The 72,089-nt window shown below is 41.9% G+C and overlaps 1 protein-coding gene across 1 annotated transcript; it reads left to right on the top strand.

Moving 5' to 3' along the window:
- Window positions 1–36,600: 36,600 nt before the first annotated feature.
- On the top strand, window positions 36,601–71,232 carry LOC132400466 (uncharacterized). The gene is made up of 4 exons (XM_059981491.1): window positions 36,601–36,673; window positions 61,070–61,336; window positions 61,747–61,893; window positions 69,511–71,232. Exons 1-4 carry the CDS (start codon window positions 36,601–36,603, stop codon window positions 69,777–69,779), a joined length of 756 nt encoding a protein of 251 aa, XP_059837474.1. The 3' UTR covers window positions 69,780–71,232.
- Window positions 71,233–72,089: the final 857 nt, after the last annotated feature.

Below are 72,089 nucleotides of genomic sequence, written 5' to 3'. Positions count from 1 at the left end.
CCATTAATCTCTGGAGTTCCTGCATCTGAAAGCTGCCCACCCATCATTCATTTTGTTCCTGATTTCTTGTTGTGTTCCAATGTTGTTGTCTCCGATTTACCTGGCTAACATGCATCAGATATGGTTGGCTCCAGTCCAAGGCAGATCATCTTATTGCCTTCCCATAACAAAAGACATATAATTAGTTTCTCTTTCCTTGTCCTCCCTGAATTAAACTATTTCAAACCAGTTTAGCCAGATCAGCCCGTTGCTGGCTCAGGTCACCTCCAAACACACACACGAGCCATCTGATTTATAAATCTGCATGCTCTGTTTAACCAGGGAACATCTCACAAACAACTTCATAGTCTGAGATGATCTTTAGTTCAGCAGATTGTCGGTAGGGGTCTCACTGTCTCACTGTGTCCACCGTTAAATGCTTTTATCCAGCTCATAAAACAGTCTCACAAAATGGAGGTTTCAGAACAGTACACAAAATGGCGAGCCCCTTTCCTTCCACAACATGATTTCAGAGCATCTCCTCTACTCCACAATGGGCACACCTTTCCAGTTACTTGTTGGATGTCACTTCTCCCCACATTCATGACCCGAGCTGAGAAACGGGTTGAGCTGCAGCTCCTTAGCGAACTGTAGATGCAGCTCAAAGACCTTCATCTGGTCAGGGAGAGTGAGGAGGTGACAGAGAGGAGCTACAAGCAAGAAGTCATACCGGGGCCTCGAGAGACAAATAACTGGGTAACAGAATCAGGTTTATTATCACCTTCATGTGACGTGAACTTTGTTAATTTAACAGAAGCAGTTCAATGCAATTAATAATCTGGCAGAGAGAAAAATAATAATAGATAAAATAAAACATAATAATAAATATACAAGTAAATCAATTACATATACTGAATAGATTAAAAAATGTGCAAAAACAGAAATTCCGCATATTAAAAAAATAGTGAGGCAGCGTCCAAAGCCCCTCCATTCCAGTGATGCAGCCTGTCAGATAGAACCTTTTTTAACTGATATATATATTGATTAACCAAATATAATTGGTATTTGTGAAATCCATCATCATGAACGGCAGTGATGCTTCCCAGATGAGCTCAACACCCTTTTTGCTCACTTTGAAAGGGAGAATAAAACTACAGCTGTGAGGATCCCTGCAGCATCCGGTGACCCTGAAATCTCAGTCTCAGAGACATACGTCAGGCTGTCTTTCAAGGTAAGCCCTTGCAATGCTACAGATTCTGATTTAGTACATTGTAAGGCTCTGAAAACCTGTGTGAACTAAGTGGTGGTGGGGGATTCAGAGACATTTTCCAGCTCTCATTGCTCCAGTCATAAGTTCCCACCTGCTTCGAAACGGTAACAATTACACCAGTGATCAAGAAGAACAGGGTGAGCTGCATTAATGACTGTCATCCAGTAGCACTCACATCTACCATGATGAAGTGCTTTGACAGGTTGCTTAATGTTAGAATCATCATCTTCTTCTTCGTCTGTCCATACTTTTCCGATGATGACTGAGGCCTAGGCAAGGTTATATAGGAGACCGGCAGTTGCCCAAGCTGCAAGTCTCCCCTCTCCACATCATCGATGTTGTCCAAGGGAAGGGCATAAGGACCCATATAGTTTAGCACCAGTGTCGTCACAGAGCAATGTGTGGTTAAGTGTCTTGCTCAAGGACACAACATATTGCCTCAGCTGAGGCTCGAACTAGCAACCTTCAGAACACTAGACCGACACCTTAACCACTTGGCCACACGCCACACAATGTTAGAATCAACTCCTGCCTCAGCCTACTGTAGGGTCTAAGGCAGAAGCAATCTCATTTGTTCTCCACACTGCCTTGCATCACCTGGACAAGACAAATATTGGGAGACTCCGCCTGCTGTACAATGGAGTGACACACAGATCTTTGTGGCTGCAATCAATTCTTCCTTTTCCCCAGTTTAAACTTTGAATTTTTAACTTTTATTTGTTGGATCTTAGAGCGGATTAGTTGTTACTATGTCACAATCTTTAAGAAGGGGAAAACAGCTTCCCGAATCCAGCAATGGAAAGGGGAAAAATTCTGAGGAAACACCAGCTTGGGCAGAATGTCTAGAAAGTTCGCTAATGGGTCTGGATAAGAAGATAGACAACAACACGGTAAAAATTGATGCTACCTCTTCTGAGATGAAGTCATTACAAGAGAGTTTTCAATTTGTCCAGGAAAACTTAAAGGCGCGAAGCAGCAAATCATGGAAATTTCAGCTCACTTGGAAATGTCCCAATGTGAGATTATCAACTTGGAAACAAGATCTCGTCAGAATAATATTCGATTGTTGGATTGAAGGAAGGATCTGAGACTGGAGATATATTTGACTATTTTGCAAACTTGTTTCAATCTCTGTTTCCGGATATTTTACCCCAACCTCCTGACATCGCATGAGCACATAGAATTTTCATTTCGAAATTTTGGACCATGGATAAACCGAGGTCAGTTTTGGTTTCCTTTCTTCATTTTAAAGTTAAAGACCAAATCATAAAGCATATGAGGAAACAAAGAGTTTTTAAATTTAAAGGTTCCGATGTTCGTTTTTATGAAGATTATCCACAGGAAGTTATGGACCTGTGGTCTAAATTCGTTCCAACCATGAAGATATGATAACTGACTATTCTCATCACTTCAATATCCAGCTGATTAAAATTATTTTCCAGAGACTCAACTCCACATGTCTTTCTGGCATTGGACAATGTTAACTCTATTCCGGTTGTAGCCAAGGTTTGAATGGTTTTAGGTCTGCTGAATAATTGTTCTTTCAGAAGAAGATACGCTTTGAATATTTCTCATTTGCTTAAGATGTCCTTTGATCGGTCGCCCATTTAAAGATGATGTGAACTTTCTGACATGAATGATGAATGACTTTTCTGAAATCTGCTTGATCTACTGAGCGAATTAAGACAATGGACAGATTGTTTGATTATTTGTTATTATCCTCTTTTTTCATTAATTAAGTGATAGTTTCCATAGTTCATGAGGTCTTTTTCTTATATATATATTTGGGAGTTAGTCGATAGATAATTAGTTTTTTTAAAAAAATGTTTTTCATTGGGCGTGTCAGTTAAATGTAAAATGGTGTTGATTTTTCTTCATTAGAGATTACATAGGTATTTTTCTCCTTTTTTTTTGTTTTGTTTTGGCGTCCTTGGATATTGTTTTTGCATTTCCCAGCTGCTTTTAAGGATTAAGTATAAATACTTCTTTCACTGAATTTTTGTTTTGGATATGGAGAACTAGATGTTGTGGAGAAAAACTGAACAGTGCTGGCCGTTCGGCCCATGTTGTTGACCACTCAATCTACTTTATGATTAGTCAGATGTTTTTGTCCTGTAGAGAATTCTATCTCTTTTTTACTATGAGCCTATTTAGGAGTTTCTTGAATGTCTTTGTTGTGTCTGTCTCTATGGCTACCCATGGCAGATCTTACCATGTACCCACTGGTCTATGAAAAAAATATCTCTGAGATCCCTATACTTTCTTCTGATCACCGTAAAACTGTGCCTTCTTGTATTAAGTACTTCAGCTGGGAATCTGTTCCATGTTTTAATGATTACTCAGCCTCACCAGTGTCCATTGTTTCAGCACAATAATACTCTGTAAAGTAGTGGAAGGTATCAAAGTAAATTGCTATTTAAATTGCATATATATATCAGTTAGAAGCAAGGCCTAATAAATCATCTTTCTGTGCTCGTCATTCTCTTCCACAATTTAAAGTGTTTCATAGAGCTTACATTTCTAAACAGAAGTTGTCCAGTTTTTATCCAAATTTTTCTCCACTTTGTAATAAATGCAACTCTGCTGATGCCTCTTTAATTCATATGTTATGGTTTTGCCCTACAATTGAAAAGTTTTGGCGGGAAATATTCCATACCTTCTCACAACTTTTTAGGGTCCAATTTGACCCAAATCCCCTTACTGCCTTGTTTGGTATTATTGCAGATGAAGATATAACATTAAATACTTCTAACCTCCAGGTTTTAGTTTTTACCTCTCTTTTAGCAAAGAAAGCAATCTTGCTTAAATGGAAGGAGTCTACCCCTCCTACACATCTCCAATGGCTAAGTGATATTATGTCTTATTTATATTTAGAAAAGATCCGCTGCTCTGTCTTAAATTCGAAACAATCTTTTTATGATATCTGGGGACCTTTCCTAAATTACTTTTCCAATTTATAAAGTTTAACAGTGCACAGACTTTTATGTATATTTTTATCTTCTCTTCTTAAGCGAATATGTTTTATTTTCTAATTTATCCATTATCATCCATCAGCTTTTTTCTTTGGTAGTTGGTAGGGGGTTGACTTTTTTTTATATAATTTTTTTTTATGATGTATGACCTAACTTTAAATTTTTGATTACAGAGTGGTATACCTTTAAGTGTTATGCTATAAAATTTTGATCAATTTTATCACAATATATAAATGTACACAAGTTATGTTGAGATATATCTATGTTTTGCACTCTGTAAATCTTGTTTTTTTTTCTTCTGAATAAAAATATTGTAAAAAGAAAGAAGCAAGGCCTGTAAGTGGGCAGAAGAACCAGTTAACATGACTTGATATGGTGGTGTGTTGCTTTGTAGTGTTTGGCTTTTTATATTCAGCAAAACATTTTTTTTTCCTTTGCAGGGTTTTTCTATTTTTAGGGCCGTGTGTTGTCTTTTTTTGTAACTGGGGGAAGATATTAAGGAAAGCTTTTTAAAACCACTATTATAAAATGGGCAGCTTGCAGAGTCTCTCTCTTTTTTTACTCTATGGGGAGGCATTTCAGCCTTTTTTTGCCGAATTTCGGGCTTTTGGGGTGGTGGGGGGATTAGTGTTAGCTTTGATTTATAGGATTAATTGTAAGATTAATTTTAGTTTTCTATTTTGTATTTTTTTCCCATTACGTAGTTCTGGAGCATGCATATTTTGTATATGGTTATACTTATCACCACCAGTTTTGATTGGCCCACGCTGGTATGCGTGTATCTATGTGTTAAATAAAATATTTTGTTATGACAATTAAACAGATAAATGATATAAGTTGGAATGTATGTGGTTGGAACCATCCTATTAAGCGAAAGAAGACTTTTAAAATTATTAATCAATTCCAACCCGATATAATTTTTGTTCAAGAAACGCACATCAAAATAGGCGATCAAAATAGATTTTTTTTAAATGAGGAAGGGCCTTCAATTTCATGCTACCTGTCAAAACAAAACAAAGGGAGTATCTATTTTTATTAAATCTAATATTTTATTTATCCAAGAAGACATTGTGTCAGATATTAATGGTAGATTTTTAATTGTTAAAGGAACAATTTGTAATAGAAAAATTGTTCTGGTTAAGCTATATGGACCTAATGTAGATGATCCTCATTTTTAAAAAAATGTATTTGCTATATTGCTAGATTTAAATGAATATATGCTGTTAATGGGTGGTGATTTCAACTGTTGTTCAAATCCTTTGATTGACAAGAGTTCAACCAATCAGCAGCTTCTGGGCTGTTCTGCATCACATTAATTATTTTAATTGATTTTTGCCAAGTTGAAGCTTGGAGATATTTACATCCTGACGATAGAGATTATTCTTTTTTTTCACATGTTCACCAAAAATATTCAAGAATCGATTACTTTATAGTTGATTCCCAATTTTTGTCTGAAGTCCAGAATTGTGAATATGATGCTATAGCTCTCTCAGATCATGCGCCTTTAAGCTTAGCTTTAAAATTGAATGATGTCACTATTGCAAATTTGCCTTGGCATTTTCCAGAAAATTTATTACGAAGTTCGGACTTTATCAAATTCATTGAGACTCAGATAAAAGATTTTTTTCTTTTTAATGATATGGGAGATGTGTCAAAATTGATTATATGGGATACACTTAAAGCATATTTGTGTGGTCAGATAATCTCCTATTCAGCTAAGCTTAAGAAACAATCAAAAACAGAGTTAGCTAAGATTTCCAAGCAAATTGAAGACTTGGACTATATTTATGCAATCTCTCCTAACATTGATTTACTTAAACAAAGAGTTGAACTCCAATCACAATATAATTTATTATTAACTTATCCTATTGAAAGAAATTTGCTGAAATTGAAAAGTCAATTTTATGTGTTTGGAGATAAAAATAATAAGCTATTAGTATCTCAATTAAAAGCAGCTACAGCTAAAAGACAAATTTTAAAATTCATAAGGGAGATGGTAGTTTAGCATGCAATTATGAAGATATTAATAAAATTTTTCAAGATTTTCATATTGAACTTTATAAATCTCAGTTTCCAGTTGATTCCTTTAAAATGAATGCCTTTTTACAAAAGATCGATTTTCCTCGAATTTCTGTTAAAGATCTACAAACTCTTGATGCTCCTATTATTGAAAGTGACATTCGGAAAGCTATTTTCTCAATGAAATCTGGTAAAGTTCCTGGACTGAATGGCTATTCTGTAGGATTTTATAGAAAATTTGAAAAATTGCTCTCTCCAAATACGTTTGTATGTTGGAAACGTTTAAAGATTCTTTTTTGATAGGAGAGTTACCTCGCACATTTTATGAAGCTTCAGTTGTTACGTATCCCGTAACTGGATAACTCACCAGCAAAGATAGAGAGGTCCGTTGGAGTCTGATGGTGCTATTTTCGAACGGTTTTATTCATAAAGGGAGGCACAAAAGTAAGGTTAATACAAACATTCAGAACATATACATCTGCAAAACTCAATCTAAAGCGCGGGTATAGCAATAATCATCATTAAGAAATAATCTTGACTGTTGTCTAGGGGATAATATATTGTCCGTTGGAAATATAAAAGTCACTCAGAAGTCTGCAGGCTTCAGTCTTTTTGGGGAATCGCTGGGTTTCACGTGTTTCAGAGAGAGTGAGGAGAAACGACAAAACTTGCCCGGGTCTTTGACGAAGCAACTCCGTGGAATCAGGGGAGCGAAGTTTCCCTGTTATTAGTTTGAAGTCCTCCTCGGTATTATCAGCCACCCGCTCCCCAGGCAGAGAAGTTACGGAGCGCACGTGGCTTTTGACTGGCTTCCAGCTATCACGGGAGCATTGAGCGATCGAGTCCTTCTGGTGCGTCTCTCTCTCTCTGGGGTACCACCTTCTGCAGTCCCCTTTCATCTTGACTTGCAGAGTTGTAGATGTCCATCAAAGTAGGGTGATGCAATCCCCAGCCCCACATTACCCGAGGGTGTCCATATCCGTGGTAGCTGTCACGTAGCAGGGTCATGCCCTTAGCTCAGGTGTCTAAGAGCAATGGCCAAAACCGTTACATTGTCTCTCATTCTCCTGGGTCCGAGACCCGAATTAATAGTGCTCGTGCGATTCTCCGGAAGGAGGGGGCTGCTCCCGCCCCTTCGGCCCCTCAGAGCTGTGGTACATTCATAACACTATTTCTTTAATTCTTAAGAAAGATAAAGATTCCACTGACTGTGCTTCATATAGACCAATTTCATTATTAAATATGGATGCTAAAATTCTCTCAAAAATAATAGCTAATCAGCTGGAGAATATTCTAGCTAAAATTATCTCTCAAGACCAAATGGGTTTTGTAAAGGGTTGTTATTCTTTCTCTAATATTTGGAGTCTGTTAGATGTTATATATTCATCCTTTTCTAAGATTCCCCAATGTGTTGTCTCTCTTGATGCTGAAAAGGCATTTGACAGAGTTGAATGGAAATACTCATTTAGTGTTTTAGAGAAATGCGGCTTTGTTATTAATTTTAATAAGTGGATTAGAATGATATTTAAAAGCCCTATTGCTACTGTTATTACTAATAATTACAGATCTCCTTTTTTCGGCTTTCACGGGGTACGAGACAAGGATGTCCGTTAAGTCCCTTGTTATTTAATTTAGTGCTGAAACCCTTGGCTATTGCTCTTCATGAAGCTAAAGATATTCATGGAATTTTCATAAATGGGACTATTCATAAGATCTCTCTTTATGCTGATGATCTCTTAGTTTATATTTTGAATCCTGAAGAATCCATTCCTAGTTTATTGAAACTATTAAACGATTTTGGAAAGTTTTCGGGATATAAACTAAACTTTCATAAAAGTGAATTATTTCCCCTAAATGATTCTGCTTCTATATATGATCACATTCCTTTTAGAGTTACGGACTCATTTATGTTTGTAAATATTTACGTATTATCATCACTAAAAATCATAAAGACCTTTATGAAGCTAATTTGGTTCCTTTAGTAAATTTTATGAAGCAATTATTTTGTAGATGGAATCCACTTACACTTTCATTAGTCAGCTGAATTCATGCAGTTAAAATGATGATTTTACCAAAATTTTTATATGTATTTCAAAGTATCCCTATTTCTTTAACTAAAAAGTTTTTTGATCATGTTGACTCTATTATTTCATCTTTTGTTGGAATAATAAAAGACCAAGAATTGGTAAAATCATTTACAAAAATTTTAAAAAAAGATGGAGATCTTGCTTTGCCTAATCTAAGAATGTATTTTTGGCCTGTTAATATACGTTATATGTGTTTTTGGTTATATTGGGCTGATAGAGATGAACGACCGCCTTGGGCTATTTGGAATTGAATGTGAAACAGTTGTGAAACAGTTTTACTTAACCTCATTATTAGGAGCTTCTTTACCTGTACAACTGGCCAAAATTACTAAATAAATTCATATCCTGCGATTAAGTAGTCATTTTGAATTTGGTTCCAGTTTTGTAACTTTTTAAATCTTAAAATATTTAAACTTTTTAGTTTAATTTATTGAAATTATTTATTTAAACTTTCATTAAGTGATCATACTTTTCTTTTTTGGAGGAATAAAGGGGTTTATTCCTTCATGTATCTGTTCCAGGATAGCCAATTCATGTCTTTTGAGAAATTAATAACTAAATACTCTCTCTCATGTTCACGTTTCCTGCAATATCTTCAGGTCAGACACTTCTTACAAAAAAACTTAAGTAATTTTCCATATATACAAGGTTCTGACCTGTTAGATATTATTTTTAAAATGAATCCTTTAGTAAAGGGTTTATTGGGAAAATTTATAATTTATTGTTACAACAGCAGAATTACCCTTCACTTAAGATTAAGCAAGATTACGCTCTGATTAACATGACCCTGATTGCAGAAGATTGGTTACGGATTTTGAAGTTGGTTAACTCTCCTTCGATCTGTGCCAATCACTGTCTAATTCAATTTAAAATTGTACATCATTACTATTTAACAAAGGAGAGATGGTCTAAAATGTTTTCTAATGCTGTTAGTCAGTGTAACAGATGTAAAACTGAGACAGCTACTTTGACACATATGTTTTGGTCATGTTTTGTACTGAAACATTTTTGGAAGTCTATTTTCTCTACAATTTCAAAAGTCTTAAAATTAATTTATAACCTAATAAATTTGGTATAGTCCCTCAATATATTCATGGTATTTCTCCATCACACCAACATGTAATTGTGTTTGTTACATTATTGGCCAGAAGGGCTATTTTGTTGAAATGGAAAGATGTTTCTGCTCCTACTTTGATACAATGGTTCTCTCAGCTGACGTTATGCCTTAGTTTGGAAAAATTCAGAAGTTGAACTTTCAATCCTCGATTTGATTTTGAGAAAAGGTAGGGTTCATTCGCCCGCTACTACCACTTGATTTGAGTTAATTAATATGGTTTCCCTCCAATTTTTTTTAAAATGGATTTGAGTTGGTGGATTTATAACTTTTTTTGCTCTGGAAGCTTGTATGATGTATAGCTCCGGGTTTGGGCTCACAATGGGGTTTATTTTTTTGGTTTTTTTTGTTAGTAGGGTTTTTTTTTGTTCCTTCTTTTTCTTTCAAAAAATATTCCTAAAACTTTATTTTCTCTTATTATTATTGATATATTGCTTAGATTTTTTAATCATTTATTTGCTAATTTAATTCTTCATTGTATATAATGACATATTGACTCAATGTATCTTCTTTTATTAATTTTCAATAATAATTAATAAAGAGATTTTAAAATGAAAATGACAATGCAAATATCTAAGTCAGGATACTGGTTATAAACTACATCTCAGAGTTTAACAGCATTCGTACAATTCTGATCATAAAGCTCTGGGACCTGGGCCCCTGGGATTCAAGTGCAACCCATCCTCTTTGTACAGGTCACACCTGCCCCAAAGAGATCCCAATGATCCAGAAATCTGAATCCCTGTGACCTGCTCCAAACCCTCAGCCACTCATTTATCCTCCACCTCACTCCATTCCTATTATCACTGTCATGTGGGACAGACAGTAATCCCGAGATTACTACCTTTGAGGTCTGGCTTCTCAACTTCCTTCCTAACTCTCTGTAGTCTGTTTTCAGGACCTCCCGCTTTTCTTACCTATGTCGTCAGTACCGATATGTACCACGACATCCTTCCCACTTCAGGGTCCCGTGGACGCAACCAGAAACATCCCAGACCCTGGCACCTTGGAGGCAAACTGCCATCCGAGTTTCTTTCTTGCAACCACAGAATCGCCTGTCTGACTCCCTAATTATAGAGTTCCCTAACATTGCTGCCATCCTCTTCCTTTCCCTACCATCCTTAGCTATAGGGTCAGACTCTGTGCCAGAGGCACGACCACTGCTGCTTCCCCCAGATAGACCGTCTCCCCCAACAGTACTCAAGCTTATTGTTAAGGGGGACAGCCACTGAGATACTCTCTAGCATCAGTCCCTTGCCCTTCCCTTTACTTTATTAGGAGTTTGAAGAGATTTGGCATCTCAACAAATATGCTCAAAAACTTCTTTAGTTGTACCGTGGAGAGCTTTTTGACAGGCTGCATCTCTGGAATGGAGGGGCTACTGCACAGGACCGAAAGAAACTGCAGAAGTCAGCTCCATCTTGGGTACCAGCCAACAAAGTGCCCAGGTCATATTTAGGGAGCGGTGTCTCAGAAAGGCAGTGTCCATTATTAAGGACCTCCAGCACCCAGGGCATGTCCTTTTCTCACTGTTACCATCAGGTAGGAGATACAGAAACCTGAATGCACACACTCAGCGATTCAGGAACAGCTTCTTTCCCTCTGCCATCCGATTCCTAGGTGGACATTGAAGCTTTGGACACTACCTCACTATTTTTTAATATACAGTATTTCTGCTTTTGCACATATTTTTAATCTATTCAATATAAGTAATTGCTTTACTTGTATATTTATTATTATTATGTTTTATTTTATCTATTATTATTTTTTCTCTCTGCTAGATTATTAATTGCATTGAACTGCTTCTGTTAAATTAACAAAGTTCGCGTCACATGAAGGTGATAATAAACCTGATTCTGTTACCCAGTTATTTGTCTCTCGAGGCCCCGGTATGACTTCTTGCCTGTAGCTTCTCTCTGTCACCGCCTCACTCTCCCTGACCAGATGAAGGTCATTGAGCTGCATCTCCAATTCCCTAAAGAGTTGCAGCTCAACCGTTCCTCAGCTCGGGTCATGAAAGTGGGGAGAAGTGACATCCAACAAGTAACTGGAAAGGTGTGCCCATTGTGGAGTAGAGGAGATGCTCTGAAATCACGTTGTAGAAGGAATGGAGCTCGCCATTTTGTGTATATTCTGAAACTTCCATTTTGTGAGACTGTTTTATGAGCTGGATAAAAGCATTTAACAGTGGACACGGTGAGGCCCCTACCGACAATCTGCTGAACTAAAGATTATTTCCGACTATGAAGTTGTTTGTGAGATGTTCCCTGGTTAAACAGAGCATGCAGATTTATAAATCAGATGGCTCGTGTGTGTGTTTGGAGGTAACCTGAGCCAGCAACGGGCTGATCTGGCTAAACTGGTTTGAAATAGTTTAATTCAGGGAGGACAAGGAAAGAGAAACTAATTATGTCTTTAGTTATGGGAAGGCAATAAGTTGATTTAAGATCAGTTTGATGTCGGTCAACAACACCCTTCAATCTGAAGGAGTGGTGCCTTTGGGCTTGGGAGGAATTGTTAAAGAGCCTCTCTGACTTGCTGAACTGCATTTTATAGTTGCTACTTGGTGTCTTGAGGATTGTGGGGACCTGGATCACAGACACTGACCCTGACTGTGATCTGTGTCCCTGACTCTGACCGTGACTGTGATCTGTGTCCCTGACACTGACTGTGATCTGTGACCCTGACACTGACCCTGACAGTGATCTGCATTTTTGACACTGACCCTGACTGTGATCTGTGACCCTGACACTGACCGTGACTGTGATCTGTGACCCTGACTCTGACTGTGATCTGTGACCCTGACACTGACCCTGACAGTGATCTGCATTTTTGACACTGACCCTGACAGTGATCTGTGTCCCTGACACTGACTGTGATCTGTGACCCTGACAGTGACCCTGACAGTGATCTGCATTTTTGACACTGACCGTGACTGTAATCTGTGTCCCTGACACTGACAGTGACTGTGATCTGTGACCCTGACACTGACCCTGACAGTGATCTGCATTTTTGACACTGACCCTGACTGTGATCTGTGACCCTGACACTGACAGTGACTGTGATCTGTGACCCTGACACTGACCCTGACAGTGATCTGCATTTTTGACACTGACCCTGACTGTGATCTGTGACCCTGACACTGACTGTGATCTGTGACCCTGACACTGACAGTGACTGTGATCTGTGACCCTGACACTGACCCTGACAGTGATCTGCATTTTTGACACTGACCCTGACTGTGATCTGTGACCCTGACACTGACTGTGACTGTGATCTGTGTCCCTGACACTGACTGTGATCTGTGACCCTGACATGGACCCTGACAGTGATCTGCATTTTTGACACTGACCCTGACTGTGATCTGTGACCCTGACACTGACCGTGACTGTGAGCTGTGACCCTGACATGGACCCTAACTGTGATCATGGTCCCAGACACTGATCCCAACTGTGATCCAGTCCTGACCACATGACCATGTCCTAAACTTGCCATGGCCAAGCCCCTCTTCAGTTCCTGAGCTTTGCAGCCAATTACAGTGTATCAGCCACAGTCTCCTTCCCCATCATTTCACCATTCCATGTGGTGGGACAGGATAGAGAAGGCTGTTTTATCAAATGAGATTGTCGGAGAAATTCTGTACCCTTGGCCAGATGGAAGGCGGGAGAATGTAATGAACAAAGGCCACTAGGGAGTGCTCATGGAGTTGAGGGTGGCATCTCTGCTTGTTGTCTGAAATACTGGGGTAGTGTTATGATCTGAAGTTATTGAACTGGTTCAGTGCAGAAATTGCCTCATCAGTAAGTGCATATTCCTTAAACCATTAGATCATTTGGGATGCCACAGTGGTGTAGCAGAGAGCATGACATGATGACAGCTCAGGATGTCGGAGTTCAGCGTTCAATCCATCTGTAAGGAGTCTCTGTGCATCCTCCCCGTGGAATGTGTGGCTTTTCTCTGGGTCACCCAGTCTCCTCCCACAGTCTAGTGATGTACTGGCTACCGTTGTCATTGACAACAGTGGAGTCCCAGTCTTTGAGTATATTTAAAGTGGGGGTTGAGAGGTTCTTGATTAGTCAAGGTGTCAAAGGTTATGGGGAGAAGGCAGGCGAATGGGCTCACAGATTGGAAGTGGTTCTGACAACTCTGGACACGTTCCCCTTTTATCTCTCTCAATCTAATTCAATCCATGGGAGTCATGGAAATATGAAAACAAGATTTGTCAGATGTTGTTTTGGAGGAGGAAGCCAAGAGGAGAGACTCGATCATAAAGGGAGCAATAGAAGGATTAATATGAGAATACTTTAGCAAACTAAATGTCGTTCCTGAATCATTGAGTGTGTGCCCTCAGGCTTCTGTACATCCTTCCTGACGGGAGCAGTGAGAAGAGGGCGTGACCTGGGTACTGAAGGTCCTTAATGATAGACGCTAACTTTCTGAGACACCGCTCCTTGAAGATGTCCTGAATACAACAAAGGATAGTGTCCATGAACAAGCCGACTATGTTTACAACTCTCTGCAGCTTACTTCAATCCCATGCAGTTGCCTTCCCTCCCATACCAGACAGTGCAGCAACAAGTTACAAAGCTCTCCAAGGTACATCTGTAGGAATTTGTGAAAACAGACTACAGAGAGTTAGGAAGTATGTTGAGAAGCAGGACCTCAAAGGTAGTAATCTCGGGAATACTGTCTGTCCCACATGACAGTGAGTGTAAGAATGGAGTGAGGTGGAGGATAAATGAGTGGTTGAGGGTTTGGAGCAGGTCACAGGGATTCAGATTTCTGGATCAATGGGATCTCTTTGGGGCAGGTGTGGCCTGAACAAAAAGGACGGGTTGCACTTGAATCCCAGGGGCCCAGGTCCCAGAGCTTTATGATCAGAGTTGTAGGAATGGTGTCAAACACTGAGGTGTAGTTCATAAACTGTATCCTGACATAGATACTTGTATTGTACAGGTGATGCAAGGCTGTGTGGAGAACATGTGAGATTGCTTCTGCCTTAGACCTACTGTAGGCTGAGGCAGGAGTTGATTCTAACATTGTGTGGCGTGTGGCCAAGTGGTTAAGGCGTCGGTCTAGTGTTCTGAAGGTTGCTAGTTCGAGCCTCAGCTGAGGCAGCACGTTGTGTCCTTGAGCAAGACACTTAACCACACATTGCTCTGCAACGACACTGGTGCTAAACTATATGGGTCCTAATGCCCTTCCCATGGACAACATCAATGGCATGGAGAGGGGAGACTTGCTCTTGGCCCAGGCCTCAGTCATCATCGAAAATCGATGGACAAACAAAGAAGAAGAAAATGATTCTAACATTAAACAGCCTGTCAAAGCATTTCATCATGGTAGATGTGAGTGCTACTGGACGATAGTCATTAATGCAGCACACCCTGTTCTTCTTGAGCACTGGTGTAATTGTTACCATTTCGAAGCAGGTGGGAACTTATGACTGGAGCAATGAGAGCTGGAAAATGTCTCTGAATCCCCCACCACCACTTAGTTCACACAGGTTTCAGAGCCTTACAATGTACTAAATCAGAATCTGTAGCATTGCAAGGGCTTACCTTGAAAGACAGCCTGACGTATGTCTCTGAGACTGAGATTTCAGGGTCACCGGATGCTGCAGGGATCCTCACAGCTGTAGTTTTATTCTCCCTTTCAAAGTGAGCAAACAAGGTGTTGAGCTCATCTGGGAAGCATCACTGCTGTTCATGATGCTGGATTTCACAAAAAATTCAATTATATTTGGATAATCAATATATATACATATATTAGTTAAAAACTGCTTTATCGCTCTCTCAGTGTATATGACAAAGAAACTATCTTGGGCTTGAAGGTGGGTACAGGTATTGATTTTAACCAACGTTTCGATGACAAACTCTGCCATCTTCACCAGGGATGATGCATGGGCAAGTCTAGTCCAGTGGTTTTATACCACCATCATCCATCCCTCCTGACTGATTAGTCCTCATCCAATCAGGTTTCCTCTGTTCCACCTTATTTACTATTGAATTCCAGTTCTCACTTAGAGCGAGACCCATGTCCTTGTTAAAATTCTTTTCCTCTAGTTTTATTTCAAGAGCTTCCTTCACCAGACAGTCCCAAAAACCATTGGTGTGACACAGGAGTATTGTGCCATTGAAACAATCCTTTGACCATTGTGATTGCAATGTTTTGCTACTGCCAATTTCTCCGGGTAACCCAAATGTATACACCTACTGTGCTCCTTGATGTGGTTTCAACTGTGCCGATGTACTCAGCTCCACAGTCACAGGAAATCCTGTAAATGGCAGCTGTCCTGAGTTCCAGGTCATCTTAGACCTGGATGAGCTGTGACTTGAGCTTCCTTACCGGGTTGTGAATGGTATTAGTCCAGTATTTCTTCAGGATCCCGGAAATCCTTACAGGATTGTGGCGACCTGGATCACAGGCACTGACCCTGACTGTGATCTGCATTTCTGACACTGACCCTGACAGTGATCTGCATTTCTGACACTGACCCTGACTGTGATTTGTGTCCCAGACACTGACCCTGACAGTGATCTGCATTTCTGACACTGACCCTGACTGTGATCTGTGTCCCTGACACTGAACCTGACTGTGATCTGTGACCCTAAATGTGATCATGGTTCCAGACACTGATCCCAACTGTGATCCAGTCCTGACCACGTGACCATGTCCTAAACTTGCCATGGCCAAGCCCCCCTTCAGTTCCTGACCTTTGCCGCCAATTACAGTGTATCAGCTGCAGTCTCCTTCCCCATCATTTCACCATTCCATGTGGTGGGACAGGATAGAGAAGGCTGTTTTATCAAATGAGATTGTTGGAGAAATTCTGTACCCTTGGCCAGATGAAAGGCGGGAGAATGTATTGAACAAAGGTCACTAGGGAGTGCTCATGGAGTTGAGGGTGGCATCTCTGCTTGTAGTCTGGAATAACTGGGGTAGTGTTGTGATCGAAGTTATTGAACTGGTTCAGTGCAGAAATTGCCTCATCAGTAAGTGCATATTCCTTAAACCATTAGATCATTTGGGATGCCACAGTGGTGTAGCAGAGAGCATGACATGATGACAGCTCAGGATGTCGGAGTTCAGAGTTCAATCCATCTGTAAGGAGTCTCTGTGCATCCTCCCCGTGCAAAGTGTGGGTTTTCTCTGGGTCACCCAGTCTCCTCCCACAGTCTAGTGATGTACTGGCTATCGTTGTCATTGACAACAGTGGAGTCCCAGTCTTTGAGTATATTTAAAGTGGGGGCTGAGAGGTTCTTGATTAGTCAAGGTGTCAAAGGTTATGGGGAGAAGGCAGGCAAATGGGCTCACAGATTGGAAGTGGTTCTGACAACTCTGGAAACGTTCCCCTTTTATCTCTCTCGATCTAGTTCAATCCATGGGAGTCATGGAATAATGAAAACAGGATTTGTCAGATGTTGTTTTGGAGGAGGAAGCCAAGAGGAGAGACTCGATCATAAAGGGAGCAACAGAAGGATTAATATGAGAATACTTTAGCAAACTAAATGTCGTTCCTGAATCATTGAGTGTGTGCCCTCAGGCTTCTGTACATCCTTCCTGATGGTAGCAGTGAGAAGAGGGCATGACCTGGGTACAGGGTTCATAGTTACTGTGGAGTGTTCGGGGTAGTGGTCTGCTGCTCCTGCGGGCGCCAGGTCGCGGACGGAGACCGTGTTCTCCTGCCCATCAGGTAAGACCACGTAGGCATGCTGGGGGTTCGCATGTAGAACGAGAACCCTCTCGACCAGCGGGGAGTATTTTTTGCTCCTCACATGTTTCCGGAGCAGCACTGGCCCTGGGGACATCAGCCAAGCCGGTAGGGTGGTCCCAGTGGCAGACCTCCTGGGAAAAGAGAATAGGCGCTCGTGAGGGCTGGCATTAGTGGACGTACATAACAGGGAGCGGACAGAGTGGAGTACCTCAGGGAGGACCTCCTGCCATCGAGAGACCGGCAACCCTTTCGACTTAAGGGCTAAGAGTGTGGCCTTCCACACAGTGGCATTCTCCCTCTCCACCTGTCCATTTCCCTGGGGATTATAACTCGTGGTCCGACTAGTAGCAATGCCCCTAGCTAGCAGGTACCAGCGCAGCTCATCACTCATAAAGGTGGACCCTATATCACTTTGGATATAGCAGGGATATCCGAACAGAGTGAAGAGCTGGCGCAGGGCTTTTATGACGGACGTGGTAGTGGTGTCGGGGCAGAGGAAGGCAAAGGGGAACCGCGAGTACTCGTTGATAATATTGAGAAAATAGACATTGTGGTCAGTGGAGGGAAGGGGGCCCTTAAAGTCAACACTCAGTTGCTCAAAAGGGCGGGTGGCCTTGACAAGTTGCGCCGTTTCAGGACAGTTGAAGTGCGGTTTGCACTCAGCGCAGATTTGGCAGTCCCTGGTCATCGTCCTGATGTCCTCCAACGAGTACGGCAGGTTCCGGGCTTTCACAAAATGGTAAAATCGGGTGACACCCCGGTGGCAAAGATGTGCATGAAGGGCGTATAGCTGGTCGAGCTGTGCGATAGCACAAGCTCCCCAGGATAGTGCGTCAGGGGGCTCATTGAGTCTGCCAGGCCAGTACAGGATATCATAGTTGTAGGTGGAGAGTTCTATTCTCCACCACAAAATGTTATCATTTTTGATTTTGCCCCGCTGTTGGTTGCTGAACATGAATGCAACCGAGCGCTGGTCGGTCAGCAAGGTGAACCTTTTGCCGGCGAGATAGTGCCTCCAGTGCCTAATAGCTTCCACTATGGCCTGGGCTTCTTTCTCCACTGCGGAGTGCCGAATTTCGGAGCCTTGGAGGGTGCGAGAAAAGAATGCTCCTGGCCTGCCTGCCTGATTGAGGGTAGCAGCCAGTGCGAAATTGGAGGCGTCACTCTCGACTTGGAAGGGAATGGTCTCGTCCACCACATGCATCGTTGCTTTGGCAATGCCCCCTTTAATGCAGCTGAAGGCCGCGCAGGCCTCAGCAGAGAGGGGAAAAGTGGTAGACTTGACCAGGGGGCGGGCCTTGTCTGTGTAATGGGGGACCCATTGGGCATAATAAGAAAAGAAGCCCAGGCACCGTCTGAGGGCTTTGAGAGTGGCAGGAAGAAGGAGTTCTAACAGGGGGCGCATACAGTCGGGATCAGGGCCAATGACCCCGTTTTCCACGACATACCCAAGGATAGCGAGTTGGGTGGTTCTGAACACACACTTGTCCCTGTTATAAGTAAGGTTCAGGGCTTCGACCACTTGGAAAAATTGCTGGAGGTTGGCGTTGTGATCCGGCCAGTCGCGACCACAGATGGTGATGTTACCCAGATAGGGAAACGTGGCCTTCAGTTGGTACTGGTCCACCATCCAGTCCATTTCCCTCTGGAAGACAGAGACACCATTTGTGACACCGAAGGGGACGCGCAGGAAGTGATAGAGCCTGCCGCCCGCCTTGAAGGCAGTGTAGGGGCGGTCCTCTGGGCGGATGTGGAGCTGGTGATAAGTGGATTTCAGGTCTATTGTCGAGTACACATTGTACTGAGCTGTCTGGTTGACCATATCCGTGATGCGGGGTAGGGGATACACGTCAAGCTGCGTGAACCTATTGATGGTTTGACTATAGTCCACGACCATCCTATTTTTCCGCCCAGTCCAAACAACAACCATCTGAGACCGCCAAGGGCTTGTGCTTGGCTCAATGATCCCCTCCCTGAGCAGCCGCTGCACCTCTGACTGAATGAAGGCCCTGTCCCCCGCGCTGTACCTCCTGCTTTTAGTTGCCACAGGTTTACAGTCGGGGGTCAGGTTGGTGAACAGCGGTGGGGGAGGGATCTTGAGGGTGGAGAGGCTGCAAGTGGTGTTGGTAGCGCAGCTGTCGGCATGGCACTGGGTGGGACATGTGGTTCGGTGTGTGTGTGTGGTCAGTAGCGGAGTATATGGCGAAGTCCCACCAAACTGTGGATTCCTGACAGTGAGTGGTGGGAAGGGCCCATCATATGCCATAGTCACACTTTCGAGATGGCTCTGGAAGTCCAGCCCCAATAGCACAGGTGCGCACCGTCGAGGCATGACCAGTAGCGCAAAGTTCCGATATTCTGTGCCCTGCACCACCAATGTTGTTACACAACCCACCCGAATGTCTGTGGAATGTGACCCAGAAGCCAAGGTGACCCTCTGAATTACCGGCCGTGTCACGAGTCCACAGCATTGCACTGTGTCCGGGTCAATAAAACTCTCAGTGCTTCCCGTGTCAAACAAGCAGGTAGTCCTGTGCCCCTCCACCAGGATGTCCATCATTGGCCTTGCAAGCTGGTGTGGGGCGCTTTGGTCGAGGGTTACGGTGGCCAGAGTTGAACTGCCAGCTTGGTGCCCAGTAAACACAGGTGGGTCGGGGGCGTGGCATGTTGACGTCGACAAAGATGGCCGCCCACATCCGGGCATGCAAGATGGTGACCCCCATGTCTCACACGCAGCACTGCTCAACCCCGCTTGTGGTTTAGACTTACAGACCTTGGCGAAATGGCCCTTCTACCCGCAGCTGGAACAGGTCGCTTCTCAGGCCGGGCAGCGTTTTCGGAGGTGATTTTCGAGTCCGCAGAAGTAACACAGCTCGGGCTTTCACCTGGCCGCAGCTGTGATCGGGTTCGGGGAGTTTGTGGAATCACGACTGGCAGCGGCGTTGGCGAATTCACACGCGGGAACTGGCGGCGGTGGGGTCTGAGGTGTCCACGGAACCGATGGGGAATCGTGCAGCTGGACAGCGTCAGCATTATGCAAAGCAGCTTCCAGCATGTCAGCCGTCTCGATCACCGAACGTAAGGTAAGATCGGCATTTTCCAGCAGCCGCTGGCGCACATACACTGACCTGATTCCTGTAACAAAGGCGTCTCGTACTAGCAGCTCCGCATGCTGTTCCGCCGTGAGCATTTTGCAGTCACAAGTCCTGACGAGTGTCTGTAGGGCTCGGAGAAACTGGGAGCACAACTCTGCAGGCTGCTGCCATCGCGTAGCTAAGTAATGTCTTGCGTAGGCAGTGTTCACCGGCCACATGTACTGTCTTTTGAGGGTGTCCAGTGCCCCTTCGTAGGTCGGCAGGTCCCTGATAAATGAGTAAACTTTTGGGGTGACCCTCGAGAGGAGAATTCTGTGAATAACAGCGGGGTCAGTTGCACGAACCTCCTCCAAGTATGGGTGGAAGCATGCAAGCCAGTGTTCAAAAGCAAGAGCTGCTTCATGGTCTTAGGGGTCCAAATCCAATCTTTCCAGACATAAAACGGTTTCCATGTTTTAAAACTTCCAGTCAATAAAATTGATGCACCATCAATAACTCTCTCTGAGACGTAAAGGCGAGATATCGGCTTTTATTGACTGGAAGAAGGAACAAGCAGTGGTTGACCACAACACTACATCCTGGAGACAGAGAGGCCGGGCTCAGATCTCAATCGCCTTTATACAGGGGTCTGTGGGAGGAGCCGCAGGAGCAGTCAGCAGGGGGTGTGTCAAGACAGCTATATGTAGTTCACCACAGGCGACACTTCATCTGCGAGTCGGCTGATGTGGTATACTGTGTCCGGTGCTCCTGGTGTGGCATTTTTATATTGGTGAGACCCGATGCAGACTGGGAGACCATTTTGCTGCACACCTACGCTCGGTCTGCCAGTGAAAGCAAGATCTCCAAGAGGCCCCAAATTTTAACTCCACGTCCCATTCCCATTCTGATATGTCTATTCATGGCCTCCTCTACTATCAAGATGAACCCACAATCCCACACTCAGGTTGGAGGAACAACACCTTCTATACTGGCTGGGTAGCCTCCAACCTGATGGCATGAACATTGACTTCTCTAACTTCCGTTAATGCTCCTCCTCCCCTTCTTAACCCATCCCTGACAGATATAGTTGTTTGTTTTCTTTCTCTCTCTCTGCCCATCTGGTGCTCCCCGCCCCCCACTTTCTTTCTCCCGAGGCCTCCCGTTCCATGATCCTTTCCCTTCTCCAGCTCTGTATCACTTTTGCCAATCACCTTTCCAGCTCTTAGCTTCATCCCACCCCCTCCAGTCTTCTCCTATCATTTTGCATTTCCCCTTCCACCCACTACTTTCAAATCTCTTAGTATCTCTCCTTTCAGTTAGTCCTGACAAAGGGTCTCGGCCCGAAACGTCGACAGTGCTTCTTCCTATTGATGCTGCCTGGCCTGCTGTGTTCCACCAGCATCTTGTGTGTGTTGTTTGAATTTCCAGCATCTGCAGATTTCCTCGAGGATACACTTATATTGTGAGTCCCATATAGCCAATATACTCTGCTCCGCATTCACAGGGAGTCCTGTAAACACCAACTGTCCTGAGTCACATAAGTTGTGATTTGAGCTTCCTTACAGGAAACCCATGCATACAGACGTACACCTCAACACAACAGCCACCATCACACTTCTCAACACAGAACGGTTCTTTCCAGAACTGTAGCTTTTGACTTTGAACAATCAATTTAGGACTCTGACAGTCTCCACGAGGAACTAAGGCGATTCTATGCAACAATCCTACAGACTGGCTACAAGGTGAAGGAAATGAATCGGGCATTTAAATGGGCTGACGGTAAAACCAGGAAACCCAACAACAAGAAGGAACCCATCGCTACCACCTGTCTTCCCGATATTTCCACGGTTGCTGTAAGGATTTCCGGGATCCTGAAGAAATACTGGACTAATACCATCCACAACCCGGTAAGGAAGCTCAAGTCACAGCTCATCCAGGTCTAAGATGACCTGGGACTCAGGACAGCTGCCGTTTACAGGATTTCCTGTGACTTCGGAGCTGAGTACATCGGCACAGTGGAAAACCGCATCAAGCAGCACAGTAGGTGAATACATTTGGGTTACCTGGAGAAATCGGCAGTAGCAAAACATTGCAATCACAATGGCCATAGGCTTGGCCAATGGCACAATACTCCTGTGTCACGCCAATGGTTTTTGGGACTGCCTGGTGAAGGAAGCTCTTGAAATAAAACTAGAGGAAAAGAATTTTAACAAGGACTTGGGTCTCGCTCTAAGTGAGAACTGGAATTCAATAGTAAACAAGGTGGAACAGAGGAAACCTGATTGGATGAGGACTAATCAGTCAGGAGGGATGGACGATGGTGGTATAAAACCACTGGACTAGACTTGCCCATGCATCACCCCTGGTGAAGATGGCAGAGTTTGTCATCGAAACGTTGGTTAAAATCAATACCTGTACCCACCTTCAAGCCCAAGATAGTTTCTTTGTCATATACACTGAGAGAGCGATAGAGCAGTTTTTAACTAATATATGTATATATATTGATTATCCAAATATAATTGAAGTATTTGTGAAATCCAGCATCATGAACAGCAGTGATGCTTCCCAGATGAGCTCAACACCTTGTTTGCTCACTTTGAAAGAGAGAATAAAACTACAGCTGTGAGGATCCCTGCAGCATCCGGTGACCCTGAAATCTCAGTCTCAGAGACATACGTCAGGCTGTCTTTCAAGGTAAGCCCTTGCAATGCTACAGGTTCTGATTTAGTACATTGTAAGGCTCTGAAACCTGTGTGAACTAAGTGGTGGTGGGGGATTCAGAGACATTTTCCAGCTCTCATTGCTCCAGTCATAAGTTCCCACCTGCTTCGAAATGGTAACAATTACACCAGTGCTCAAGAAGAACAGGGTGAGCTGCATTAATGACTATCGTCCAGTAGCACTCACATCTACCATGATGAAGTGCTTTGACAGGTTGCTTAATGTTAGAATCATCATCTTCTTCTTCGTCTGTCCATACTTTTCCGATGATGACTGAGGCCTAGGCAAGGTTATATAGGAGACCGGCAGTTGCCCAAGCTGCAAGTCTCCCCTCTCCACATCATTGATGTTGTCCAAGGGAAGGGCATTAGGACCCATATAGTTTAGCACCGGTGTCATTGCAGAGCAATGTGTGATTAAGTGTCTTGCTCAAGGACACAACATGTTGCCTCAGCTGAGGCTCGAACTAGCAACCTTCAGAACACTAGACCGACACCTTAACCACTTGGCCACACGCCACACAATGTTAGAATCAACTCCTGCCTCAGCCTACAGTAGGTCTAAGGCAGAAGCAATCTCATTTGTTCTCCACACTGCCTTGCATCACCTGTACAATACAAGTATCTATGTCAGGATACAGTTTATGAACTACACCTCAGTGCTTAACACCATTCCTACAATTCTGATCATAAAGCTCTGGGACCTGGGCCCCTGGGATTCAAATGTAACCCATCCTTTTTGTACAGGTCACACCTGACCCCAAGAGATCCCAATGATCCAGAAATCTGTATCCCTGTGACCTGCTCCAAACCCTCAGCCACTCATTTATCCTCCACCTCACTCCATTCCTATTATCACTGTCATGTGGGACAGACAGTAATCCCGAGATTACTACCTTTGAGGTCTGGCTTCTCAACTTCCTTCCTAACAGTCTGTAGTTTGTTTTCAGGACCTCCTCCTTTCCTTACCTATGTCGTCAGTACCAATATGTACCACGATATCCTTCCCATTTTAGGATACCGTGGGCGCCATATTAGGACATTTTTAGGGAGTGGTGTCTCAGAAAGGCAGTGTCCATTATTAGGGATCTCCAGCACCCAGGGCATGTCCTTTTCTCACTGTTACCATCAGGTAGGAGATACAGAAACCTGAAGGCACACACTCAGCGATTCAGGAACAGCTTCTTTCCTTCTGCCATCCGATTCCTAAATGGACATTGAAGCTTTGGACACTACGTCACTATGTTTTTAAAATACAGTATTTCTGTTTTTGAACATTTTTAATCTATTCAATATATGACACAACTAAACTAGCTGGTGTATCTCACTCCTGTATGCTCTCTTATCACCATTTGATATTCAACAAACAATGGTTGTATTATCAGCAGAATTATCGATGGCATTTCTAGCTGTACCTTGCCACCCAGTCATGGGTGTAGAGAGAGAAGAGCATTGGACTAAGCAGACATCTCTGAAGTGCACCAGTGTTGTATAGATGTTATTTCCAATTTGCACAGATTGTGGTCTTCCAGTTAGGAAGTCAAGGATCCAGTTGCAGAGGGAGGTACAGAGGCCCAGGTTCTGGAGCTTTTTGATCAGAATTGTAAGAATGATAGTGTTAAACATTGAGGTGTAGTTAATAAACTGTATCCTGACATAGATATTTTAATTTTTTTTTATCTGTCTTATTCTTATTGTAGTGACAGACAAATTGTAGTCGGTCTAGATCCCTCTTGAGGCAGGAATTGATTCTAACATTAAACAACCTGTCAAAGCACTTCATCATCGTTGATGTGAGTGCTACAGAACAATAGTCATTAAAGCAGTTCACCCCGTTCTTCTTAGGAACTGGTATGTTTGTTGCCAGTTTGAAGCAGGTGGGAACTTATGACTACAGCGGTGAGAGTTTTAAAGTATCTTTGTAACTGTCTCAGAGACAGTTTTCAGTGAGATGTTTACTTTACCTGTTTTTGTCACATATTCATGATTATTTTATCATCTGAAAATATTTTATGTAAGGTTTATTTAAGGACCAGAGTTTAATGTGTCACATGACCAGAGTTTAATGGGTCACATGACCACAGTTTAATAAAGGCTTGACTGTGGTATTATGGGTCAGAATCAACATGGAAGCAGAGTAGACACATGGCCCTAAAATAACCTTATTCTGCACTTGGTCCAGGAGGCGCATGCAGTAATTGGTTTACTTATTTATATATTCTGTACAATGTTGTTGATGTGCCAGTATATGGACAGTGTGATATGTTTTTAGTGATTTATTTGATTTCAGTACACCTCTGTTGTGCTAACACGTTTGGGTCTGTTTATCGGTGGACACTAGCTTGAGAGACTTTAGAAAGGCTAACTTTGAGGAGATGCGAAGGGATTTAGAGAGAGTGGATTGGGTCAAGTTGTTTTATGGGAAGGATGTAATAGAGAAATGGAGGTCATTTAAGGGTGAAATTATGAGGGTACAGAATCATTATGTTCCTGTTAGGTTGAAAGGAAAGGTTAAAGGTTTGAAAGCACCATGGTTTTCAAGGGATATTAGAAACTTGGTTCGGAAAAAGAGGGATGTCTACAATAGATATAGGCAGCATGGAGTAAAGGAATTGCTCGAGGAGTATAAAGAATGTAAAAGGAATCTTAAGAAAGAGATTAGAAAAGCTAAAAGAAGATATGAGGTTGGTTTGGCAAATAAGGTGAAAGTAAATCCGAAAGGTTTCTACAGTTATATTAAAAGCAAGAGGGTAGTGAGGGATAAAATTGGTCCCTTAGAGAATCAGGGTGGTCAGCTATGTGTGGAGCCGAGGGAGATGGGAGAGATTTTGAATGATTTCTTCTCTTCGGTATTCACTAAGGAGAAGGATATTAAATTGTGTAAGTTGTGGGAAACAAATAAGGAAGTTATGGAACCTATGACAATTAAAGAGGTGGAAGTACTGGCGCTTTTAAGAAATTTAAAAGTGGATAAATCTCCGAGTCCTGACAGGATTTTCCCCAGAACCTTGAGGTAAGTTTGTGTAGAGATAGTAGGAGCTCTGATAGAGATCTTTCAGATGTCATTAGAAACGGGGATTGTGCCGGAGGATTGGCGTATTGCTCATGTGGTTCCATTGTTTAAAAAGGGTTCTAGAAGTAAGCCTAGCAATTATAGACCTGTCAGTTTGACATCAGTGGTGGGTAAATTAATGGAAAGTATTCTTAGAGATAGTATTTATAATTATCTGGATAGACAGGATCTGATTAGGAATAGCCAGCATGGATTTGTGCATGGAAGGTCATGTTTGACAAACCTTATTGAATTTTTTGAAGAGGTTACGAGGAATGTTGATGAGGGTAAGGCAGTGGATGTAGTCTATATGGACTTTGACTAAGTTCCACATGGAAGGTTAGTTAAGAAGGTTCAGTCATTAGGTATTAATGCTGGAGTAATAAAATGGATTCAACAGTGGCTAGATGGGAGATGCCAGAGAGTAGTGGTGGATAATTGTTTATCGTGATGGAGGCCGGTGACTAGCAGGGTGCCTCAGGGATCTGTTTTGGGCCCAATGTTGTTTGTAATATACATAAATGATCTGGATGATGGGGTGGTAAATTGGATTAGTAAGTATGCCGATGATACTAAGGTAGGAGGTGATGTGGATAATGAGGTGGGTTTTCAAAGCTTGCAGGGAGATTTATGCCGGTTAGAAGAATGGGCTGAATGTTGGCAGATGGAGTTTAATGCTGAGAAGTGTGAGGTTCTACATTTTGGCAGGAATAATCCAAATAGAACATACAGGGTAAATGGTAGGGCATTGAGGAAGGCAGTAGAACAGAGAGATCTAGGAATAACAGTGCATAGTTCCCTAAAGGTGGAGTCTCATGTAGATAAAGTGGTGAAGAAGGCTTTTGGAATGCTGGCCTTTATAAATCAGAGCATTGAGTACAGAAGTTGGGATGTAATGTTAAAATTGTACAAGGCATTGGTAAGGCCAAATTTGGAATATTGTGTACAGTTCTGGTCACCGAATTATAGGAAAGATATCAATAAATTAGAGAGAGTGCAGAGACGATTTACTAGGATGTTACCTGGGTTTCAGCATTTAAGTTACAGAGAAAGGTTGAACAAGTTAGGTCTCTATTCATTGGAGCGTAGAAGGTTGAAGGGGGATTTGATCGAGGTATTTAAAATTTTGAGAGGGATAGATAGAGTTGACGTGAATAGGCTGTTTCCATTGAGAGTAGGGGAGATTCAAATGAGAAGACATGATTTGAGAGTTAGGGGGCAGAAGTTTAAGGGAAACACGAGGGGGTATTTCTTTACTCAGAGAGTGATAGCTGTGTGGAATGAGCTTCCTGTAGAAGTAGTAGAGGCCAGTTCAGTTGTGTCAATTAAGGTAAAATTGCACAGGTATATGGACAGGAAAGGAGTGGAGGGTTATGGGCTGAGTGCGGGTAGGTGGGACTAGGTGAGATTAAGAGTTCGGCACGGACTAGGAGGGCCGACATGGCCTGTTTCTGTGCTGTGATTGTTATATGGTTATATGGTTATAAGACTGAGAGACATATGTTTCAAACCTTTATTTTCTTGTAGTTTTCATGGTGTCTACTGAAGAAAGAGAGAAATAAATCTTCAAGGACACCTGTATGTTGCGTGGCCGTTATTTCATTGGACAAGTGCAGTTACAATCTTTAAACACCCCCCCAACACTTAGTTCACACAAGTTTTCAGAGTCTGACAAGGTACTACATCTGGACTTGTAGCCTTGCCAGGGCTTACAGTCTCGACAGACAGCCTGAGGCACGTCTCAGAGACTGAGATATCAGGGTCACTGGATGCTGTAGGGATCCCTGTAGCTGTAGTTTTATTCTCCCTACTATTCTTGGGCTTGCAGGTGGGTACAGGTATTGATTTTAACCAATGTTTCGATGACAAACTCTGCCATCTTCATCAGTTACAATGCCTGGGCAAGTCTAGTCCAGTGGTTTTATACCACCATCGTCTTGAAATTTTATTTCAAGTACTTCCTTCACCAGACAGTCCCAAAAACCATTGGTGTGACACAGGAGTATTGTGCCATTGGCCAAGCCTATGGCCATTGTGATTGCAATGTTTTGCTACTGCCAATTTCTCCGGGTAACCCAAATGTATACACCTACTGTGCTCCTTGATGTGGTTTTCCACTGTGCCGGTGTACTCAGCTCCACAGTCACAGGAAATCCTGTAAACAGCAGCTGTCCTGAGTCCCAGGTCATCTTAGACCTGGATGAGCTGTGACTTGAGCTTCCTTACTGGGTTGTGGATGGTATTATTCCAGTATTTCTTCAGGATCCTGGAAATCCTTACAGCAACCATGGAAATATCGGGAAGATAAGTGGCAGCGATGGGTTCCTTCTTGTTGTCAGTTTTCCTGGTGTTTCCATCGGCCCATTTAAGGACCGATTCATTTCCTTCACCTTGTAACCAATCGGGCGGAATGTTATGCATAATTATCTCATTTCCACATGGAGACTTTCAGAGTCCAAAATTGATTTTGCACAGTTAAAAGCTACAGTTCTAGAAAGAACTGCTCTACGTTGAGAGGTGTGAGAGTGGCTGTTATTGCTGAGGTAAGCGACTGAGATCACAGGGTCACCAGATGTGTGGATTTGCTTCAGGTGGTTCAAGATCCTCCAGTATCCCAAAGAAAATTTACATGACATCCTCCTAGTCTTGCTTCAAGAGAGGGTGTTCCCATATCATTCCACACGGCAGTGCTCACCAATATAACCAAGGACTGACACTGTTATTGTGCACCCAGAGTCTTTGCAGGCAAATCCGCTACAGTTGTGGCTTCTCCTTTGCACCCTGGACATTACATTATGGATAATGTGGTTGACCTCAGAATCAGAATCAGGTTTCTTATCACCGGCATGAGACATAAAATTTGTTAAGTTAGTAGCAGCAGCTCAATGCAATATATAATATAGAAGGAAAAGAATAAGAAATGTATAATTAAATCAATTATAGTATACTTATATTAAATAGTTAAAAATCAAGTAAAAAAAAAACAAAAATAATATATATTAAAAATGAGGTAGTGTTCATGGGTTCAATATCCATTTAGGAATTGGATGGCAGAGGGGAAGAAGAGAATAAATTAATCTTGTTTCCCATTGTATGTGCCACAAATGTAGATGACCCAGGATTCTTTGAGAGTTTTTTTTTGTTTCTGCCTGATTTGAGTTTGTACTCATTGGTGATGGCAGGAGACATTTATTGCTGGTTAGATCCAGTTTTAGATCGGTCATCTTCTAAACCCATGACACTTAATATATCATCTTTGTTGATTCATTCATTCTTAATGAAATGTGGTATTGTTGATGTATGGTGTATTCTACATCCAGCAGATGGAGAATATTCATTTTTCTCTCATGTTCATCATATGTATTCCAGAATTGATTTTTTTTATTGATAGCCAAATGATTCCACTAGTTCGATCTTGTGAATATAAAGAGATTGCTATCTCTGATCATGCTCCTGTGTTTTTATCTTTAAATCTTCCTGATTTTCCTCAAACAAACAAATTCTGGTGTTTTAATCCTTGCTATCTGACAAGGAGTCTTTTAAGTTCTTGGAGAGACAAATTATTCTCTTTTTTGAAGAGAATACGTTGGAGGAGACTTTTAACCTTGTTATATGGGATGCCTTTAAGGCATCTCTTACGCTGCAAGTGTTAAGGAAAAAGCTAATAAAGAGAGAATGAATTCAGCCAATCAGCTGAAACAATTAGACCAAGAACATGCCTTGGCTTCAGATCCTGTTCTATATAAAAGACACGTTGAAATTAAAACTAGATATGATCTTTTATTAACGTATCCTATTGAAACTCAACTCCTAAAGGATAAAAGTCAATGTTATATTCATGGAGATAAAACAGGTAAATTATTGGTTAACAAAATTAAAACTTCTATTGTTAACCGACAGGTTAAAGAAATTTGTCAAGCTAATGCTGTGAGGGCAACTCATCATTTAGGAATAAATTATACTTTTAGTGAATTGGATTCTACACTTTATAGTTCTGACCCTCCTAAAGATAATACTGTAATGAATAACTTTTTCGACCAATTAAATATTCCTACACTTTCTGTGGCTAACTGAAAACAATTAGATCAACCTATTTCTCATGAAGAAATTGCCGAAGCTGTATGTTCACTGCACTCAGGGAAGGCTCCAGGTCCTGATGGATTTTCTGGAAAATTTTATAAGGCTTTTTCTTCACTGCTTATACCTAATTTATGTTCAGTCTTTTCGGATTATTTTATGTTGGATAGGTTGCCGCAATCTTTTTATGAAGCTTCTATTTCACTTATTCTTAAAAAGAATAAGAACTCAACTGAATGTTCTTCATATAGACCAATTTCCTTACTTAATGTTGATACTAAAATCCTATCCAAAGTTCTGGATTGTAGGATTGAAAATATCTTACCATCATTTCTGATGATCAGACTGGATTTATTAAAAAATGATATTCCCATTTTAATATTTGCCAGATTTTAAATGCTATCTATTCTTCTTTTAAGGAGATATTGGAATGTGTGATATCCTTAGACACTGAGAAGGCTTTTGATTGGATTGAATGGCACTATTTATTTAAAATTTTATAAAAATTTAATTTTGGGCCACATTTTACTCAATGGATTAAATTACTATTTATCTCCTTCTGCACAGGTTCTTACTAATTCTGAGATTTCTAAACTATTTAAACTTCAACATGGAACCATATAACCATATAACAATTACAGCATGGAAACAGGCCATCTTGGACATTATAGTCCGTACTGAACGCTTACTCACACCTAATCCCACCTTCCTGCTCTCAGCCCATAACCCTCCATTACTTTTCTGTCCATATATCTATACAATTTTTTTTACAATGACAAAATCCAATCTGCCTCTACCACTTCTACTGGAAGCTCATTGCACACAGCTACCACTCTCTGAGTAAAGAAGTTCCCCCTTGTGTTGCCTCTAAACTTTTGCCCCTTAACTCTCAACTCATGTCCTCTTGTTTGAATTTCCCCTACTCTCAATGGAAAAAGCCTATCCACGTCAACTCCATCTATCCCCCTCATAATTTTAAATACCTCTATCAAGTCCACCCACAATCTTCTATGCTCCAAAGAATAAAGACCTAACTTGTTCAACCTTTCTCTGTAACTTAGGTGCTGAAACCCAGGTAACATTCTAGTAAATCTCCTCTGTACTCTCTCTATTTTGTTGACATCTTTCCTATAATTCAGTGACCAGAACTGTACACAATACTCCAAATTTGGCCTCACCAACGCCATGTACAATTTTAACATTACATACCAACTGCTACACTCAATGCTCTGGTTTATAAAGGCCAGCATACCAAAAGCTTTCTTCACCATATCCACATGAGATTCCACCTTCAGGGAACTATGCACCATTATTCCTAGATCACTCTGTTCTACTGCATTCCTCAATGCGCTACCATTTATCATGTATGTCCTATTTGGATTAGTCTTACCAAAATGTAGCACCTCACACTTATCAGCATTAAACTCCATCTACTATCGTTCAGCCCACTCTTCTAACTGGCATAAATCTCTCTGCAAACTTTGAAAACCTACTTCATTATCCACAACACCACCTATCTTAGTATCATCTGCGTACTTACTAATCCAATTTACCACCGCATCATCCAGATTATTAATGTATATGACAAAGAACATTGGACCCAGTACAGATCCCTGAGACACACCACTAGTCACCGACCTCCAACCTGACAGTTATCCACCACTACTCTCTGGCATCTCCCATCTAGCCACTGTTGAATCCATTTTGCTGCTTCAATATTAATACCTAATGATTGAACCTTCCTAACTAACCTTCCGTGTGGAACCTTGTCAGAGGCCTAACTGAAGACCATATAGACAACATCCACTGCTTTACCCTCGTCAACTTTCCTAGTAACCTCTCCAAAAAATTCAATAAGGTTTGTCAAACATGACCATCCATGCACACATCCATGTTGACTGTTCCTAATCAGGCCCTGTCTACCCTGATAATTATATATACCATCTCTGGGAATACTTTCCATTAATTTACCCACCACTGACGTCAAACTTACAGGCCTATAATTGCTAGGTTTACTCTTAGAACGGTTTTTAAACAATGGAACATCTTGAGCAATATGCCAATCCTCCGGCACCATCCCCGTTTCTAAAGACATTTGAAATATTTCTGTCAGAGCCTCTGCTATTTCTACATTAACTTCCCTCAAGGTCCTAGGGAATAGCCTGTCAGGACATGGAGATTCATCCACTTTTATATTCTTTAAAAGCGCCAGTACCTCCTCTTCTTTAATCATCATAGTTTCCATAACTACCCTACTTGTTTCCCTTACCTTACACAATTCAATATCCTTCTCCTTAGTGAATACCGAAGAAAAGAAATTGTTCAAAATCTCCCCCATCTTTTTTGGCTCTGCATATAGCTGTCCACTCTGATTCTCTATGGGACCAATTTTATCCCTCACTATGCTTTTGCTATTAATATAACTGTAGAAAATCTTTGGATTTATTTTCACCTTACTTGCCAAAGCAACCTCATATCTGCTTTCAGCTTTTCTAATTTCTTTCTTAAGATTCTTTTTACATTCTTTATATTCCTTGAGCACCTCATTTACTCCTATATTCATGCCTATATTCATTGTAGATCTCCCTCTTTTTCTGAACCAAGTTTCCAATATCCCTTGAAAACCATGGTTCTCTCAAACTTTTAACCTTTCTTTTCAATCTAACAGGAACATAAAGATTCTGTACCCTCAAAATTTCACCTTTAAGTGACCTCCATTTCTCTATTACATCCTTCCATAAAACAAACTGTCCCAATCCACTCCTAAATCCTTTTGCATCTCCTCAAAGTTAGCCTTCCTCCAATCAAAAATCTCACCCCTGGGTCCGGTCCTATCCTTCTCCATAATTATATTGAAACTAATGGCATTGTGATCACTGGACCCGAAGTGCTCCCCAACACATACCTCCATCACCTGACCTATCTCATTCCCTAACAGGAGATCCAACACTGCTTCTCTAGTCAGTACCTTTATGTACTGCTGCAAAAAACTATGCTGCACACATTTTACAAACTCCAAACCATCTGGCCCTTTTACAGAATGGGCTTCCCAGTCTATGCGTGGAAAATTTAAATCTCCCACAATCACAACCTTCTGCTCACTACAAATATCTGCTATCTCCCTATAAATGTGCTCCTCTAATTCTCACTCCCCATTAGGCTTAAGTGTTACTACACCTTTCCCATTCCACAGTTCCACCCAGATAACCTCCCTAGACCGTAATGTACTGTGTGAGTATTCGTAGGTCAGAGTGCGTATGACATCAGAATGGGGGTTATAGAAAATGGAGGTCTGGTGAATAAACGTGGTTGTACAATATACTGCGGTGTCCGAGTCACATCAATACTACATGGTGTCAGAAGTGCTTGCGGATAAATAAAAAAGGAATAAAAGATGTCTCAGTTACAGCCACCGTCAAGTTTAAGCCTACGAGGTAATCTTGCTGAGAACCGGAAAGTATGGATCCAGCAGTTTGAGCTGTTTTGCACCGCTAGCGCTGTAGCTGAAAAGCCGGAGAAAGTGCAATGTGCTACATTTCTGCCTGTGGTGGGGGCAGAGGCAATAAAGGTTTGCAACATGTTTGTCTTCCAAGATGATGAGTAAGATAAAATTGAAGTGTTGAAGAAAAAGTTTCAAGATTACTGCGAACCGAGAAAAAACCTACCGTACATCCAACATGTTTTTCACGAGGGCTCAAGGACCAACAGAGACCATAGATGCCTATGTAACAGATTTGAAGAACAAAGCAAAAAAACTAAGTTCGGACAGCTGCATGATTCTTTTTATATGCGACAGGATTGTATGTGGCATATGAGACAATCTTGTGAGAGGCTGGCTATTGAGAGAGGCGGAACTTGGATTGGAAAAGGCAATTGATGTTTGCCGTGCCAGCGAGATCACATCAAGTCCGGTTAAAGTGCCTAATGAAGAGGCTGAAGTGTACAAAATAAAAACTGAAAGCTGACAAGTGTAGGACAAAGCCAGCTCCACAGGATGATCAAAAGGAAGTTAACTGCAACATATGTGGTTATAAACATGCATACAGAAAATGTCCAGCCTTTGGTAAGACATGCAAATTATGCAAAAAAAAACACTTTGCAAATATGAGCAAATCGCCAGAGCACACAAGGAAATTGCATGCTGTGGAACAGAATGAGGGCAACAGTGGCACAGTTCATTGTTCATTGTTCATTGGCACAGTTGAAGTGGAACAGGAGATACACATTAAAAATATTGACAATGACAATGCAGAGATGGAGGATGAAGATGATTGGACTCAAGATCTGATGATAAACAGGAGGAATGTGACATTTAAGCTTGACACTGGGGCCAAGTGCAATGTAATGTTGGCAGAATCATTCAATTCACTGGAAATCAGAGGAAGACTGAGAAAATCCACCTGCAAGCTTGTTGCATATTTCGGCCACAAGACAGTGCCATTGGGAAAGAAAACACTCATGTGTGCAAAGGACAAAAACACAAGATAGAGTTTGAGATAGTACAGCAACATGTTCCAGCAATACTGGGCAAAGCAACATGCACAAAGCTAGGCCTGGTGAAGCGAATCTATGATGTTAAGAAAGAAAGTGACTTTCTCAAAGACTTTGCTGACTTGTTTTCTGGACTAGGATGTTTACCAGGAAAACACCATATCCAGATTGATCCAGCTGTTGCACCAGTCGTGCATGCTCCGAAGAAGGTTCCAGTAGCTCTCAGAGATCGAGTAGTGGAGGAGCTACACAGAATGGAACAGATGGGAGTCATAACGAGACAAATTGAACCGACCGACTGGGTGAATAGTATGGTGACAATGGTCACAGAGAAAAAGATTAGGATTTGCATGGATCCACAAGATCTCAACCGAGCCATCAAAAGAGAGCACTATCTGCTGCTTAGGGTTGAAGAGGTTGTATTCCGCATGCCTAATGCGAAACACTTTTCAGTTTTAGATGCAAATCAAGGTTTCTGGCAGATCAAACTGGATGAGGAAAGTTCTAAATTATGCACTTTCAACACGCCCATAGGGAGATATTGTTTCCTGCATCTACCCTTTGGGATTTCTTCTGCATCAGAGGTATTCCAGAGGTCAGTGGCACAAATGATTGAAGGCCTGGATGGAGTGGTCATTATCATTGATAATTTGCTGGTATGTGTTGACACAATTGAGGAACATGATCAGAGACTGAGGAAGCTCCTGGAGAGAGCACGTGAATACAACCTAAAACTGAACAAAAGTAAATGTCCGATCAGAACTACAGAGATCAAATACATAGGTCATGTTCTCAGTGCTGATGGGCTAAAACCAGATAATGGAAAGGTCAGGGCTGTGGCACAGCTACCACCACCTGAAGATAAGCAAGAACTATTGAGGTTCATGGGCACAATACAGCATCTTGCCAAATTCATTCCCAACTTATCAGAGGTCAGCGCACCACTTCAAAATTTACTAGAGAGCAACACTGAATGGGATTGGAAAGACAAACAAAAGAAAAGTTTTGACACATTGAAGCAGATGGTTACCTATGCACCAGCACTCAAGTTCTATGATGTCAATAAACCGGTGACGATGTCTGTGGATGCCAGTTCAGAGGGAATAGGAGCTGTTATACTGCAGGATGGGAGGCCTGTGGTGTATGGATCATGAGCAATTACGGACTGTCAACGTCGATATGCTCAAGTCGAAAAGGAATTACTCGCCATAGTTTATGGGTGTGAGAAGTTCCACCAGTATGTATATGACAAAGAAATCCAGGTTGAGAGTGATCACAAACCACTTGAGAGCATCTTCAAAAAGCCACTTCACCAAGCTCCTATGAGGCTGCAAAGGATGCATCTCAGGCTACAGAGGTACACTCGCACAGTCACCTATAAGCCAGGAAAAGAACTGCACATAGCTGATGCTTTGAGCCGTGCTTACCTCAAAGAGCAAAAGGAAGAGTTGCTAGGAAGAGAGCTGGAGGTCAACTGGGTTACACCTCAGCTACCCATCTCTGAGGAGAAGTTGAACATGTTCAGGAAAGCAACTGCAGAAGATCCTGAAATGCGAATGCTAAGAGACATTACAATGAATGGATGACCAACATAAAGAAAAGATATTCCAAAAGAAATACAGAAATACTGGACATTTAAAGAGGAAATCAGCTATGCATCATGACTAATGTTCAAAGCAGCAAAACTCATCGTACCAAACCAAATGAGACAGGAAATGCTCAACAGAATTCATGAGTCACACTTGGGGATAGTGAAATGTAAAGAAAGAGCAAGAGACATTCTCTATTGGCCAAGTATGTCAACTCAGATAGAGGACGTTGTGTCTCAATGTCTGTAATGAAAACAAAAACAGCAATCCAAGAGAGCCTTTGCTTCCCCACCCACTACCAGGAAGACCATGGGAAAAGATTGGCACAGATCTCTTTCACTACAATAGTGCAGGATATCTGCTTTGTGTGGACTAGTATTCAAAATATCCGGAAATCACCAAGTTAAGTGACACGTCCAGTCAAGGTGTCATTACCGCAATGAAGTCGACATTCGCAAGACATGGTATTCCAGATATTGTCGTTGGTGACAATGGTCCACAATATGCCAGTGGTGAGTTCAGAGGGTTCTCAGAAAGCTGGGAATTTCAACATGTTACTTCCAGTCTGGGACGCGCTCAGTCTAATGGACAAGCAGAGAGAACTGTACAAACTGTGAAGAACATGCTCAAGAAGGCACAGAGCAGCAACGGTGACCTGTACATTGCTCTGCTTGAATACCGATTGAGGGTGTGGGGTTGTCTCCTGCACAGCGGTTGGTGGGACATCATCTGAAGTCGAAACTGCCAACATCCACAACTCTACTGACTCCTGAAGGTAATCTTCAAGTACTTGACAAGCAAAAGTACAAGCAAATAAAGCAAACGAGCTACTATGACAGACATACAAGACAGTTGTCAGATTTGCATACAGGTGAAAATGTCAGAATACAGAGAGGAGACCCCTGGAAGCCAGCTGTGGTTGTTTACAGGCATCAGCAACCAAGATCCTTCATAGTTCACACGCCGGGTGGAAGAGTCTACAGGAGGAACAGGAAGCATCTGCTGAAGACAGGCGAGAGGGAGTTTCCACATACAGATGCACAGGACATTTCCATAGATACAGACATGGAAACAAACGACACCAAGAGTGAGGGGCGCGACAAAACCCCACAACGCAATGAAGGTGAAGGTTCAGCGCAGACCGACCAAGGTGGAAATTCAGACTGCAAAGACACAGAAGTCACTCGAGAGACTGACTCTGATGAAGGACAAGAACAGTTACAGTTCTATCGCATACGGTCTGGGAGACAAGTCAAACTTCCAGCTAGATACAAAGACTAGATCTACCTACAGTCTCACACAGTTTGAGGCAAAGTTGCACGTACTATAAGATCCGTGTGAAATAAAAGGTTTATTAGTCTATGTTAGTAAAAGAAAATATACTGCTGTTAGTATTATAAGATACAATGTAGAATACAGTATAAGAAGTTAAGATTTTTTTTGTTTCATGGCTGTTGCAATGTTGAAAAGCATTGTTTTGACAATTCAGTGTTGTAAAAAATCTTGAGAAGGGGATGTAATGTACTGTGTGAGTATTCGTAGGTCAGAGTGCGTATGAAGTCAGAACGAGGGTTATAGAAAATGGAGGTCTGGTGAATAAACGTGGTTGTACAATGTACTGCGGTGTCCAAGTCACATCAATTCTACATAGACAAGCCCTCTAATCTATCCTGCCAAAGCACAGCTGTAGTATTTTCTCTGACAAGCAATGCAACACCTCCTCCTCTTGCCCCTCTGATTCTATCACACATGAAACAATGAAATACAGAAATATTTAGTTACCAACCATACCCCTTCTGCAACCATGTTTCACTAATAGCTACAACAACATACTTCCAGGTATCAATCCATGATCTAAGCTCATACACCTTTCTTACAATGCTCCTAGCATTAAAATAGATGCATTTAAGAAACTCTCCATCTCTTTCTCTCTGTTTATCCCTAACGGTGCAAACAACTTTATTATCTTTTTCTTCCTTCTCCCTTACGTCTTCGTTCTGAGTGCTTCCCTTCTCTGTCACCTGCCTATCCTCCCTCACACACTGTCTACCAGCTTTCTCTATTTGTGAACTAACCTCCTCTCTCCTAGTCTCTTTAATTTGATTCCCACCCCTCAACCATTCTAATTTAAAGTCTCACCAGTAGCCTTTGCAAATCTCCCCGCCAGGATATTTGTCCCCCGAGGATTCAAGTGCAACCTGTCTTTTTTGTACAGGTCACACCTGCTCCAAAAGAGGCCCCAATGATCCTTTCCCCCTGCCCCCTTGAATCCCTGCCCCCTGGTCCAATCCCTCAGCCACGTATTTATCCTCCACCTCATTCCATTCCTACTCTCACTGTCGAGTGGCACAGGCAGTAATCCCGAGATTACTACCTTTGCGGTCCTTCTTCTCAACTCCCTTCCTAACTCCCTATATTCTCCTTTGAGGACCTCTTACCTTTTCCTACCTATGTCATTGGTACCTATGTGCATCACAACCTCTGGCTCCTCACCCTCCCACTTCAGGATATTTTGGATGTGATCAGAAACATCCCGGACCCTGGCACCAGGGAAGCAAACTACCATCCGGGTCGCCTGACTGCGTCCACAGAAATGCCTATCTGACCCCCTAGTTATCGAGTCCCCTATTATTACTGCCTTCCTCTTCATTTCCCTACCCTTCTAAACTATAGGGCCGGACTCTGTGCCAGAGGCACGGCCACTGTTGCTTCCCCCAGGTAGGCTGCCCCCCCCCAACAGTAACCAAACAGGTGTTCTTGTTGTCAAGGGGTACAGCCACTGGGGTACTCTCTAGTACCTGACTCTTCCCCTTCCCCCATCTAACCGTGACCCACGTCTGCCTCCTGTGGCCCCGGTGTGACCACCTGCCAGTAAATCCTCTCTATCAACTCCTCACTCTCCCTGACCAGGCGAAGGTCATCGAGCTGCACCTCCAGTTCCCTAACTCGGTCCCTCAGGAGCTGCAGCTCGGTTCACCTGGTGCAGATATGGACGTCCGGGAGGCTAGGAGACACCAGGACCTCCCACATCTGACACCGAGAACAACAAGCTGCCCTCACACTCATACTTCCCACTTTCCTCAAATAACATGAAAAATTGAAACCTAAACCTACCTTGCCTTGCACATTTCCGCCTGCCCATTGAGCCCAAGCCCTTAAGCCTACACTCTGCTCCTGACTCACTCCGCCGCCTGCAAAACAACGCTGCCCGCTGCTTAAGGCTGTGTTCCTTTTAAATCTTCCCTGCTTCACTGCCCAACATCACGCCTGTACAGTCCCACCTCTCTTAACTCCGATGAGAAGAAGAAAAAATCAAAATGGCTCCCGCCGCACTCCCGCTCCGATTCTCAGCCTTCCTTCTCCAAATTCTCTAAAACATGGTACCATACAAGGTTTTTGTTTGAGCCCTTTGCTCTTTGACCTGGCCTTAGAACCGTTAGGTATTGCCTTTCGAGAATCTAGTGATATCACTGGTATTTTGCAGAATGGTACTACCCACAAAGTTTCACTTTATGCGGATGACTTATTGTTTTTTATTTCTAATGTTGAGACTTCGTTACCTTCTGCACTTTCTCTACTCTCTCGTTTTATCCAGTTTCCTGGATATAAATTGAACCTACATAAGAGTGAACTTTTTCTTTTGAATAATTTGGTATCAACTAATACTAACCCTTTTTAAAATTGTTAGAAACCAATTTACTTATTTGGGTGTAACAATTACTAAGAATTATAAATACTTATTTAAAGAAAATTTTCTTACTTTATTAAATTATATAAAAAGAACATTATCAAATTGGTCACCTCTTTTGTAATCATTGATTGGCTGAATTAATTCCATTAAAATGAATATCTTACCCAAATTTATATACCTCTTCCAGGGATTACCCGTCTTTATTCCTAAATCCTTTTTTGATTCTCTTGACTCTATTTTATCCTCTTATATATGGAAAAATTAACATCCTCGACTGAAAAAAGTTCATCTCCAGAAAGTTGAAAAGAATGGAGGTTTAGATTTACCAAATTTTAGTATTTATTATTGGGCAGTTAATATACGGAATCTTATGTTTTGGTTATATTATATTACTGTCCAGGATGGGTTTCTTTAGAAGCTAACTCTGTTAATGAATTCTCTATAATCTCTCTTTTGGGATCTTCACTTCCTTTATCTTTAAGTAAAATAACTGAAAATGTGGTAGTTAAACATACCTTGAAGATCTGGATACAATTTAGAAAACACTTCGTTTTATTGAGATTTTCCCTTTCTAGTCCCATTTTTCTTAATTATTTTTTAAGCCCTCTGTGACTGATGTAGTTTTTAAACAATGGGATAGATTGGGTATTAAATGTCTCCAGGATCTGTTTATTGGAGGAAATCTTTCTTCGTTTGAACAACTGTCAACTAAATATAGTTTACCAAAAACACACTCCTTTGGTATTTACAAATTAGAGCTTTCTGCGATCTCAATTATATACATTTCCTAAAAGTCCTGATAAGAACTTATTAGATTAAATTCTTAATTTGAAACCTTTTCATAATGGTTCAATATCCAATTTTTATGATATGCTGATGGGAATGAGAAATGATTCTTTAGACAAAATCAAAATTTTTTGGGAACAAGATTTACCGACTCCAATTTCTGAAGAAACTTGGAATGAATTTTTTAAACTGGTTAATATTTCATTGTTATGTGATCGTCATTCCCTCCTACAATATAAAGTGGTCCATAAGGCTTATATGACCAAGGATAAGCTATTTCATTTTTATATTGATATATCTCCCTACTGTGTAGGTGTAACAATGGAGAAGCTTCATTCATTCATATGTTTTGGACATGTCCAAGTCTTGAAAAATATTGGAAGTAAGTATTGCAAGCTTTTTCTGTACTTTTTAAAGTAAATTTTAAGCTTAATCCTTTGACCGCCTTATTTGGTATTGCTGGGAAAGATACCATTCTGAAGACATCTGACTTGCACATTCTGGCTTTTATCTCACTTATGGCCAGGAGGGCGCTCTTGCTTAAATGGGCAGATGCTGCTCCGCCTACTCACACTCAGTGGTTATGGGATGTTATGGCATCCTTAAATTTAGAAAAGACTCGTTATAAACTTTCCAAATCTAACCAAGATTTTCAAAATTTGTGGGGACTGTTTCTGGAATATTTTCCATACCTTTGATTTCCTGGATAAGTACAGATGCTGGTTAATAGCATATTTCACTATTTGATAAGGTTTTTTTTTTCTTTACCAAACAGCTTCAGCTTTGGTAGTGTGTATAGATTTTCTTTCCTATTAATATATAAAAGATTATTCATACCTCAACATACAAATTAATCCAATATACATGAATATAGGGTAAGGAGTTTATCAATGTGATTCAAATATAATGTATTTGGTATTAGTATGTCTTTCTTTTGTTTTATAATATGTATTTTCTTGAACTCTGTATTCTTCTATGTAGAAATTAGTAAAAATATTGAAAAAGAAAAAGAAAGGAATTGGATGTCAGAGGAGAAGAAGCTGTTCCTGAATCACTGAGTGTGAGCCTTCAGGCTTCTGTACCTCCTACCTGATGGTAACAGTGAGAAAAGGGCATGCCATGGGTGCTGGAGGTCCTTAATAATGGATGTTGCCTTTCTGAAACACCGCTCCTTGAAGATGTCCTGTGTCCTTTGTAGCCTTGCGCCAGAGATGGAGCCGACTAAATTTACAAACTCTCTGCAGCTTTTTTCAGTCCAGTGCAATAGACACCTCCCCACCCCCATACTAGAGGGTGATGCAGCCTGTCAGAAAGCTCCCCACCAAATCTCTTCAAACTTCTAATGAAGTACAGTCACAGTCTTGCCTTCTATATAACCGCATCGATATATTTGGACCAGGTGGATCCTCAGAGATCTTGACATCCAGGAACTTGAAACTGCTCATTCTCTCCACTTCTGATCCCTCTCTGAGGATTGGTGTGTGTTCCTTCATTTTCATCTTTCTGAGAACCACAATCAGCTCCTTCGTCGTACTGATGTTGAAGGCAATGTTGTTGTGACACCACTCCACTAGTTTGCTTATTTCATTCCTGTACACCCTCTTATCTCCATCTGAAATTCTACCAACAATGGTTTTATCATGAGCAAATTTATAGATGGTACTTGAGCTATACCTAGCAACACAGTCATGGTTATATAGATAGTAAAGCAGTGCGCTAAGCACACATCCCTGAGGTGCACCAGTGTTGATCGTCAGCGAGGAGGAGATATCACCAATCCGCACAGATTGTGCTCTTCCAGTTAGGAAGTTGAGGATCCAATTGCAGGGGGAGATTCAGAGGCCCAGGCTGTAACTTCTCAATCAGGATTGTGGGAATGATGGTGTTAAATAGTGTTAAATGCTGAGCTGTAGTCCACACTTAGATGATTGTATTGTCCAAGTGATCTAAGGCTGTGCAAAAAGCCATTGAGATTGCATCTGCTGTTGACCTATTGTGGCAATAGGCAAATTGCAATGGGTAATGAAGTTTTTGATACAACCTGATCATCTGGGTTGTAGGCAGACCCTAGCAAAAAGACCTTCATGTGCACAATTGAGACATTTCCATGGGGATCCAGTATTCGTTACAGGAGGAACGTAGTTACAGAGTGGATCTGTTCAAAGGTGTGTTCATTACTTGGAAGGGGAAGCACTTCCATTCCTCATGGATGACAGGCTGCTTCTGATTTACAGCTTATAAAGTTAGTTTATTTTTATAGGTTTTTAAGCAAATCTGTGCCTGTCTTGGAAGTCAGTTCCTCCACTTTGCAGTTACAGTACTCAAAGCCATGTCATATATCAATGAAACCTCTTTTTACCGGGTGTACTGGAGATCCGGCTCGTTAGCCCCTCACCAGCGGCCACCGGACTCAGCGGTGAGAAAACCACCTCTCACAGACTCTGCCTGTCGAGGGTCAGTGTGACCTGGGTCCCACCAAAACCAGGAGGTTGGGCTGTCTCGACCACCCGAGCCCTGATCTGTGTGAATACTGTGCAATCAGCCTGTTGGCAAGAAATCGCAGATCGTACACGGCAAGAAATAACGGATTGTACATTGCATACAACTATGAAGAAAGTATACTGATAAGTCACGTGAGGCAGCAACGAGGTAAGACATGCTAGTGTGAGCTCCCTGAGTGTGTCTCAATAGTTATCTTTATTTTGCGATGTTATTGGTAAAACCACATTCCTAAAATTTTTAAAACACATCTCACTTGCTAGTGGTGTGTGGCGAGGTATAATCTTAGAGGTAAGAAGGAACAACCAGACCTTTGTATTCTATTAAGATGGTGTCTGACTCTGGAAAAGGGGGGAAGCTATCCCTTGAGACAGTCATTTGGGAAAGCGAGGTAGAATTATCAACACAAATCGACACTAAAATGATTAACTGCCAAACCTCACTAATTAATGTAGAATCTGCATTAGCTGACCAAGTTGAAGAAATGAAGGGGCGTGTATTTGCCAATGAAGACAACATAATAGGAGTCACCACGCACGTCGAGAAATTGGAGAAAGAGGTGCAATTGTTGAAAGACAAGGTGGACGACTGGAAAACTGGAGTAGGCGGAACTATATTAATATACTGAATCTCCCTCAGAAAGCTGAAGCTTGCGATGCAGCTGCATTTTTGGAATGAATCCTATCAGAAATTTTTGGCGTCGAAAACTTTCCTACTCCCATCACCTGTGAGAGATCCCACCGCCTGGGAAAATTCCCCAGCGGTGGTGATGACTCACGGAGACCGAGACCTATAATCACAAAGCTCCTCAATTTTAAGAACAAGAACAAGGAGAAGATTATGCATCTGGCCAGGCAGAAAGGAGTGATTCACTATGAAAATAACAGGATTTACATATTTTCCGACTGTAGTCCGAGATTGCAACGCCTTAAGGACACCTTCAAAGAGGTTATGAAGACCCTATGGGAAAGGGGCACTGATTATTCCCTGCACTATCCAGCTAAACTTTGGATTAAGCATAAGGGAGTCACCAAGTGGTTTGTTACTCCTGATGCAGTAATGGAGTTTTTGAAAGTTATCGACAATAATGACTGATAGTCCTCTTGCTCCGTGCTCAATGGACGGGTTACTGTGATGCTTAAGCACTCTATGCATTGAGTGACTTTTACTTTGGATGTATTGCTATGACGATATGAGAACATGAGTAAGTTTCTCAATATGGATAATTCCCCACCTGGCTACTGAGGAAAGTGTGTCTCCTTAATTTTTGATGACATTTAATCTCAAACTCGTGCCTTGAGATGTTTTTGATTCATGGTGTTCCTTTTACTAAACATTTTTATATGTTGTAGTCTGAGTTCTGTTCTAGTTGCTTTGCCAAGTTTTATGTGCATGCTCCTCGGCATCGACTGTACTTGGTTAGAGGCTGTAGAACATAGAATTCTTAATTAATGTGGTTGAATGCTGCTATATTTTTCTGTAACTGTTGAGAACCCTTGCATATTTAGAGAGAATAGCCTACCCACCGGGGATGTTTAGTCAACGGGTGGGTCTCACACGGGGATATGGTCTGGTTCTGTTTCTTAATTACTCTCATTCTTACAGTTCTCACACTATCATTATGCTCTGAGGTATCTTTTTTTTCTTTAAGGTATGACCAGTCAACTTAAAATAATCTCCTTGAACGTAAGGGAGATTAATTCTCCAATTAAGAGGAAAAAATTTCTTACATATTTAAAGAGACATTTCACTGATATAGTGTTTATACAAGAGACTCACATTTCTGACACAGAACATGTAAAGTTAAAAAGGGATTGGGTTGGACATGTTTACTATTCTTCATTTACCACAAAAGCAAGGGGAGTAGCTATACTCGTCAATAAAAACTTGAGTTTTAAATCAATATCAACAGAAAAGGACAAGACTACTTTAGATAATTGTGAACTAAATATGAGCAGGGTCACTCTGATTAATGTATATGGCCCCAACCAAGACAATCCCATTCATTTTAATGATTTGGTATTAAAACATACGACTGCTTTGGACCACTGTCTGGTTGGTGGTGACTTCAATTTGGTCTTAGACCCAGCAGTGGATCGATCCACACCAAGATCATTTAATCGTTCAAGGGCAGCATCGATCCTGGATCAGGGCATGAGGGATCTGGGGTTTTGTGATATTTGGCATCAACTTAATCCAAATGTAAAGGACTTTTCCTTCTTTTCAAATAGCCACGACTCCTATTCTAGAATTGGTATGTTTTTAATATCCCAAAGTATGGTATCCAGGGTTATTGAATGCTCCTACCTACCAGCTATACTCTCTGACCATAATCCAATAAAGATGACTTGGAGAATGGATATTACACAGTCATCATCTTATAGTTGAAGATTTAAAACACATATGCTTAATGATCCCGAATTTCTCAGTTTTATGAATGGCCTCATTGATTTATTTATGGAAACTAATTCAAATTTTTCATCCTACACTAACATATGGGAGGATTTAAAAGCATATATGAGAGAACAAGTCCTTTCATATACCACACATAAGATGAAAAAGGAAAACTCTTGTATCTCTAGAGGAAGAGTTTAGAAATCTTGAATGTGAACATCCTTTTACTAAAGGTGAAAAAATAATTAATACACTGACTTTAAAATGTATTCAGTACAATAATTTATGTACAAGTAAAGCTGAGGCAGATATGACCAGAACTAACTATCAGTATTACGAATTCGGAAACAAAACTACTAAGCTACTTGCCTGGCAAATAAAAAAGGAAGAGACCGTTAGATTTATACAATCTGTTGTTACGGATAATGGCAGATCCGTCATTAACCCACAGGACATAAAGCAAGAATTCAGGAAGTTTTATGAAATGCTATATAAGACAGATCATGATGTAGAAAATACAAAAGCAACATGTTTCTTGAACTCATTAAATCTGCCTAGTTAGATCCCAAGGATAAAGATCGTCTTGACTCTGAAATATCTGAAGAAGAGGTTCTTGGTGCTATGAAGTCTCTACAGAACATTTAAGCTCCGGGGCCAGATGGCTTTTGAATTGAATACTTTAAAGCCTTTTCAGATAAGCTTCTAATGTCTTTAACAAATATGTCTAAGGAGGCACTGATTAATAAAACTCTGCCTAGTTCTTGGAAATGGCTACAATAACATTTCTGCCAAAACCTGAGAAAGACCGTCAAAAATGTACTTCTTATCAGCCCCTTAGTCTTTTGAATTCAGATACAAGATTTTATCAAAATTAATTGCATTAAGAATAGATGACATTATCCCTAAAATCATTAATGTTGATCAGACAGGTTTTGTCAGAAATCAATATGGATCTGATAATGTAATGTAATGTAATTTAATGATAACATAATGGAAGAGGCTCATATGCAAAATGATCCCATGTTGATAATGTCAATAGATGAAGAGAAGGTGTTTGACAGGATAGAACCTACCTTCCTTTTGCAAACTTTTAAAGCAATGAATTTTGGAGAGAGATTTATTCAATACATTAAAACAATTTCTGCTGGTCCTAAAGCTCAAATTCTAACTAATGGAGTCCAGTTAGGTACCTTCCTGCTATCCAGAAGAGTCCGCCAGTGCTGTCCAAGTGTTCCGCTACTGTTCTTAATAGCTATTGAGTCGCTGGCTGTTGCTATTCCTTCTAATTCCACCATTACCGGCATTAAATTTGGCTCAAATGAACACAAACTAGCCCTTTATGCCTACGATCTCTTAATTTTCCTGTCTGATCCAGAAAAGTCATTACCATCCCTTGTACAATGTTTGCAACAGTAACTTGCCAATCTATACTGAGTGATATTAAAAAAAGTGGAAATCAGATCTTGAATGCAATTACAATGATGCTGATTGTTGAAATATCCTTCAAATGTCTCAAACTGTGTTAATTTCAACTAAACATAGACAAATACAGTTTAATATCTTTACCAGGACCTAATACATCCCACGTAGACTGCACAAAATATACCATAACACCTCTCCTAATTGTCAGAGATGTAAATCTTGTGATGGAGACTTACTTCATATGCTTTGGAATTGCTCTTATCTGGAAGACATTTGGAAATATATTGTTAGAATAACCTCAGATATTATAAAAAATGAAATTTCAGTTGATCCTAGGGTCTGGATTCTGGGGGATCTACAAGGTCTGAATGTGAATTACAATAAAAAATACTTCATTTGCTTGCAGATACAGCTGGAAAAAAGTGTATCCTACAAAACTGGAAATCTGAATTTCCTCCCACACAGAGGCAGTGGTTAAACAAATTAATATCCTGCAGCAAATCTGAACAGATCTTGTACAGTGTGAGGAGGAATCCAGCAACATATGAAAAGATATGGGGCTCCTTTTTGGCCTTATTACCATTATTACATCTCCTCGGCTACTGAATTAGTATGGATACCTGTCTTCCCGTGCTCCTACTATCTGCTTAGTGTAGTAATATACACTTTACTAATACACATTAGGACCTCATACCTTACTTGATCGAATATTATTTTTGTTATATTTCAATTTTGAACGAGGAAGAAATTTTTACCATACCAGGGTTGTGGATGGAGGGGGGAGTATTTTGTCTGTTTTTGTTTGTTTGTTTTTCTTATGTGTATATGTTTATAAAAATATGTTTTTTTTGCTTCAATAAAAATATCTATATAAAAAAGAAAGTATATTGATGAATGTTAACTTAACCAAGCTACTATTAAAGAAAAAAGGAACAAAGGAAAAAAATAAGAAGGTCCATTATATTTAAAGCAGTCAAACGTGCACAAGGTTAGAGCTCAAATCTTCCAAAAGCTGGATGTGTCCCATGTACTCATGGCGCCAACTCCTAGTCACCAATCACCAGCAGAATTCCCACTGTTGGAATCCATCACATTGTGCATTCCTGTTGCATTGAGTCGCTTATTCCTGCTGGATCGAATCCCATAGCCGGTTCTCTCGAGCTTTCCTTCTCTCCATCTCCCACTTCAGAAAACCATGAAATGAAATACCCTACAACATTAGCAGTACAATTTTAACCAGGGGTTGTACACTCTCCTCCCACCAGAAATAGCCATGTCTTCATGACTTGGAAATTTACCAACCCAAAATTAATAACACTGTTCTCAAAGGAATTTTGTAATGTCATGACCTCCAATCCATTTGTAAGTGGTAGAGACTTCCACAACTCAGATCCCCCTGTCACTAACTCAGCTCAGCTTCATCCTCAATTCCTTTGGAGCCCAGTTTCCCTTCATTTACAAACTGCAAGTCTGACTATCCTCTGCTACATGAATACATAGTATCCACCCCATTACATTTGAGTTCGCATGGGGATGTTGAGGAATCTCTTCATTAGTTATTGGGTAGTTTGCATAAGGTAACATATACCACACCCCCATTTCCTCACCCTGTGAATCTGTATTCTGACTCCATTTGTTCCTCTTGTTGACACCAGGGTTCTGAGCATGTCCAGTAATGCCAGGTTGAACTTCTCAGGCTGGGGATCACCCCAGGGGTGATAAGGCGTGGTCATCGACTTATCAACTCCAAGTATGCCCAGTAACTAATGTATGAGCCTACTCTCCAAATGGCTTCCCTGATCACTGTGTATCTATCTTGGAAGGCCATAAATGAACAAAACATTTCTCCCATCGCATTTTGGCCATGGTGGATGTTCTCTGATCCTTTGTAGGGAAGGTTGAGCATATCTGGTGTAGTGATCAGTGATAACAAAGACATTCGCTGTGTTGCTGGGATCAGGCTCTATGGAGAGGAAATACAAACACACCAGATCAAGTGGTCTGCACTCTGTAAATGTGACAAGGGAGTGACCCTCATAGGAAGTGTCTTCCTCTGAATACATCGAATGCACAAATTACAGTACTCTTTGACCTCAGGCTTCATTCATTGATCTCTGACCAATCCATGGATCTTGCCAAACCCCAAATGCCCTGAATCATCATGAAGTGACTTCAACACAATCCTCGATACTTCTCAGGCAGAATCAGCTGGGAATGGTGAAGCCTGTCTGAAGGAGACATGACCAGGTATAGAACCAGCTTCCTCAAAGCCAGTTTGTTCCATTCTGTCCGGAGTAGAGAAATGGCAGGGTGATTCATCTTTTCAACTTGGCCCATATCCCCTTTTGCAAATGCTGACCAAACAGAACCTATACAAAGGTCATCTCGCTGAGTGACGGCCACTGACCCAGGACTCAACGCTGGCAACTGCTTCATATTCAGAGTGGTCAAGTTGCAGTAAACTTGTGAAATGGTGCAAGCAGAAACTGCCAGATGATCCACAGCTCTATGCTGTAATCGCCTGCCTCTGATTTTCCAACAGCAGAGAATTGGCACATTGCTTTAATTCCAGATGCAGGAACACTTTCCCAGTTCCCGTCCATTTCCAGCCCTTTACGCTCACATCAGGACAATGCATCCACTTCGGTGTTCCGGCTCCCCGTTCAGGCTGAAATCAAAGGCAGACAATGCTGCCAACCAACAGTGGCCTGTGGCATCCAATTTCACCGAGGTTAGGATACAGGTGAATAAATTGTTGTTAGCCTTATTTCAGGCTCTTCCAGGGTGGACCTGAACATTATGAAATCATCCAGGTACACCAGTACCTCAAGCAAGCTCATGTCCCCAACAGTCTTCTCCATGACATACTGGAAGGTAGCTGGTACTCCTGATATGCCCTGGGGCATTCTTTCAAACTGAAAGAATCCAAGTGGACAAATGAATGCCATATTCTTCTTGTCAGCTTCACTCAGGGTATCTGATGATACCCACTCCTTATGGCCAGTACACTGAACCACTTCACTCTACTCAAGCAGGCCAGTGCATCCCCGATCCTCGGAACCGTATACTGGTCGGGGACTGTATGCCTGTTCAGAGTCTGATAGTCAACACACATTTGTAACTTCCCATTCTTCTTCACCACCACCACTACGGGTGATACACAGGGGCTCTGTGACTCAGTGATAATCTGAGCTTCCTTCAGTTTCAGCAGATGCTGCCAAACATCCTCCACCTCTGCTGCTGCTAATTGTCAAGACCTTTCACTGAAAGGGGTGTCCTCTGTCACTTGGATGGTGTGGCAAGTACTCTTGGAGAAACACACATCAAATTCATCAGTAGAAATGACATACTCCAACTTTAACACCTTCTCCATCAGTCTCTTTTTCCAACCCCCAAATACCAAATACCAAATACAAACGCTGAATGACTTGGTGATTCAGCTCCTGATCCAGGAGCTGGTCTGTCTTCTGGTTTTCTCACTGGAAAACTAAACATTACAGTCACTGGAAAAAGATGTGCAATCAGCATCCCCTGTCTGAGGGTGCCCTCTCTCCCCGAGGTATTCCTGACAATCACTGTCATCCTGTTTACTTGTACAGCCAATGATTTGTGCTATTCAGGCCTGACCAATACCACAGCAGGTAAGCATGACTCCTCTTCGTGGTCTTCTGGAGCATCCAGCAGGAGGGCCTTGGCATCAGGCATTCTGGAAAATTAGGGGTTTCCCATCACTCTAGCAACTTCCCCAGGTCGTAATACAATGGGTTTGGACTGGGTGTACCACACATTTCCTCATTTGTGCTCATTATCCAGCCTAGAACGGGCTTGCACTTTCTCAAAAACAGCTCAGAACACCGAGTGAATGGACAAGGTCTTCAGAAAGCTCTCAAATTCTTTCCTTGCAGGCTCCCGCCAGCCTCCTCACAGAGTGACTGATTGTTCCCACAAGACCTAAAGCTTTACCTTTCTCAACCGGGTTCAAACAGACCAACAGTAACATATCAAATGTCACATACAAACTTATCTTATAGAAAAGCCCTCTGGTATTATACAGGTTCTATTCTGTCTCATTAAGAATTAAAATTAAATACTTAAAAAATCTCAGCATTTTGAATATATTTCTATATTCCCTTTTTGTCGTTAGATGACCTCATAATTTCATAAGCTGCTGCTTTCAAATACAGTAATCAAAGTGATTTCAGACATTCATATAATGATACAGTCTCAGAGCTTTAGTAAAGCAAAATCCCTATTTCCTTGTCTGCACCACCAGGAAACCATTTTCTAATATTCTCTTCCTACGGGTCCTAACACCTTGCACAGTAATCACAAAAGAACGACTGCCAATATTTTAACACCAATACTCACTCCACAATGCAGGACAGCAGCCCATCATCATCCCCACTGGCCAAATGTGGGATTATTACTGTGGAACTGGTCTCCCACTTCCTTAATCTCCCTGGTGACCTCACGGATGTGATCTATCAAGTGCAACATTCTTGTCCAATCAGGGCACACGTGCCTCCTTTCTCTAATAAAACAAATTCCAAAGCCATTGAGATTAGCAATGCTACTGTGCAGATTGCCACCAATTTTGCTGACAATTTAGATTTTGCTTATTGGGTTTGATCAAGAGTATATGCCATTTCGTTTGTTACCTTTTCCAATGCTGATGCCATGTTAATCAGTTCCCATGCTGCTTTACCAGTTCCCTGGGCAAGTGATAACTTCCAAAGGGGCAACACTAAGTCTTTAACCCTGGGGTTATTGTTGTATGGAGGTATACCATCCTCTGAAAACTCTTGTTGTTTCGAAATCTATATTCCCATCTTCCCTCAGTGTTATTCTGGCTGTACTGAAAGGAAAGGAATGAGTCTATGTTTCCGAGTTCAATCGTCGTTATACCAGAAACTAAACATATCCAACGTTGGACCAATTAAAGTAACAGTTCATCTCTGTTTCATTGAATGGAGTTTGTAAAAGGGACACACATTTTGACAAGTATCTGGACAAACATACAAACCCAACAGCTTCAGTGTTCATGACAGTCACATCTGTCAGGCCAAGTACAAGAGACAATCCAAACCCTTCATTCTGTCTCTAAGTGATTTTATTTTTTCTATTTTGTAAGCCACCTTCTTACAGTGAGAGGTGTGAATCCAATATGGCTTTCCTCTTGTCATGATGGCTGTGTTGGTGACTGGTAATACCTGAACTGGTCCTTCAAACTGACATTCCAAACAGTTCTTTCTTTTAAATGTCCACACCACCATTCAGCCTCTGTGTTCAATGTTGTAGCTTTAAGCTCCATGACCGTTTTCTGGGCTTTTCCCTGTTGATGATATTTAGTGAAGCTTTTTGTCAAGGCTATACAATAATTCAATATGTTCTCATCCAGGTTGGGCACCTCCATTTGTTTAATTCCTCATGGTGCATCAGATGACAGACACAGGGCCCATTCAATTATTCAATTTCAAGTGGGGACAGGCCAATGGTTCTATTAGCAGTGACTTGAATGGTCATCAGAACCAAAGGCAGCACCTATTCCACTTTAATCAAGTTCCCTCACACATTTTGTGAAGTTTATTCTTAATTGTTCCATTCACTCTGTCCCCTCGGCCCACTGACTGAGGATGGTAGCTACAGCAGAAATGTTGATCCACCTGTAAGCATTTGCATATTCCTTTAATTAATTTACCAGTGAAATTGCTACCATTATTGATAGACAGTTTCCAAAGGATCCCAAATTGTGGGAGTATTCCCTTTAACAAACATTTTGCTACTGTAACTGCATGTCTCTTTCATCAAGGAAATGCTTCAATGGATCATGAGCACACATCAGTAATGACTAGTACACATTTATATCCTTCACATGGAGGTAATTCAATAAAGTCTATCTGTAAATGTACAAAATGCTATCTATCAGTGTGGTTTGAGCCCCTGTTTATTGTGTCAGTGTCCCTGGATTCTGAAAGGTACACCATACATTGTTTACAGATTTATTCTGCAACTTGAGGTACTCAAGGAGCATACCAAGTTTGATTTACTTGATCAGGCATTCCCCTCTTGCCTACATGTGTGAACTTGTGAACACATCGGGCAATCCACAGTACCCATTTACCTGGGGCCATGATGCATCTCTCAGTGTGAAGCCATATATGCTTGTGCTGTTTACAACCGAGTTTATCCCACTTTACCGTTTCGGTCAATGGAGCAGTGAACTGGTATATTTGTGCAACCTCGAAGTGGGAGGTGTCATCAGGGCCAACTGCATGGGGTGCTTGTTTCTGACACAACAAGGGTGGGCCTAATTTCTGCCTCTTTTGCAGTACATTCTGACCCTTTATTACCATTAGAGACCTCATCCATATACTGCGCAAATTTTTCCAATATTGATACATAAAACTATGTCATCAATAATGAAAATTAAATCAGCCTTTGTCTTTCCGTCATGGTCCTGAGTCAAAACAGATAGAGCAAAATTATTCCTAGTCTGGGAGGCCCAAATCTGAGGCAGCTATCATTGTCCCTTTGATATGTTCAGATGTCTCCTCAGCTTCCAGTGTCCAGAATAACAGATCTGGTTGTTTGGGAAGAGATATATTCTGGAGGAGCCAACAATAGCTGCAGTTTCTAAACTCCATTGCCTACAATACCCAGTCATTCCCAGGAAATGCTTAATTTCCCAATGAGAAGCAGGCTACGGGGCTTTTACTATTGGTCAATATGAGTCTTAATCAATTACTTGTCTCCTGTGATATGTCAAAGGCAGAGCAAGTCCTGCTCACAGGCTTCTTTGCTTGGGGAGGTCAACAGGAGGCCATCCACGTACTGTATTACAGTATAGCCCCTGAGAAACAATGAGAATCATCTTCACTCAATAATGAGAAGCACCTCCACTCCTCAGTGGTTGGAGGCTGCTTCTGATTTGCAGCTTACAAAGTTTGATTTCTATACAAGTTCTGAAGATACACTTTGGCTGTTATCTGTTTTGCAGGAAGCTGCTGCGCTTCAATACAGCAGCATTGCACAAAGCCAATGTCCCCTTAGTTACACATTGAACAATGATCAAGGATATTGTATGGCTCCTGTCGCATACACAATCAGCATATAACAAATAATTATGTGATTTTATTGGTTCCATTTTGTTATAATACAAGACTAAATACATAAAAATTGTGAAGTTTTGAATAATTTTCCACACCATCCATTTCAATTCTACTTTCCATTCCAATTTTGACATCTATGGCCAGGATGAGACCACACTCTCAGAGTAACACCTAATATTCTGTCTGTGTAGCCTCCAACCTGATGGCATGAACATCAATTTCTTTATATTCCAGGTATTGCCCACTCTCCTCTCTTAACCATTCCCCATTCCTGTTTCTTGCTGACAAATTATCTGTCCATCACTTCCCTCTGTGCTCCTCCACCTTCCCTTTCTTCCATGGTGTTCTGTCCTCTCCTATCAAATTCACCATTCTCTGACCATTTATCTCTTTCACAATAAACTTCCCAGCTTTTTACCACCCTCTCCCACTCTCCTGGGTTCACATATTACCTTCCAACTTGTACTTCTTCCTCCATTTCCTGCACCTTCTTATTCTGACTTCTCCTGTTTTATTCCAGACCCAATGAACAATCTCGGCCTGAAACATTGACTCTACTCTTTTCCAAAGATGCTACTTTGTTCCTCCAGTATTTTGTGTATGTTGCTTTGGATCTCCAGGAATTGCAGATTTCCTTGTGTTTGTGATTCATTTACTCATTGGAAGAAAGAGGTTTTAGAAAAGCTTGTGCAGATGGGACAGAGCCCCATTGATCCTGGGGAGCGTTCATTTTCACTTCACAGGAAGTGTGAATTGCTGATGAGGACACAATGATCCCTGATCCTCAACAGACCTGGTGAAAGTGGGGGTCAGTCTCTGCCTAGTGTCTGGTCACTTCTCTACCCATGGTCTGTCAGCGTTGTTCTAGATGATGTAATTGCAACAAAACCTCTCTATTTTAAACTCTGAATCCTTGCTATTCAAGACCATCCTGCTATTTGACTACAGTGTCTGTTGAACCTACCTGCTAATGTTTTCTTTAGCCATTAACATTCTGGGAACATCTTGTAGCTGGTTTCTGACGGGGCTGGTCTAGGTGAGGTTCACAACCCCAGCCTGGTGCTGACAGCCTCCAACATTGCAGGAAAACATGTTGAGACATGGCAAGACCCAGAAAGGTGTCACATCAGTACAGGTCTCTGCACTTTAAATCAACCAGTACAGGTCCCTCCATCCTCACTGAGGGTCCCTGAATCTCTAATTGGAATTGATTTATTATTGTCAGATGTACCGAGGTACAGTGAACCAGAGCCAGAATCACATTGATTGTCACTGACATATGTCGTCAAATTTGTTGTTTTGTGACAGATGCACAGTGCAATACATAAAGAGTATTACTGTAAGCTACAATAAAAACTAAATCGTGGAAAAGAGGAATAACAATGTTATGTTCATGATTGTTGAGAAATCTGATGGCCGAGAGGAAGAAGCTGTCAGATCATTACTCAGTGCACTGAGGTTGTACACGATTAAACAATAACAATGCAGGATGAGGTACAACAGCCACAGGGAAAGTGAAGCCAGCAGACAGTAAGGTGCAAGGTCATAACGAGGCAGATGTGATGTCAAGAGTCCAGTTTATTGTCTGAGGGAACCAGTCATTATAAAGTGGGATAGAAGCTGTCCTTGTGGTACAGGCTTTCAGGCTTTTGTATCTTCTGCCCAGTGGCAGGGGGTATAGAGACAATGTCTGGGGTGAGTGGGATCTTTGATTATACTGGCTGCTTTACTGAGACAGTGAGAAGTGTGGACAGAGTCCATGGATGGGAGGCTGGTTTCCGTGATATGCTGAGCTGTGTCCATAACTCTCTGCGGTGGCTCGGAGACAAAGGGTGTAGTCAGACAGAGTGATAATGATAGGAAACTCAATAGTGAGGGGGCAGACAGGAGGGGTACAGAATAGACGACAGGATGGTGTGTTGCTTCCCAGGTGTGAGCGTCAAGGATGTCCCCGGACATTTGCAAAGCAAATGACATGGGTAGACGAAGGGATGAGATCCTCATTGTGAGTTAGGAAAGACGTAAGAAGCAGGACGTCATGAGTAGTAACTTCTGGATTACTCCCAGCGTCATCTGCAATGAGGGCACATGATACTGGGTGCAGATCAGCAGATTCTGATATGTCTACCTTTATCCCTGTGAGTTTCCTCGTAACTCTTCAAGTTCAACTGCAAGTTTATTCTCATGGTCATACATACTCAGCAAATAAATACCATTAGAACTGGCTTTTTGCAGCCACAATGCAGTATGTAACAGACACGACAGGCAAAATTTAAATGAACTTAACATAGCTCACACTACAAACAAAAATATAAAATACAAATGAGGGAAATGTATTCTGAAGTTGTGTTGGCGCGTGGCCTAGTGGATAAGGCATCAGACTAGTAACCTGAAGGTCACTCGTTCGAGCCTCAGCTGAGGCAGTGTTTTTGTGTCCTTGAGCAAGGCACTTAACAACACATTGCTCTACAATGACACTGGTGCCCTTCCCTTGGACAACATCAGTGGCGTGGGAAGGGAAGGCTTGCAGCTTGGGCAACTGCCGGTCTCCCATACAACCCTGCTCAGGCCTGCACACTGGAAAAAACTTTCCAAGGTGCAAAACCATGGTCTCACGGGACCGACGGATGCCTATGAAGATGAAGTAGAATTAGATTTTTTGTGAAGATCAAGAACCTGATGCCAGTGGGAAGATGTTCTTTCTCCTGTAACTGGGATTATTGCAGTATATTCCATGTTATTTGGAATTCAGAATTATCTGTGCTATATTTGCAGTGTAGTGCAGAGTGAAGTCCAACACAAAAAAATTGATTTACTGTATCTGTTATTTCATTTTATTCTGATGTAAATCCATCAACTTCATTCTACAAAAGGTTCCTTTGCCACCACCTTGATCTCTCTATTCACCAAACCTCCCACTGTTCATTTTCATGTTCCATTCAAGATTCCTCTCAAAATCAATGTTCCCTTTGCTCCTGAGCATTTTAGTTTATGTTTGCTGCTGGTTCTTTTAATCTATCAGTCACCCTCCACACTCTGTACGGTCAACTTTGCAATTTAATGTTGACCATAGTTGGTCGCTCTTCCTGCTGGAATCCCTTGTTCTAATTGGGATACATTTCTCTTGATGGTTACAGACCAGTTGATTGAATATCTCCTATTGCTCATGCATTAGCTTTTTGAACTTAGATAATTTCCTACTATTATAATTGTCCTTATTTGAATCAGAGACCTTGGCCTTAGACCTGAGGATTTCTTCCTCAGCCGGAACTGGAAATGTACCGTGTTGCGGTCACTACTTCCCCAGGATTCCTCAGCACATGTTTCTATTCAGTCGTCTCCCATTACACATAACCAAATATAAAACAAGCTTTGTCCTTCCCTACTACCACATCAGTTGAGCAGGAAATCATAAAGATGAGAAAGTCTGCAGATGCTTGAAATCCAAAGTAACACACACTAAATGCTGGAGGAACTCAGCAGGTCATGGAAATGAATAAACAGTCAATGTTTCAGGCTGAGATCTTCTTCGGGATAGGAATGGAAGGGGGACGATGCCTGAATAAAAAGGTGGGGGAGGGGGAAGTGGCCATTTGGTAGGTGATAGGGGAAACCAGGTGGTGGGAAGGCAGGCTTGTGGTGGTTGGTGTGGAGGTGCTTGATGAAGTGGGTCCCGGAAATGGATCTCACTAACACCTCCCTTCCCTTTCTTGATCTGTCTCCAACACTGGAAACAAACTGTCAATCAACATCTTTAATAAACCTACTGGTTTCCATGGTTATCTTCACTATACCTATTCCCACCCTTTCTCCTGTAAAATTGCTATCCCTTTTCTCAGTTTCTTCACCTCCTCCACATCTGCTCCCAGGATATTGTTTTCCATCTGTCTTCTTCAAAGAACAGGGTTTCCCTCCCTCTACTATTGATGCTTCCCTGACCCTCATCTCCTCAGTTTCCCATACATCCACAGTCACCCCATCTTCCCACCACTGTAATAATGACAGAGTCCTTATCCTTAGCTACCACCCTATCAGCCTCCACATCCAACATATTGTCCTTATCAGCTTCTGCAATCTCCAAAAGGATCCCACCATAAAAGATATCTTTACCTCTACCCTCTCTACTTTCCACAGAGGTACTCCCTCTACTACTCACTTGTCCATTCCTCCATCCCTACTATCCCTCCAGGTGCATATCCCCGCAAGTGGTCAAAGTGTAACCCCTGCCCATACACTCCTCCCTCATCTCTATTCAGGGCCCCTAACAGTCCTTCCGGGTGAGGCAACATTTCCCCTGGGAATCTGATGAGGTTGTCTATTGTGTCTGGTCATCCCTACCTGCCTTCTCTATATTGGTGAGACATGCTGTAAATTGGGGGACTGCTTTCTCAGTCACCTCTGCACCTTCCACCACAAGCAAGCATGACTTCCTTGTGACCAAACATTTTAATTCCGATTCCCGCCCCTCTTGTAGCAAGAAGTGGCCACCCCCAGGGTGAGGAGAACACCTAATATTCCATCTGGGTACCCTCCAACCTAACGGTGTGCATATTGATTTCTCCTTCCAGTGAATGAATTTCACCCACCCCCCCCCCCCTTTCTCTATTCCCCACTGACCATTCACTTCTCACCTGCCTGGATCCCCTCCTCCTTCCCTTTCCTTCTCTCGTCACTCTCCTTCCTATCAGATTCCATCTTCTCCAGCACTTGATCTTTCTCTATGACCTGGCTTCACTTATCACCTTCCAGCTAACCTCCTTCCCCTCCCCCATTGTTCTATTCTGACATCTTCCCCCTTTCTTCTCAGTCCTGAAGAAGGGTCTCAGCCTGAAACACTGATTATTTACACTTTTCCATAGCTGCTGTCTGATCTGCTGAGTTCTGTCAACATGTGTGTGTGCTGCTGTTAAGTAGGTTCTGTGATTTAACTGCTCTAAGGACCCTGACACATGCCACACATTTCTCTACAACACCCTGGTGTGTCTGGTTTGTCCAGTCAGTATGTGGATTAAATCCTCCCAGGACAATGTGTCTCCTCAAACACGCCCTTCATACTTTCCTGATTTATGTTCGGGCTCATTGAGAGGTCACACTTTGAGGGTCTATGGACCCCTCCCATCAGTGTCTTCTCTCCCCAATGTTCATTATTTCCTTCGCTTCAGATCCCCGATTGCTGTCTGCTGTGTCTTTATCTCCATTCAGCACAGCTCTGATCCTTTCTTTTATCAGCGGACACCAGCCTCCTTTCCCTTTGGCCCTGTTCTTTGGGAATGCTGATAAACCGGAATATTGTGCACCAAGCCTATAAATATGCTGTCCACTGAGCTGCAGTGTGGGAGAGGTTTAAAGATGAGAATTTAAGAATCACATAGATGGAAAGTTTCAATAAATCACAAACTCCCCCACAGTTTAAATGAGGAAAGTTGGTGACTGGAAACCTGGGAAATTCAGTCTGAGGGAAAATTGTTTAAAGGGAACTTGAACAAACAAAAGCCCTTTTCCTCTCCTCTCTCCCCTACTTCTACCCCATTCTGTCCCTCTTGCCCCCTCATCTCTCTACCCCCTCCAGCCTTCTCTCCCATTCTCTCCTATCTCCTTCTCACCTTCAACTCTGCTTCCCTCCTCTTACCCTCCTTTCTCAAATCCTCCCTGTTCTGCCTCTATTCCTCCTCTGTCTCACCCTCCTCCTCTTTTCCTGCCTTCTCACCCTGCTTCAACCCTTCTTCCCTCTCAATTCTCTCTTTCTTCCCTCTCTCTGTCCATCTTCACCTCTACTCCCCACTCTTCCCCTCTCTCCAACTCACCACTCCTCCTCTCCCTTTTCCACAACTCCCATCAACACTTTCCCCTCTGGATCCTCTTCCTCCCTTCCCCTCCATCTCCCATTTTCTCCAGCTCATTCTTGCATCACTCCCTCTCACATCCTGCTGGCCCCTCCAGCTGCTTCCCCTTTTTCCACTCCATGTCTACACCCCTCTTTACCCTCTTGCTCCCTCTTTCCCCTCTTCTCTCCCCACACCCACTGACCTACACTCGATTTCCTCCTTATCCCTCCCACTCCCCTCCCCACCCCAACCTCCTACCCCACTTCCACTCATCCCCATCCCTCTTTGCTCCATTCCCTTCCTCTTTCACATACCTCACCCTACTATATCCAGCCCTCACTCCTTCTCCCAATCCCCTTCCCACATCTCACACCTCTCTGCATCAGCCCTCCATCTTCCAATCTTCCCCGCCTTCTTCCCCTCTAAACTTCCCACTTCTCCTCACATCTCCTCCTCCATTTCCCACTCTCCCCTCCCTCTTCCCCTCCCCATTCCCCTCACCCCCCTGCCCCTGTTCTTCTCACCCCCATTTTCCCTCCCCTGCTTGACTTTCTCCCTGCCCCCTCTCCCTTCCCCCTCTCCATTTCTCAATTTTCCCTCCCAATTTTCCTTCTCTCTCTTCCTCCACTTTTTGCTTACCCCTCTCACCTTAGCCCCTTCCCACCCCTCCCCTTACCTACCCGTTCTTCCCTTCCTCATTCCACTCCCCATTCCCCTACCCTTTCATTCCCCTCCCTCTTCCGCCTTCCCTCCCTTACCAATTCACCTCCTCTTCCCCATTTCTCCTCTTCCCCATTTCTCCTCTCTCTACCACCATTGCCCTCTCACCATCACCTCTCCTTCCCTTTCCCAATCTCACCCTCCCATTCCCCCTCCCTTTGCCCCATTCCCCCATCTCCCCCTCCATATTTTCCAACCCTCTCCGTCTTCCCCTCTCCCTTCCCCTTTACTCCTCCCTTCTCCCCTTTCCCCATCCCATCCACCTCTATTTTCCCATCTCCCCCTCCCCTACCCCTTCCATTCCTACCCCTCCCTCTTCCTCTTTCCGTTTCCCGTTCCCCTTCCCTCTCTCAACTTTCCCCTTTTCTCCATTTCCCCCTCTTCCTCCCCGCTCCTATTTCAAATCTCATTTCAGAACATAATTTTTCAAGACGCCATTGGCTGCTCACGCCTGAGTGGCAGGCGAACGACCCAATGGAGCCGCAGTACTGGAGGAGCGCCTGGGTTTGTTCCCGCAGCAGCTCAGTCACATGAAAGTTGTGCGGATGGAGCCGAGCGAATCGCCTGCTTCCCGCGACCGAGACCTCTCGTGGTCCTGGTTGTGGGTCGTCTTGATTTTAGGAATCATTTTTTTGATCATACTGTGCCTCTGGTGTTGGTGTAAGAATCGAGTTCGGTCCGTTCTGTCCGGTAGATTTAACAGGTCTTATAGGACGCTCCCTTGCCAAGGTGAGGCACGGCTTTGGAAGTTGGTGTATCAGAGGGTGTCCTTAGTGAAACATCTCACAGTTTGTGTTTTCAGAACGGGGGAGATGTGGAGTGCGAGAGTCCCAATCGAAGGGGAGGGTGTCGTTTTATACGGAGTTGGGTGGAGAATTCTGGCAGAGGGTGCGAATCGCGGGAGTTCTCTCCCTGGACGATCGGGGGAGGAATTGCGGGGAAAGGGAACTGAGACAGAAGAGATCTGTGCTGATGAGGTTGTGGGAACTTTAGACGGGTAGAGTACACGGCTGTTTTATTTTCTGAACGGAGAGACACAGGAGGAACTGAACAGGGTCCGCTCAGGGTGGAGGGGATTGTGATGGGGGAGCTGTGGATATGAAAGAAGGTGACAGTGGAAATGTTGTGTTTTGTACCAGTGGAGTGTTACGGTCAGGGGCAAATCCACACCGATATTGTGAAAAAACTGAACATTACTGAAGAACCAGGGGCTCCACTTGTTCTCTTTGTCTACAAAGCGACCCGTGAAACTGAGGATCTCCGCAACGCTCTGCAGTGGATTGAAGGTAGGATTTCATTCGAGCCGCTGGAGATTTCAGTGTCTCTGTCTCTTTAGTAACAATAGCGAACAAAGGAACATTCCCAGTGCAGTGTTGGGATTACCCTGTTCTGTTCAGGAACTGTCTGCTCTCTCGGTTGGGCTGAAGGTCCCATTGTTTCCAGGTAGAAGAGTTATTCCAGGACTCCTGGGCCAGTGTTTATCCCTGATGCAACACTACTGTGAGTTATGGAACTGATACTCCGGGTCAGACAATCCTGGGTGCAACTGGAAGGACCTTTACTGGGGTACAGTCACATGAGTTTCTGAGATACTCAAACCACCTCATCTGGCACCAACAATCATTCCATGGTCAAAGTCACTTGGGTCACATTTCTTCCCCATTCTGATATATGGTCTAAACAACAACAAAAACTTCTGCATGAAGTAGCTGCCACATGATAGGCTGATTAGATATTTACATCAACAAGCAGGCGTATCTAATAAAATGGTCATAAATTTGCTGAAACATTGAGTGTGACAGCCATACTGACTGTCCATATCTGGTCCCCAGTGTTAGGGTAGTGTGTCATTGGATTCCTTTCAAACAGCATTCACACTTACATATGTGAGGTTCACCAACCTAGAAATCCTGCATTATCCGTGCTTTTCTTAATAAGTGGCTGTACCCCTTGACAGTAAGTACTCCTGTTTGATTACTGTTGGTGGGGGGTGGGAACAGCCTACCTGGGGAAAGTGGCAGTGGCTGTGCCTCTGGCACAGAGTCCAGCCCTGTGGCTCAGAAGGGTAGGGAAGGGAAGAGGATGGCAGTAGTGGTAGGGGACTCTATAGTTATGGGATCAGACAAGCGATTCTGTGGATGCAAGAAAGAAACTTGGATGATAGTTTGCCTCCCAGGTGCCAGGGTCCGGGATGTTTCAGATCGTGTCCACGATATCCTGCAGTGGGAGGGAGAACAGCCAGAGGTCGTGGTACATATTGGTACCAGTGAGATAGGTAGGAAAAGGGAAGAGGTCCTGAAAACAGACTACTAGGAAGGAAGTTGAGAAGCAGGACCGCAAAGGTAGTAATCTCGGGATTACTGCCTGTGCCACGCGACAGTGAGAGTAGGAATAGAATGAGGTGGAGGATAAATGCGTGGCTGAGAGATTGGAGCAGGAGGCAGAGATTCAGATTTCTAGATCATTGGGACTTCTTTTGGGGCGGGTGTGACCTGTACAAAAAGGACGGATTGCACTTGAATCCCAGGGTGACCAATATCCTGCCGGGGGGGTTGCTAAGGCTACTGGGGAAAGTTTAAACTAGAATTGTCGGGGGGTGGGAACCAAACTGAAGAGACTAGGGAAGAGACAGTTGGCTCACAAATAGAGAAATCTTGGAGACAGTGTGTGAGGAGGGATAGGCAGGTGATAGAGAAGGGATGCACTCAGACCGACCATTTTAGATGTGTCTTTTTTAATGCAAAGAGTGTTGTGAACAAACTGGATGAGTTTAGAGCATGGATCAGTACTTAGAGCTATGATGTGGTGGCCATTACAGAAACTTGGATGGCTCAGGGACAGGAATGGTTATTTCAAGTGCCGGGTTTTAGATGTTTAAGAAAGTCAGGGAAGGAGGTAAAAGAGGTGGGGGCGTGGCACTGTTGATCAGAGATAGTGTCATGGCTGCAGAAAAGGTGGACGTCATGGAGGGATTGTCTATGGAGTCTCTGTGGTTGGAGGTTAGGAACAGGAAAGGGTCAATAACTCTACTAGGTGTTTTTTGTAGGCTGCCCAATAGTAACAGAAATATCGAGGAGCAGATAGGGAAACATATCCTGGAAAGGTATAATAATAACAGAGTTGTCATGATGGGAGATTTTAATTTCCCAAATATCGATTGGCATCTCCATAGAGCAAGGGGTTTAGATGGGGTGGAGTTTGTGTTCAGGAAGGTTTCTTGACACAGTATGTAGATAAGCCTACAAGAGGAGAATCTGTACTTGATTTGGTATTGAGAAATTAACCTGATAAGGTGTCTGATCTCTCAGTGGGAGAGCATTTAGGAAGTAGTGATCGTAATTTTTTTCTCCTTTACAATAGCATTGGAGAGAGATAGGAACAGACAAGTTAGTAAAGTGTTTAATTGGAGTAAGGGGAATTATGAGGCTATCAGACAGGAACTTGGAAACTTAAATTGGGAACAGATGTTCCCAGGGAAAGGTATGGAAGAAATATGGCAAAAATTCAGGGGATATTTGTGTGGAGATCTGCATAGGTACGTTCTAATGAGACAGGGAAGTTATGGTAGGGTACAGGAACCGTGGTGTACAAAGGCTGTAGTATATCTAGTCAAGAAGAAAAGAAAAGCTTATATAAGGTTCAGAGAGCTAGGTAATGTTAGAGATCTAGAAGATTATAAGGCTAATAGGAAGGAGCTTAAGAAGGAAATTAGGAGAGTCAGAAGGGGTCATGAGAAGGCCTTGGCAGGCAGGATTAAGGAAAACCACAAGGCATTCGACAAGTATGTGATGAGCAAGAGGATAAGACATGAATGAATAGGACCTATCAAGTGTGACAGTTGGAAAGTGTGTATCTAACTGGAGGTACTTCATGTATACTGTGGATAGAGTGGAGTGAGACATTGATAGGATGCAAAACTGGGCTGAGAAGTGGCAGATGGAGTTCAACCCAGATAAGTGTGAAGTGGTTCATTTTGGTAGGTCAAGTATGATGGCAGAATATAGTATTAATGGTAAGATTCTTGGCAGTGTGGAGGGTCAGAGGGATCTTGGAGTCCAAGTCCGTAGGACACTCAAAGCTGCTATGCAGGTTGACTCTGTGGTTAAGAAGACATACGGTGCATTGGTCTTCATCAATCATGGAATTGAATTTAGGAGCCGAGAGGTAATGTTGGAGCTATATAGGACCCTGGTCAGACCCCACTTGGAGTACTGTGCTCAGTTCTGGTTGCCGCACTACAGGAAGGATGTGGAAACCATAGAAAGGGTGCAGAGGAGATTTACAAGGATATTGCCTGAATTGGGGAGCATGCCTTATGAAAACAGGTAGCGTGAACTCGGCCTTTTTAGAGCGATGGAAGATGAGAGGTAACCTGACAGAGGTGTATAAGATGATGAGAGGCATTGATCGTGTGGATAGTCAGGGGCTTTTTCCTAGGGCTAAAATGGCTGCTACAAGAGGGTCCAGGTTTAAGGTGCTTGGGATTAGGTACGGAGGAGATGTCAGGGGTAAGTTTTTTATGCAGAGAGAGGTGAGTGCATGGAATGGGAGTGGGTGGTGGTGGTGGGGACAGAAACAATAGGGTCTTTTAAGAGACTTTTGGATAGGTACATTAGGCTTAGAAAAATAGAGGGCTGAGGGTTACCCTAGTCATTTCTAAAGTTGGGATATGTTTGGTACAACTTTTTGGGCCGAAGGGTGTGTATTGTTCTCTCGATTTTCTATGCCTCTATGTTTCTAACACACAATCTAAGGCAGATTGTTGCATGAATGGAGTCAGACTGCAAATGAGCGAAGATCAGAACAATCTGGCCGTTCCAATGTAAAAATACAAAATGTCTGTTAACAGGTCCAGTAAGCAGGTGAAGAGGAAGATTGCATTCTGGACTGTATTGCAAATGTGCTGGAGTTTAAGGATGCAGAGGTGTTGAACAGTTGCAAAGAGAAGTCCTGGGCATTTGGGATCTGTATTTATTGGAGTTAAAGGAGAATGAGGGGTGTCCTTATTCAGGCATAATGTCCTGAGAGGCTTGAAAGGATAGATGATGGGATGCTTTCACTAATTTGAAAGTCTCAAATGAGGGCACATAGTTACAAAATTAGGAGCCAGTCATTTGGAAGGGAGGTGGTTAGCAATGACATCCCATACTGAGGTGAATCTTTGGATGTCTCTTTACAGGAGGTCAGTGGAGACAGATAAAATTCTGAAAGAATGATGAATTGAGTATGGGAAACTAACACAGAACTGAAGTTGAGATCACTCGTGACAATATAGTTTGAAGGGAAGATTCAGGAGCTGAGGACCTGTATGTTGTCCTGTGTTCAATGCAGTCTAATAATAGCTGGGGAATTAAACAAACATTTTGCATGCTTTTTCATGGAATACAGAAATGTAGCAGAAAAATTGGGACCGGGATTCAATAATGGTGAGGAACTTGGGAGAGATCAGCATCACTGAAACGAGCATCTGGAGGACAGCTGAGATCAGACAAAAGCCAAAAGCCTTGAACTTTAATAATTTGTAGGAGTCATAATTCCAGAAGCAACACATCCAGGAGTGGTTTTCAAGTATTCCACAGTTCTGGAACAGTCCCTGCAGATTGTAAGTTAGCATGTAACGTGCTGCTGCTTAGGGAAGCAGAGATGTGGGAAATGGGGAAGAGTTGGATGATTTCTGATTGGTCAGCTGTTCCAAGTGGAATAAAACAGAGATTAGTCCAGGGCTCTGACCTGGTCACCGTGCAATGATCCAGATGATGTTGCAGCCCACGTGTCCAGGTTTCCTGGATGAAAACCCAGCAGAAATGTAGGATTTGGGTTGGAGGTGATGATGTCACATGGGAATGTAGGAGGAATGGGGAGAGAGAAACATGTCAAATGGTGAGAAACTGGGAGAATTTGTTCATGAAGGAAACCATGGGTTCAGCAGGTAGTCAGGCTGGGAGGCTCAATGATCTGGTTTTACTAAAAATCACTATTCTTTTTTCAATGTTAGGAGATTATTGAATATTGTTTATACTCCTTCACATAGCACTTCAGAATGTGTCATTTCATTAGATGCGGAGAAAGCATTTGATAGAGTTGAATGGCCATACTTATTTACTGTGCTTGAGAAGTTTAATTTTAGTCCGACATTCATTTCCTGGATTAAACTGATATATCTTACTCCAGTAGCCTCGGTTTTTACTAACAATCAAAGATCTCCCTTTTTTCATTTATTTCGGGGTACTAGGCAAGACTGTCCTCTTAGTCCATTATTATTTGATATTACTTTAGAACCCTTGGCAATTGCTATCAGAGAATCACCGAACATTTTTGGCATTACTCGTGGGACGGATATGCATAAGCTATCATTACATGCAGATGATTTATTATTATTTATTTCTGATCCTGAGAAATCCATTCCTGCAGTTATATCATTGTTGGCTCAATTTAGTAATTTTTTTGGGTATAAATTAAATCTTAATAAGAGCGAATTGTTTCCTTTAAAAAGACAGGTTCCAATTTATGGAAATTTACCATTAAATTAGTTAATGACTCTTTTATTTACTTAGGGATTAAAATCACAAAAAATTATAAGGACTTATTTAAGGTTAATTTTTTACCCCTAATCGATCAGATTAAATGTTTGTTTACTAAATGGTCACCAGTATCTTTATCTCTGATAGGTCGGATTAATGCTATTAAGATGGTTATTTTACCCAAGTTTTTATATATATTTCAAGCGGTACCAATTTTTATTCCGAAATCTTTTTTTGCTAACGTTGATTGAAAAATTTCCTCATATATATGGCTGAATAAAAATCCTAGATTAGGTAAAAAATATTTACAGAAGGCAAGGAAGGAAGGTGGATTGGCATTGCCTAATTTTGGATTTTACTATTGGGCAGTCAATATCCGATATTTGATATGTTGGTTAAAGGATTGGGATTTATCTTTTAGCCCTCATTGGGTGAACCTGGAAGTTAAATCTGTACAAGGATTTTCATTGGGTTCTATTTTAGGGTCTTCTCTTCCCTTTGCTCTTTCTAAATTGCAGAAACGAATTGACAATCCAATAGTTAAACATACTTTACATATATGTTTTCAATTTCGGAAATTTTTTGGGTTGACTCAGTTTGTTTTAAATATTCCTATTGTATCCAATTGCTTTTTTTATCCTTCTATTATAGACCAAGCTTATTCAGCTTGGAAGACTAAAGGATTACTACGATTTTCCGATTTATTTTTGGATAATTGTTTTATGTCTTTTGAACAATTATCTAATAAATATAATTTGCCTAGATTTCATTTTTTTAGATATTTACAGATTAGGAATTTCTTAAATACTGTACTTCCTACCTTTCCGAATCTTGTGTCTTCGGGTATTTTGGAGAATTTGCTAGAACTAAATCCTTCTCAGAAAGGGGTAATATCAAAACTCTACAATATAATTATGAAGATAAGTTCAGAGCCCTTCTATAAGATTAAAAATGATTGGGAAAGAGAACTTAACCTTACTATCCCTATTGAGAATTGGGATAAAATTCTTCAATTAGTTAACTCATCATCTATATGTGCTAAACATTCCTTAATACAGTTTAAAGTTGTGCATAGGGCTCATATGTCCAAGGATAAATTGGCTCATTTTTTTCCCTATATAAATCCTATTTGTGACAGATGTCATTCTGAGATAGCATCTTTAACTCATATGTTTTGGTCATGTCCACTTTTGAAAAAATATTGGAAATACATTTTTGATATTATTTCCACAGTATTGAACATTAATTTACATTCTCACCCTATTACTGCAATTTTTGGTTTACCAATGATGGACTCAGTCCATTTATCCTCTTCTGCTTGTTGAATTATTGCATTTCTTACATTAATGGCTAGAAGATCTATTTTGTTGAATTGGAAAGAAATTAATCCTACTGTAGTTCATTGGTTTTCTCAAACTATGTTATGTCTAAATTTAGAAAAAATTAGAAGTATTGTATTTGATACTTCTATTAAATTTGAAAAGATATGGAGACCATTTATTAAATATTTTCATATGAAGTAATGTGACCCTGTTCCAAGCCTATTTGTTTTTTCAGTTTTGATTTTACATATGTTGAGAGGATCGGAGTTGACTACACTGATGATTTTGTATTTTTGTTAGATATTATAAACAGCCCTTTTTTTCAGTTTTTTTTTCCTTTTTTTCTTTTTTTGTTTTTTTTTCCCTTATTAGTTGTTAGGTTGTTAGATTAGTTTTTCTAGCATATTTTTTTTTTCTTTTTCTCTTTTCTGTTTCTTTTAATATATATTATGATATACCTAGGTTTGCTTTGTTTATATGTTACTTGTATCGTCCATGATTTGGGAAGACTCATTTATATTGTAACTATTGCTTATGTATCCTTTCATGTTCAGTTTAAATTTGTATGTTTGTAATCCCATTATCTATGTATTAATCTTATTATGTTGATATTAATAATAATAATAATAATAATAATAATAATAATAATAATAATAATAATAATAATAATAATAATAATAATAATAATAATAATAATAATAATAATAATAATAATAATAATAAAAAGATTGAAAAAGGGAGACTCAATGATGACTCTTAGTGCACAGGGTATGAAATACCAGGGTGAGAATGTCTATCTGTAGCTTTCAAGGGCCCCGTGGAGATCACATTGGGAGCACTCCAAGGAAGATTGTTCCTGAGCAGAACAGTCTGATTCCTGGGTTGAAGTAGATGGAGGTTGGAGATCTGCAGAGTATGTAGTGTGGAGCAGTGGAGGAGAGAGCGGACTGCCAGGTTAGTCTCCTGCTGTGGCATTATGTTTTCATGGGAATGTGGTGGGGTGGTGGAAAAGTTAATTGTCAAGGTCAAACCAGTTAAATATGATTTATTTGTACATCAGGCAATCGAAAGAGGAGCAGAGATGAGATCTGTGCTGTGATCCTCCTGGAGAAGTCTTTGGATAAACAGAAGAAGCCAGTGGAAGTTGCTCACCAGGGAATGTTTGACGCTATCACTGTGGTTGTGCGAATTCTCTGGCAACAACGCAGGAATTCACCTGATAATATTCTGGATGGTCCCAGTAACAAGGCAGCGATGGAGAAAGTCAAACAGAGCATCAGGTGTAAAAGTGAAGAAAGGTTTCAAAGTAACACTTATAGCATTTACTGATCCCTGAGTGTGATGTGTAGATGATAATGATTCCATTATCCCTCACTGTCCTTGTCCCTCTGGGTGACAGAGTTGCGGGTTTGGGGGGAGGGTGTGATGTTGAAGAATCCTTGGGGAGTTGCTGCAAATTAGCATGGGTTGGTCATTTGACCTGGTACCTCTCTATCCTATGGCATTGTGGGTAGCCCAGCCATCCTCCATCTCATTGGTCTAACAGTGACCATGGAAGTACTGATTGGTTCAGTGATGTCCTTTGGAAAGTTCAAGTGCTGATCACACCTGTTCTGGTCCATAGGTTACTCCACGTCCATGGCGTTAATCACTTTAAGTTTCCTGCTCTTTTTGTTGCTACACTCTTTATTTATTTTCCCAGTTGCAAATTGAGAAATGAATCACAGAAATGTTACCTGCCGAACCTCACTGGTTGAAGGTTGAAGTCCCCAGTGTCAGACCAGACAACATTACTCCCACACTCAGTGTCTAGTTCTACAAACACATGCTGCAGCCACTGTACAGGGATGGGGGTTGGGAGCTGATGGAGCAAATCCCCTGGACCCAGATATTCTCCAGCTGCTCATTTACCTGCATCTTCAGTGGCACAGTCCCACATCCTGCTTCAGACAGTGTTTCATGGAGAGTGTTTATGTAGGGAATTGTCCACACTGGTCTATGCTGGTCCACACTGGTCTCAGCCCTCAGTGTATCCTTCTTATCCTTTCCCTACTGTCTGATTATCAACCTTCTCCCAGTGGGAGGGAATTCCAGCTTCTCTCCTTTCTCTGGGCAAAGGTTTCCCATGAGTTCTGTCTAATTTCTCAGTGTCTGTCCTGTATGAATGACCCTGTGTCCAGTTCCAGGCACAAGTGGAAGCATCTTCTCCAGATATAACAATGAGAACCTCCCCTAGTACAACCTTCAGCCTTGCTGTTCCCAACCTGGTCTGTGTTGACCAATCCTTGTAAACTTTAATGCATTGTCTCCTGCACTGTGTGTGATCTCCCCAGCATAACCCCCCCCCCCCACTTCCCACTTTGTTCCACTGGACAGGACCCCAGGGTTCCATTCACTTCTCTGTGACCTTGTTAATCTCCATTGGTACCGGTGTCACTGAGCTCAGGATCCAGTGGGAGTGGGGAAGTGTGCATCATCTCCTTGTTCTCACACCCCAGGACAGTGTTCATTTCAGAAGGGTGAAGATAGTATCTGAGTTCAGCTGAGATGTTTCTGATTCTGATTGCAACTGGATTTCTAACTTTCTTTCCAGAAGAATGCATCCATTTCTTCAACAATATTTTATGGTATATTATGGTATCTTATTGTTGCTAAATAGGTACGAGTGTTTTGATTAGATGAATTGCTTCACAATCTAAATGAAATATTTTGTCAGTGAAAGCTTCTGTATTTATTTTTATGAGAAAATACAACTGTTTGTTTATCTTTGTCTCTTACACAATAAAATAAATTACAAGCCCAGAAGTCTAGCTGACCCTACAAGTCTGGCATTGGGTGCAGCGAGTTAAATCTTTGACTTTGATATTTTTAATTTGTCACTCCAGGACATTCATTTTGTTGTTTTTAAGCCATTTCTGTGTAGTTTTTGTTTTACGCTCAGGGTCATTGTCTTGCTGGAAAACAAGTCTTCCAAGTCACAGTTCTCTTGCATCAGGTTTTGCTGCAGGATTTCCCTGTATTTTGCTACATTCATTTTACCCTCAACCTTCACAAGCCTTCCAGAGTCTGCTGCAGTGACGCAACCCCACAGCGTGGTGCAGCTACCACCAAGCTTCACGGTACAGATGGTGTGTTTTTGTTGATGAGCAGTGTTTGGCTTACAACAAACATAGCATTCAGTCTAATAGCCATAAAACTCAATTTTGGGTTCGTTAGACCATAGAACCTTCTTCCAACTCACTTCACTGTCTCCCACATGCCTTCTGGCAAACTCTAGTCAAGATTTCATGCGAGTTTCTTTCAACAGTGGCTTTCTCTTTGCCATTCTCCCAAAAGCTGCGACTGGTGAAACACCTGGGCAACAGGTTCTCCCATCTCAGCCAGTGAAGCTTGTAACTCCTCCAGAGTTGGCATAGGTCTCTTGGAGGCCTCACTCACTAGTCCCTTTTTGTCCAGTCACTCAGTTTTTGAAGATAGCCTGCTCTAGATAGATTTTCAGCTGTATCATATTCTTTCCTTTTCTTGTATTCATCTTATGATGTGTTTATCAACATCCTTTTCACAGAGTTACTTGCAGTGTTCTTATGTCTTCATGGTCAGGTTTTTGCCAGGATACTGACTCACAAGCAGTTCAATATT

The sequence above is a fragment of the Hypanus sabinus genome, chromosome 1 (assembly GCF_030144855.1).
Source record: "Hypanus sabinus isolate sHypSab1 chromosome 1, sHypSab1.hap1, whole genome shotgun sequence".
Lineage (NCBI taxonomy): Eukaryota > Metazoa > Chordata > Chondrichthyes > Myliobatiformes > Dasyatidae > Hypanus > Hypanus sabinus.
Note: the sequence above shows the minus strand (reverse complement) of the source record. Positions and strands in the feature narration are given on the sequence as shown.

Excerpts from the sequence above, each read along its gene's own strand:
- LOC132400466 (XM_059981491.1), top strand. The coding sequence starts at position 36,601 with ATGAAGTCGACATTCGCAAGACATGGTATTCCAGATATTGTCGTTGGT. Across the intron at positions 36,674-61,069 it reads TGGTCCACAATATGCCAGTG|GCGAACGACCCAATGGAGCC; the intron begins GTGAGTTCAGAG and ends CCTGAGTGGCAG. Across the intron at positions 61,337-61,746 it reads TAGGACGCTCCCTTGCCAAG|TGGAGTGTTACGGTCAGGGG; the intron begins GTGAGGCACGGC and ends GTTTTGTACCAG.